We start from the raw sequence: 72,089 nt of genomic DNA on the forward strand, positions 1-72,089 counted from the left end.
TGACTGGTCAGACTGTTACAAGTACTGGAGTCTACTTTAACCTGGCTCCTGGCACTCTGTAAGTGTGTTTGCATCAGTGTGTGTGTGAGCTAAACAGACACAGTGATGTCTTTGACTACATTAATTATAGGGGCTGTAAATTCTCATGTAAAAGCCGATATGTCACAAATAATTGCTGCGGATGTGGTCAGCAGGGACAAATTAAAGGGAAAAGGGGTAAATATGTGGTAAACTAAATTACAGATACCTGTGCTATAATAGTACAATAGTATGGCTCATGTGGTAAATTCAACAGACTGTACATTCACAGCCCTTATCCCATCAGTACAATACAGTATTATATTATATTTTAAGTTTTTTTAATAATGCATTTATTCTAACTTATCACCAACGCCAGGGGGAAATGCAATTTCATGTCATCATATGTAGCATTTGCAGCTGAAAAGTATAAATGTAACTGTGGTGAGATTATAAAAAAAGGTCCTTGTATCCTTGTAGTCATGTCATACACGCTCCACAGTCTGTAAACTCATTCCTCTCTGTTTTAATTTTAGTCTGTCTGCAGGGGAAATAACATGCTCTTTGTAATTTTCTGTTATTTATATACCGTCATAATGTTGGATGTTAAATATGGTCAAAAGGTACAAAATTTGAGGTGAATGTACAGTACTGTATGTAAAAATGCTGCCTGTAAGTCAAAAGTCAGACAGAGGCTGAACTGAGGTGCTGAATAAAAGAGCAGTATAAGATAAATAAGGAGTTTTTTACTGTAAATCATGCAAAGATATTACAGTAGAATATAAATATAGACCTGGAAATGTGCAGAAATGTGCAGAATAAAGGGCCAGTATAAGATAAATAAGGAGTTTTTTACTGTAAATCATACAAAGATATTACAGTGGAATATAAATATAGACCTGGAAATGTGCAGAAATGTGCAGAATAAAGGGCCAGTATAAGATCAATAAGGAGTTTTTTACTGTAAATCATACAAAGATATTACAGTGGAATATAAATATAGACCTGGAAATGTGCAGAAATGTGCAGAATAAAGGGCCAGTATAAGATCAATAAGGAGTTTTTTACTGTAAATCATACAAAGATATTCCAGTAGAATATAAATATAGACCTGGAAATGTGCAGATGTGTCCTTTAACTAATCAAAAGGAACACCATATTTGTAACTGTGGGGCAAATTTATCTGCAGTTTGCAAGTAATAATCATTTGTGAAATGTGGCACTCACAACATATGCAACCTGCGTGTTAGTAGTGCTCAGAAACTGTTTTTATCATTGATCGTACCTTATCGTGCTTTCCTAATGTTAAGCTTTTGGGGAAAGTCATCATTTCCTGCTGATGTTTCATGATAAAAAAAAAACCCTCAGGGAAGACTTTTAATGTGAAACACATGGAGGAAGTGTTTATTTTAATATTTTAGTAGCAACAGGAGTATATAATATTTCAATAATATAATATATGTTTATTAAAACTTGAAATAAGCCTTTCTCAAATACAGGCCTCACTGTTGTTGAGGTAAACGAAGGCTCCGCCCACTGATTATGAATACGATAATTATTAATTTAACTTCAATGTTTGTAAACACAAGACTTTATTTAGTCCTGTGTTTACTAACATTAGTTATATAATCACTTCTATTTAATAGCATCATAAACCATTATTAGGTTTGAACCATTATTAGGTTTGTAAAAGACATCAAATCAAATTACAGGTTAAAATTACATTTATTTATATCTAGACCACTAACTCATAGGTTATTTTAAATCATATGCTGGGAAGGTATTGTAAAACACTAAAACTGTATTAAATTTTGATTTGTTTTTAGGATACCATTGCACTTTTTGCATTACTTTGTAGTTTTGTGTTTTCCTTGATGAGTTTTTCATCCAAAATGAAAGAATAGTGTGCAAAACCGACCATACACATTTGTAACAAAAGGGGTCAAGAGTCATGAAAATCTTAGCACAAATAAAGGGATTTATTTCTGAAAGGGAAATACATGACTGACATGTTGCATGTCAGCGACACACACCTTCAAGTGAAACACATAATGCTGGGGGAACAGACCTTTCTTCACAGTAAGAAAAAAATATTTAAAAAAAAAAAAAAAAAAAGCTCAATTTCAGCCACACATACACTCGTCACAGAATTGCACTTAAAAAACATTCGGTCTTAACATCTTTCCGTTCCTGACGTGCCAAAACCACCGAAATTGCCAAACTTCTTTCTGGTTTGAGACAACCAATCGTGTCGAGAGTCTCTCTCTTGCAACACATCTGTCGATAGCAGCTCAGTTCCTTAACAAACATACCTCAAAATTACACCATCCAAACATTTTTTCATCAAACATTTGCAATGTACAAGGAGGGAAAGAAAGGGCTGCATGACTAAAATTTATAAATTAAGGCCATTTCCGAATCATGTGTGATTATTTTCCTTTTTTGAAGGTGCAAAAGTTTAGTGTGCATTTTTCATTAGAAATGAATCAGCTGTTTCCTTTAGTAGAGAAGCATATTGTTGCCATGCACTCCCTGTACTTTCCCTTCAATATGAAGGACTTAATCAGCTCCATTTCCACTTCTTCAGTTTACAGACATCACATTGAGAGGGACATCTCAATCAGTGCATATTTAACCATTACATCAGGCCCTCAAAATGGGCTTAACGTGTGTTGTGGATTGTACAAATAGTCTGTATTTTAGTGGGCAGGCACTCTGAGAAGGCACATTAATATTTTACCAAAGAGTAATATGTGAAACTCGACCAGATTTCCCCCCCCATAAATCCCTCGTCCTCCAACCACAGTTCATCAAGTCTCTCAGGCCAAAAATGACCACGTTACAGCGAAAAAGCAGGTCAGTGTAGCACATTACAGTTCGGTTTCTGTCTGGTTTGTGCACTTCCTCTGCTAGAAAAGCAGAGGTTGTTTGCTTCAGGTTAGTTTCTGGCTGAGAGCCAGTCCAAACTCGCAACCCACAGCTGGATTCATATTGAATGCCCTGTCAGTGTCTGTTATGTTATTCCAATGCAATCCTGATGTTTTCACCAGTAAGGCACGGTGTTATCAATCTGACCCCAGCTCTGCCAACCGGGGAAGAGTCCGCTGGACATGCGTGGGCTCCCGAACTGATCGAACTCCATCTCCAGCACCTTCACACCCCCGTTTTTGTGCTCTGATGATGTTCTCTTCGGCTCGACAGATGCCGCAGGTGACAGAGCGTTTAGGTCCTCTCCGTTCCAGCCGACGTGCTTGAGAACATAGTTCTTGCCGTCGTTATTGTCCCAGAAGGTCTGATCCTGGACGCTGAAGCAGATGCAGAACTCGACCCGGTTCTGTGGGGCGATGTGGGCGGGCAGGTCCAGAACGAACGCAAAGGTGTCACTGTCCTGGCAGCCGTAGACGTTATTCATGAAGGTGCAGTCGACGTCGGTGAAGCTGACCCACGAGTCGAAGGTGGCACGCACCTGCACCGACTTCTGAAACCCGATGTTCCTGACCTTGATGGTGCCGGTCAGCGAGCGCTCCTGCAGCGAGCAGTTCTCCAAGCAGACCGAGTTCTGAATCAGGCGGTTCCTGAAGTCCAAGTAGTCGGCTGAGGGCTGTTTAAAGTCTAGCACCAGGCTACGTGCAGAACTGATCTTTAGATCCCTTGTGGCTGTTTCCAGGTCCGTCATGTCAAACTGCAGCTCTTCCGTGATCCCCACGCATCGCTTGTTTTGATACGGCTCGTCATCGAATTTGGAGAAGACGTGGATGGCGGTGAGAGACATGCCCTTGGTGTCGGCGAACACCACCCTCTTCTTGCTGGCCTTGCCATTGCTCCAGCTCACATCGTCCACCGCTTTCTGCTGGCTGCTGAGGCAGGGCCGCAGGGGTTTGTATAGCTGCTGGTCGCGGCTGCGGGCGGTGGACTGGTTGACTCGGTTCTTGGCCCTTTGCAGGTCCTCGTAGGAGCTGAGAAACCCGCGGAGAGGAGGGGGAGAGTGGCTGATGTAGAATCTCATAGCCACGTCCATCGGCATCACTGGGCCAGGCATTGCTGATGGACTGAACGACCTGAGCACGCTGAGGGAGGGAGAAGGGAATAAAAAAAAGGAGAGAGGCGGTGTCAGAAGAGGGGGAAGGGAAGAAGGAGGAAATTGAGAGAAAATTCGAAGCAGGAGGAGGAAAAAGAAAGAGACAGGCAGTCAGATATTAGCACGATTGATTCTGTATGCAGTTAATAAAAAACAGCTTCACTTTTCTGACTTAACAAAACTTCCTATATGATGAAATGTATCAGCGTAATAATGACACTTTACAATGTCTACACAATGAAAAGTCCCAGCATGCCTCCGGTTTTATGACGCCGTAACTATACAGAACAAAATTTAACTTTGCCTGATTCTATTGTGCATCAAGGAAACAGCACGAACAATTTGTTCAATTTTGTATCATGACACACATCATTTCTGCAAAAACCTAAACTTCTAAAAACTTCTCAATGATTCTTACCTTGCAGCACTCATGGAAGAAAAAGAAACAAGTAGATTCCAGGAGAAAAGACGTTTGTAAAAGTTTTCAGTCCCTTTGACTTTTCAAATCTGCACAGAAGCTTTTTCTAGAAGAGCATGCTGTTGTCACTCCCCCCTTTTTTTCTTCCTCCTCGCTCTCTCTGCTCTCTGTCTGCCTTTCAGTGCCAGGGTTGCTCAGCACTCAGGGATTTCAACTGCCACATAGAGACAATTTGCATACTCTGTCATATGGCTCCTCAGACAGCCAATGAAAACTCGGTGGAATTCCTCACCGACCAATCAGCGGAAAATTTGCCCTGGCTGCCGGCCAGCTGATAGGGGAGTGTCGTCTCATGGTTTAGATGCCTCAGACTGTTGCCTCAGCTGCTATTTGAAAAGCATGATGGACCCCTGGTGTTGGAGGATGATGTTCAGACTACTCACTTCAGCGCGCTGCATAAAGCCTGCAGCTCAGTCATGACATGACTGAGTCTCCCGTAACACACTAGAGAGAGTTTATTTTTGTCCCACTGACCCTGCATAAAGGAAAGTGTCACCCATTCAACTAATTCTAAGTAGAAAGTCAAATTCAGGGCAATATTTGACATTTATAGCCAAAGAATAAAAATAAAAAACATTACTTTTAAAGTTATTTTGGAAGTGATTCTTCTTCTTTTGTCTTCTTTTATTACATATATTTGTTTTTTTCTTAATCATAAAGAAAAAATTAACCAAACAAAAGTTAAATATCTCACTTTTGATGTAGAAATTCATATATTTAGTCTCATTCTTGCAGAATTTGAGAGAAACAAGAGAAGAACTTCTCTAACTTTAAGGTCCCAAATCATGTATTAAACTACAAATAACAACAGACAAGACTGACAGACTGCAGAGTGTTACACAACAAGTGTCATATTAAGTTGATCCAATGTGATTTATTTGATAGCTTTTTAACACCTTTGGCATAAATGAAATAATTAGGAGTGCCACTGTGAACTTAGACGCCTTTCTGCTCCGGTCTTTGTGTTAAGAAACTGTCAACACAGATCAGAGAAAAAGCAAATACTTGAGATTTTAATACACATATAAGTTTTAAAGCTGTTAAGTGAAACATATTCATGACAAAACTTGTCAAACTGTGATATAAATCCCTTCTTTTGGGTTGTTTGTGGTTTGGCATCTATACATGTTGACAGAGCTGCTATTTTTAAAAGCTTCATTGATTTTTAGCCGTGTGGGTTAAACATTATCCACCAGCTGATTTTATTTAGAGATCAGAGGCCAATGGAGACAACTGACAAACATGTATATTTAACTCCCGCTTTCTACTTTTAATTTGTATGCTAGAAAAACAAAATCACTCACTCAACCTGTGAAAGCTAAATTGAGGGTCATCCTGACACTGTATTTTAGCCATTTGGAAAACAAGGCAAAGAGTCTAGAGTCTCTCTACTTTCGCCCCCCAGAGGCGGTGATGCTCCTTAAACCAAACCACAGCAAAGTGGTTTTAACTGAGGGACTGAGAAACGAATTTATGTGCTTGTATTAGAGTTTTCTTTGATTTGTAGGTCCAGACTGCTCTCTGATCTTTTGCAAACCTCCAGGTCAGAGGGCAGGATTTCTCTTGTGTGTGGCTCCCATCGATGAAGGGGTTTTTCCTCCCCTCTGCGATACGTCTGCCTGACTCATCCGCAGGGAGTATCAAAACCTATCAAACACGCCAGTTTCACATGATCGTACAGACGACAGACAGTATTTATCACGGCCTTGTCTGACCGTTTAAGGGAGGATACCGAGATCGAGCTCAACATGACTCAGGGATTGCATCAGAAAATCAGCAGTGGTAATAAACAAATAAATAAATAAAGCTATAAAAGGCAAAGAACTTATTTTTTTGCAGAATGTTTCAAACAATATTTAGCCGCTCGCTATCATGTAGCGTTCATGTGATCGTGCCAAAGTTAGACATGCAAAGTAAACAGAAAACAGAGGTTGAACAAACTCGAGTCACTGGGAGGCTGCAGATGAACTGGTGAAACGAAGGTTAAATCAAATGGATTATGAAAGAGGAGCCCTGGAGGGACGGGCATTTACATTTAAGTTAATCAGTCAATCAATCAAGTTTCTTTGTCACATGTAACCATATAAAGGTACAATCACAGTGAAATGTAATCCCATCAGTTCCTTCAATTTGTGCATTAAAAACAGTTTAGAATAATAATAGAATAATAGAATAATAATATATGTGTATGATGGCGGATGGAGGTTCATAGTGGATCATTTAGGATCCTGGTGGCCTGAAGCTCTTCCTGAGCCTTGCAGTGCCGGCCTGGTGTATCCGGTACCTTCTTCCCAACAATAAGGCCGTTATCCGAGTGGTTGGTTAAAGACTCTCCCGGCCTTGTTCGTGCAGCGCCTGGTTTAAATGTCCTTTAGGCAGGGTGGAGCACCGCCTGTTTTACGCTCAGCCGAACAAACCCACTCTTTGCACGGCCTTGCGGTCCTGTTTGGTGCTGTTTCCGTACCAGACAGTGATGCTCTCAATGTTGCAGGAGTAAAAATTCCTCAGTATTTGAGGGGGAAACCTGGTATTTCCTCAAGCATCTGAGGTGAAACAGTCTGTGCCTTGCCCTCACTTGATCGGTGGATGTTACCTCACAGTCGGTTGCAGCTGAAGCTCTGTTGTCACAGCTGTTTATCAGAAGCAGTGTTGCTCAAAAAGTGAAACATCTAAAACCAACAAAAAGAAGCTGCTGATCTGAAAACAGTCAATCAACTATTAAAACCGTTGTTACTGATCTGTTAGTGAATATATTTATCGACTGATTGTTTCACTCCTATCAGGAAATAAGGGAGAGAGAAGACAGAGAGAGAAGGCTTCAAAAAGTCCCCGTCTGACGTGAACCGGAGATGTTGCAATAACATGATCAGCACCTCAAACCTCATGCCATCAGGACACAAAAGTCACAGGGGGCTGGAGTCCCAGCATGCACTGGGCAAAAGGCTGGTAAACAGTCTGTACAGTCATCACAGAGAACCAAACATTATCATCAATACTTATAACAACAAATAAATATTATGATTATTATGGTTGTTAGTCCAGTTGTGTGCTCTCTGTTTTAGAGCTTTTCACATTTCATTTCATCTCTTTCTTTCACTTCAGTTTCTCTTCAATTCAGTGACCTTCACTGGCACAACTGCTGCTTGTGTACATATTGCTAAATCAGAAATTCGGCCTTAACAAACATGAAACAGAGATGACGAAACCGTAAAAACGATAAGCAATAAGATCAACATCTGTATAATTATTGACATTGTATTGTATTGCGTAACATCAAAATACAACACATTAAGAAACCCCATATTCATAAAGTCAAAACTATAATCAATCAAAGGGAAGTACCATAAATAAATGTATTAAAATACTGTACTTAAGTAGAGTTTTGTGGTATTTAAATATTTTCATTACATGCTATACTTTATGCTGCAGCTACACATTACTATGCAGATTTAGATTATTATCAGTTCATAAAATATAATGTATTATATAAATTATCCAGTTTTATACTAAATAGTTTAAATTGGCTCAACCTGGACCACCTGCAAAAATTAAAATGCAATTTATATAATACATAGAATAGAATAGAATGAATACTTGTAAAGTATCAACAGTAAATTTGCTGGTAATACAATAATTACATTTTGTTCTTAATAAAAATCTAATCTGGGAATCTACTGCAGAAAAAGAAACATTTCTGTGCAAACATGACAGTAAATTTTCTCCATTTGAACTGAAATCACTGTGTTTGTTTGGAAATGTCAGTGTTACAACAGATGACAGATGTGAAAAGGGCAGGAAGGTTGTGACACTTTAGGTAACACACAGAGAGAGAGAGAGAGAGAGAGAGAGAGAGAGAGAGAGAGAGAGAGAGAGAGAGAAGAGAAAGAGAGATATGACACCATGAGCTCTTGTCTGATTTAAGGGCTGCCAGTTGGCACATTGACCGTTCACGTAGCAACCACTTGATGGCCTGCAGACAAAAAAAAAAGGGGATCAGGAGAGCTGATCGGGCGCCGCCATTGGCTGACAGCTGTCACATGGGTTGGATTTCTCTTAATATGTTGACAGCTTCTCGGGTTATGTATGACTCTATTTCCCACGAGTACTCAGATCCAGCAGAGCAGAGTGTAATATCAGGCATACCTGTACGAGAGCCAGAGTTAAAATAGTCATGATTGTTTTCATGTGTCACTTCAGTTAATCTTTGATTGTTCTGGTTGTTACAGTGAGATTAATTCAAGATCCCGTCAAGAGAGTCAAGACAAACAGTAACACCATAAAAGGCCAAAATTGAAACAAGAAAGAAAATTATGTTTTAAAGTCACTGATGAGGAGTATGAGGATGATATTTCAAAATATAACTCTGTATGCTTTTCAGCATTAGAAGTTTTTCAACTTCAGTGGGTGGAGTAGTTACAGATGTTGCATCTAAATTGTTTAAGACACTTGGAATCAATTGAATGTTTAGATGGACAGATGTTTTTATTGGTACTGCAAGATTTAGAGAAAAGCCTGGATGTGGTTTTTTTTCCCTTTATTTAGAGGATAAGGCTGGTGATTTTCTATATTTTCTTCTTGTCAACAAATCTCATATTTGGATCCAAACCAACTATGAACTGATCTACTAACAAGTATTGTGTGTGTATCAAAGCCTGATATATCTTATTTCTCTGTGCTGAAGACCTCCGTTGTTGCTCCAAAAACTATTAAAAACACGTCAGTGAGCCACAGCGCTGCACTGGGTGACATGTTCCTTCATCATGAAGAGTTTGGTCATGTTAGTTTGTTTAGAAACGGCTCCAAAGACTAATAACAGCATCATGTTTTCAGTCTCCGGAGAGTAGTTCTGTGTAAGGCAGACGCTACTGAGCATGTGCAGGAATGCAGTTCTGTTTACAGCTTCGCTAGCTTGTTGTGCTACATATCACACCCTCTTGACTTAGTGCTGAAGTTCTTTGAGAAATTTATAATGTAGTACAAAGTCAAGAGGTTGTGATATGCAGCACAACAAGCTAGCGAAGCTGTAAACAGAACCGCATTACTGCACATAATTAGCGGTGTCTGCTGTACACAGAACTACTCTCTGGAGAATGAAAACATGATGCTGTTATTAGTCTTTGGAGCCGTTTCTAAACAAACTAATGTGACCAAACTCTTCATGATGAAGGAACATGTCACCCAGTGCAGTGGTGTGGCTCACTGATGTGTTTTTAATAGTTTTTGGACAACAACGGAGGAATAAGATATATCAGGCTTTGATACACACACAATACTTGTAAATAGGATGAGTTCATTGTTGGTTTTGCTCTGCACATGAGATTTGTTGATAAGAGGAAAAATATAGAAAATTGCCAGAAATATCCTTTTGTGTGATGTATAAAGTGCTACAAAGTATTATGTGCATTTTCAATTGATTTCTCATTTGGATATAATATAATGTCATCTGCATACAAATCGAGTTGGCAATTATTATCACGCTGTCCTACTTTATTGATGTAGTTTCAAAGAAAACAGGATCTAATATTGATTCTTGAGGAACCCCTTGTCCCGTTCATAAGTCCTGAATCAGTCATGGTTAGTGTAATCAGTGTCTGTAAGTCACTTCAATAAAACACTGTCATCAGTATCAACCCTGATAAAATCCAGTTTTATTGAAAAAAAAAACTCCAAGTATATACTCTCAATCTCAATGTTTAAGCCTTTTTACACAAAAAGTCCTTAAAGTGCTTCGATAGATATCATGTGAAATGATTGAAAGCTCCAGATCACCAGCTAATTAGACCGTAGAGGTGAGATTGTTTGTCAAATACTGTTTCCAAAGTCAAGAATGAACTTTCAGTCTCAATATTTCTTGCTCATCAGAGCTTGACAGTTCATGTTTGGTGAAGAATTACTACTTTACCTTAACGTGATCATTTCTCTTTATTGTTTATGGTTACAATTGGACATTTTATTAAATATTTTGGGGCATTTTTCCATTTTTTATTGGATAGACAGATAGCAGAGAGCAGATAGGAAATGACGGGAGAGATTGGAGGATGCCATCACTTTTGAGATGAACGAGGAGCATTTGTTTTCAAGGTGAGAGGCCTTTGCAGTAGTCCAGTAATAGTTTATCTCTATTCTGCACCTATGATACATATCTCTAAGTTTTTTTTACAGGGAGTATGATTGAAATTCCTGTGTTTTATGTGTATTTTGAATTTTCAGACAGAAAATCTGAATGGCATTTGATTTTGCAGATCGTTGCAGCATTAGTGTTTTGCCTTATCTGTTCCACCAGAGAAAAGGCAGCAAACTTTAACTTAAAGTTTAAAAGGTTAAATGACTCAACCCTACTGTACACACGACCTAACACTAAATCTGACCTCTGACCTCCAACCTGAGACAAAGCACGTTCCCTGATGATAGGAAATGATCCCCTCACACCTGAAAGCAGATCAGAACTTTCCTTTACTGTAAGTTAATATTTTAAAAAAAACATTCAAAAACATACATACATACATACATACAATACCACACTACATATTTTTTGCTTGTCTTTACACACACACACACACACACACAGTGTTAGGGCATTGAGCCCTGTTGCTGTGCCTGTCCTCTGCTGTCTGCTGCCTGGTATTTGTCAAGGAGGCTTGTCAGCAGCTGCAGAATCCATTAACAAAGTTCATGGAGTGCTATTAAATCAGAGGAGGTTAAAGTCTGTTTCACTGACCACAGAGCAGAACCGCTATTATCTCTCCTGTTTATGACAGAGTTCATAGAATCACAGGCGTGTCTGAGCTTTGTACACCAAAAAAAGTTTTTGGTTTCTAAGTAATATGACAGCTATAAATCCTGACCTGGTTTTGTCTACCTGTATTATTTTTCAGAGATACAGAATATAATTTAACTGATAAGATACTCATTGTTTGTTTTGCCATATATCTGACCATATATTGACTTAAGTAACTTTTTATGGTTAATTATGACTTTTTGACAGTTTTACTGGGTTTCTGATGCAATGTCAAGTTGACTTATTCACAACTTTTCAGGGTTTTTCAGGATCAATGCTGACCTTTCAGTATCATCTTTGACTTTTCTGAGGCACTGTTGACTTTTCTGGATCACCTATCGCTACTGCTATTATTATCAGTCATATTTCTATTATTATTTTTGTTGTTATTATTATAATTGTTGTTGCTGGGCTTCTCTGTGTCTCTCTCTCCTCTCTCCCCCTCCCTCTTTCTGTCTCAACCCAACTGGTCCAGGCAGATGGCCGCCCACCTAGAGTCCGGTTCTGCTTGACGTTTCTTCCCGTTAAAGGGGAGTTTTTTCTCGCCACTTTCGCCAAGTGCTGCTGATGGAGGAATGTTGTGTCTCTGCAAAACAGAGAATACGGTCTAGACTTGCTCTTTGTGATAAGTGCCCTGAGGTAACTTCTGTTGTGATTTGGCGCTTTACAGTACGCTTTTTTGACACTTGACAGTTTTTCCGAATCCTTTGGGTTTATCTCAGATTTTTCATGGGTAGCGTAATTGTTGACTTTTCAGCGTTTTCTCGTACTTTTCAAGCTCACAATGTTTGAGGGTTGCTTATGAATTTACAGGGAAGTTGCTGCATGTTCAAGCTTATTGCAAACAGTTATTTCTGTCCTTTCATAATTTTTTTACTACTTTTCGGGTTTGACGCTAAATTTTCTGGGTTATTTACAGTTTTTTAGGGGTATATGTGCAAGGTTATTCCAAACTTGTCAGGGTTTTCTCTGACTTTTTATGACTTTTCAGAACTTCCCAGGGTTATACATAACATCCAGGATTCATCCCAGACTTTTCTGGATGAATACTGGATAACTGGATAACTGGATAACTGAATTACTCCACATTACTCCACAATGCAAGCAAAAAACCTGAATTTAACACTGACATACATAAATATCTGCTAAAACAATGTGTGAGGACTTTGTTCTGGTACAGAATGAATGAAACTCACAATCTTCACCAATCAGATATCAATAGGAGGATGTTCAGGTGATATTTTATGTGATTCTGGGTACTGAAGATGAATCCAGAAGATATCTCTAGCTTCTATTTGGAGCTGAAAAGGAGTAAATGTTAGTTTCGCAGCAGTGACCCTTCATAGAATTTTTTTTATATCCATGTTCCACCTTTTGAACTGCAATCAGTATGACAAAGATGCACTAAATATATTTATTGCACTCATAGTGTGGTCAGTTGGCCTTTATGCACTTTAACAATGCCGTCTTAGTGCCACATATCACAGCTACAGAAATAGAAACAGATTTCAGTGCACGGATTTCTTGCGCTGTAGGCAGATCGAATGGGGCTTGACATTAATGGATCGCCAAATCTGACGAGGTGTTTACTGTCGGCTTTAGATGATGGAAATATTATAGGAGGAAGTGGCAAGCATGTGAGAAAAAGAGACCACGCTAGATTTTAATCGCAGGTTTTTTTAAATAAAACACTTAAAAGATGTCAGAACGGCAACTCGGTGATGATCAATGACAATCAATGGAGCATCTTTATTAAACAACATGCATGTTGGCAAACTGATCTCCACCAAAAGACGTTAATTACCAAACCACCAGTGTGACACTAATTGCTCAATAGGTTAGAGCTCTTACATTTTCACACGGTGAGTTTCAGCAGGAATAGCTGGATGTTACAACATATAATGGAGTATATATATAATGTCCTCAGAATTTAAGGGCAGAAGAGTAGGTTAAAAAAGTAAAAAAGTGGAGATATTGAGTCTGCAAGATGAGTCCAGTGTCTTAATATCTTTGCATGCATTTCTATTCAGCTGTTTTTAGATGCGTAATGTGCAAAATGTGACAAAGTGCAATGTGAACAGACTTAGTGAATAAATGATGACATACGTGAATCATGTGACTTAAACGTCAGTGAAGAGCTGAAAACATCAGATCTGTGTGGAGTGACGATGAGGAGACTGTAACCTTCCTCAAATGAATACATGAAAACAATCAGAAACGTCATATTTCCATCATGTTTTCCACATGGTTTTCTATAATTTGGGCTTTAACTGCCGCTGTTTTAATGATGTCATCGTGTTGTGTCTCCTTCTTCTGCATTACTAATATGAAACACACATTAATTTGCGTTTCATTTGCTGATTATCTGGAAGTTTGGTTAAAATTCGCATCTCATTTGGATGAAAACTTGATTACTGACCCCACAAAAGTTTTTAATCCCAGTCAGCTGTTCTAACTGCATCACATCCATGAAATGCACAAAATTACATTTATCTTATCAGCCAAATACCAAACAGCTGTTAAAGCAAGTTTAAAACAAGCTGAAATGAAAAGTGGCAGCCTTTATTCAGGAAGTAATTGCTAACTTGTAGTTTATAAAGTGGAAGTTGGAGTTGGAGTAGCAGAACATGATCACATATGTTTATACTAGGGGTGTGCCCCAATACAAATACGTTATTCGGCAAAGCACAAATAGTGGGGTTTTTTTACGAATATTTGTTTCATTCAAATATTTTTAAAATTATTTGTTTTCAGGAAAAAAAAACAAGTCAAATACCAGCGCGCAGGTCGGTTACATCTACTATCTCAGTCTCTGTCCGCTGGTATGTCTATCAGCAGGTCTCAGTGAGGGGAGTCACATCCACCTGCTACATGACGCACATTTCCTAATTTGGACATCACTCCCAGAGTTGGGGGTGTTCCCCAGAGATAAAGCTGAGCCTTCGGACACACGCTTCATGAACACTTATCGTAACACTTAAACTTTCTAAAATTAAAAGCCTAATAAAAACAAAAACAGAATTTTTAAGCCTCTTTCCACCTTTATTCGAATACAAATACAGATGCAAATACAAATACCGGGATTTCTGCACATCCCTACTTTATACACTGTTTAAACGTCGGAACAAACAAGAACATTGGGATCAGATGAGAGAGTAGCAGTGTGTTGTGAGTCAGCTTTGGGTCAAAGCTCCAAAACTGACACACCTGTGTCTTCAGAGAGAGACTGCAGTGTTATTGGTTGCATACCAACCAACCAACCAATGACACTGATGAGGGAACCTGAATGAAATGCTCCCATTAGGTTAAGTCAATATGTCTGTCCACTGTGAAAATGCATTAAAAATACTAAAAAAAAGAAATCAACCCATGCTTTCACAACACAATGAAGCTGAGACTTCTTTTGCAAGGTTAATTAACTCAGACATTTTGTAGAGCATGATTCACCTTTGGACTTTGAGACATATGACTCATTATAAATATTTGTATGTTTTCATTGCTTATCAACAGATTGCAGCCTGAACAGTTGGCAGGTGATTATCAGCAGCTGCACGAAACACCCAGTATTGTTTTGATGTTTGTAAAGGTTGTTGAGAAAAAGGTGTTCAGGTACAGTTCTCTACACGCAGCATACAGTATGTACTCTGATTTATTATATGAGCTCTATGGCACTTCAGATTCAGTTGACTGCAGACTATGCAGAGTATCTGGGTTGCGAGCTGTCCTAATATAACCCTGGACATACACCAATAACACACACACACTCACACATCTATTTCTATGTCCCTGAGGCAGTGATTAACTAACCGATGCATCCACAGCTCTCACCTCACCTCAACTTAAATCTGAGAGTCTAATTTAAGAAGACAGTTCCCGTCTGAATGAGGCGTCAGCTCACTGAACATCAGCGTTGTTTGAAGTATGGGAGGTGACCTACTTGTGGGTCATTGAACATTTCAAAGGCTAATAATAAAAAAAAAAAAATTAACCAGCTGTTGTGGACTGTAGACTCCTGTAATGTCCTTGCAACAACCTCCACACCCTGCTATCAACTTTAAATGTATCTAAAATTATGTAACATGTTATGTAATTCAAAATTAAAAGGACAGGTTCACAATTTTAGGTATAGAGTAGGATGAAATCATAGCAAAAGACAAGACACATATCAATAGAACAAGACTTTTCAATAGTGCATAAATGTAAAAGTGCAGAAGTATACTGTGCAAATGTTTTGAATTAATAAATATAATAAAAATATATGAAACATATGAACAGTGAAAGAGGTTTTCCTCACTGTAATCATTCCTCCTGTTCATACTGGATATTAAAAGATCCTTCAAATGTGTTTTCAATGGAAGTGATGGAGGCCAAAATCCACAAAAATGCATTTATAAGTTGATGTGAAACTTATATGAGGCCTCAGCAGTCTGAGTTAGTCATATTAAGTGGATATCTGACACATTTACAGTCTTTTTTAGCATCAAATGTTCCTCTTTGTGTTTCCTCTGACAGTGTTTCCCTGTTGAGCTGCAGGTGGAAGTATAGTAACAAAAAGAGGAACTTTGGCACTAAAAAGACTGTAACGTTGAAAGATATCTACTTGATTTGACTCATTTGGATGCTGAAGCTTCATATTAGCTTCAGATAAATACATTTTATCCTCCATTACTTCCATTGCAAATGCATTATGAAGGGATCTTCTAGTGGTCAGTATGAACAGGAGGAATGATTACAGCAAGAAAAACATGTTTCACTGATCATATTGGCACCTGATTGTTGTTTTAAGACAGACTTGAAACACTGTGAACTTGGCCTTTAACTGTAGGAAACCATGAAAATGCTACTTTTTAAGAAAAATAAAAGGAATTGGATCATTCTCTCCATGACCTGACATTGAATCATCAAAGTTTGCCTGAAAACTATGTTTGAAAACCTCTTCTGGCTTTTATGTTTGTTTGTTTGCTTACATTTATTTAATATATGTGACATATCGCTGAACACAGATGTTCTTTTTCCAACAATGCCCTGCTTGTCTGGTTCTCTTGATATATTTTTGAGAAGAGAAAGGACCTCAAGTAACCTGAAAATACAGGCTACATGTCAGTGCAGTGCAGGTAAGGTAGCAGCCTTACAGTCCTAAATCTGTGGTGTTTTGGCAGATCGGTTCAGGAGATTTATGGCCTCTCTGGATATGATTTATCTGGATATCCTGGTTATCCACACAAGAAGAAGAACGAGGCCCTGTAGTGAGGTAAGGACAGATGCATTTTCCAAACACAAATATTTATTACTTCTGTGTGTGTGCGTCAACAACAGAAACAGAAACAAAGCAAAGACTTTATTATCAGGCTCTCGGTCCATGCTATGCTGAGAATTTGTTGTTGCCATCAAACTTAATCTAAATCAAAGAATCATAAAGCCGTGACGACGCCATTCAAGTGTCAGAGCTGAAAAGACCTAATCAGCCGGAATAAGTGGAAACACCTGCGCAGGTGTTCAGACTGGTTCATTCATTCAGGAGAATAAAAACTGCTGAATGATGTGATCCTCAGCTGTTTCACTCCTCACACACACAGCTGCGGTCTTGATTATGTCAAGTGACGATAACTGCCATTTCAAAATAAAAGCAGCAACACGGGGGGAGAGAATCAGATCTATCAGGACTCGAATTATCGACTGCAGGACTCCGAAGCTTACAGAGACGACAGCTTTTTAACTGCCGGCTTCAAGAAACATGACGCATGTAAAACTAGAAAACATGCCGGAAACTAAAACTGCAGAGAGATTAAAGGTGTAAACAGCCTGTTTACAATCTGCAAATACAGATACATTTTGCGCATATCAATTCTATTTAAATTATAATAATTGCAGATTGCAACCATCAGTCTTACTGACAGTAAAGTATAAACTGCACAACATATTTAGTGAGTAGAAACCATAACATTATCAATTTTAGATTATCAACCATCAAAAATCACCCTGTTAATCAACCCTGAATTTTACTTAAGTAGTAATACAAGAGCGTAGAAATACTCAAGTACAAGTGAAAGTACAAAGTAAAAGTACTCATTATGCTGAGTGTCCCATTTCAGAATCATATATATTTATATTTATAATCATTAATGCATTTATGTGTACATTATTAATGCTACAGCTGGTCACTTTATATACTGCTGGGTAGCTTGTGAATGTCCTCCGAGTGATCAACAAAGTCTTATCTTAGCCTCTAATAATACATCAAAATTTAATTGTTAATTATATTTTCTATTACTGATCTAAATCTGCATTATTAAATAAATGCAGTGGAGTAAAAACTACAATATTTGTGTCTAAACTGTAGTGGAGTCGATGTATAAAGTGACAGAAAATGGAAATAATCAAGTAAAAGTCTTAACGAGCACTTGAACACTGTGGCAATCACTAGACGTTTGTCACACAAGTAGCCACTCGGCCGCTTTCGAACACCGCAGGTGTGGTGGAAACAGAACTCAGACGAGGTTTAATCAGGTAAAATAAGTGATAACAGCTGTGTGAGTGGACCAGAGGTTTGTTAGGACTTTAACTAACCACACCACTGTTTAGTTTACGTGCCCAAACTACAATATTACTCTAACTTTAACCAAACTGTAGCTGCCGTGCACATTGTACAAGAATCCTACTTAGGTCTAATTAAAAAAAAAAGTTATCCAGAATATACAAAAATGGAAATATTTCAACTTAAAATTTTTGTGCAGCTGGTAAACAATACATATTGTATATAGAGCACTGGGTTAAATGTTAAAATACCATTCAAAATGTTGTTGCGTTCTTCACATTCAATAACATTCATTGACATCTTTGTGGCTGTCATGTCATACTGTGATTGTGAATGCTTTTCTCTCCATAAACAAATAGTGTAAAACCTAAAGAATACACTCTCTCTGGACAAATCACCCATTTATCAATGACTGATGAGATATTTATGAATGAAAAATACATTTGTGTTTCAGAAGTTTGGTGTAGAGACTATGAACAGACCTTCGCCTGAGGCCCTGTGACTCGTGTGAAGATCGGGAACATCAGGGTGTTTCAGGGCACCAGAGAGCCTCGGTGGAAGGAGGTGTTTCAGTTTTTTCTCGGCTGCTCTATGAGCTGCCGAACTCCAGAAAGGTCAGGTGACATCAGTGGAAAGTTAAAGGCAAACTGTTGCATTCTCTGCTCGACTTAAAGAGGGTTGTCCTCTCTGTGTTCTGTTTTGGAGCCGTCAGACATGTTTCTCATTCTCAGTGTCCAACAGTGTCGGTGAGGGAGAGACTTTCTTTATGTCTCTCTATCAATCATGCAGTTGCATTGTGCTGAGGTGTTTATCCTTCTTTAACCCTGCAGACCTGCATTGTGCAGAAACCAGGTCAACCCCCGCCAGCACATACTGTGACACATATGCAGTATTATCTACTGTCTATTTATACACAGGCTGCCAGATACACTTTTATCCTTATGTAAGACACATTAATATACACACACAGGCATTGTGCCAACTCGGACTCAGCTGCTCTTGAAATAGATTACAGTCTGAGATTGATAATGCAGCAAGAGCCACTCAGCTCAGGAGCCAGTCTGGGGTTGCTAGCAGCTAGCAGAGAATGACTCTGATCTGACCTGGACTAGAGGAGCTTCTTCTAAACCTTCTTCCTGTGTTAACACTCTCGCTCCCGTCTCAGATACAACTAACCAATGAGGGGAGGGAACGTTCTCATGTCATTTTAAATTTTTAAAACGCTGTTTGCGCATGAAAATAATTTGCATCCACAATAGCGTCTCTAGGACATTTTAATAGAGACCTCTGCCTTCTTTAAACACCTGAACAACACAAAACAGCCAAATCTCTTCTTCTTCACCTTCTTATCGGTTGGCAAACAACAAATTGCGTCACAGCCAAGATGGAGTGTGAAGGAGTACAGCTGAAAAAAGCTCCAAATCACTGTTTTATGTTTGCAAAGTGACAAAATCAACATAAATACAAGTTAACGGTGGCGGCTGCAACGTGTGACTGACTGATAAAAAACCTGCTCAACCTTCATTCAGTCTCCTGCTGCACTCTGTGATCACCTGTTTTAATACAGATTAATTCACAATATACTTGTTCTCATTTACATATTTTTCTGTTTCCGTTGTCAGACAACGGATTTAATTTGGAAAAAATGATTTAAACTCATTAACCAGGAGTCATTCTCACGATGCTGCACTGCAGATAAAATCATTATCTTATAATCGCAATGCTGTTTGGCAAAACAAGCATAAATTCAGGTTCATGACATCAGCTCTATTGTGTATTCGCCCATATTGACATTTAAAATTAGTGATCACAGAGAAGATTTGAGGCTACAGAAAGTCCTGCATACAGCATTTTAAGATTTCGCCACTCTCAAAAACGCCATTTTAGTCTGGCCAGAGGGCTGAAATGGAGAGAAAAACATGTTTACAAATTACATTTAGTCAATGTTATCTATATTTTTATATATATTTTTCTTATTTCTTGTTGTTTTCCTTCATATAATGAGCATCACAGCCTCATTGAGCTGCTTTTCCTTCATCACATTTATGTGACAGTTTAACTGAAGTTACTGCTTATTTTGCAGCTCCTAAAATATGATCTACTGTTAATGAGACTAGTCACAACATGACGATACTCCCCAAATATTGCGGTTGTGATCACGTTGTGTATATAATTTCTACATGACTCAATGCTTGTCCTGTCTTGAATCAGCAGAATGTGAACTGATGGAGTTTAAGAGTTGTCATGTGTTTCCTGTTTTTTTGGTGTGTGTGCTCGGAAAATAGACTCGAAACATCCAAACTGTGAATGTTTGGCTGGCAGATGCATCTTCTCCACACAGTACAACTAATGAGTTTATATCTCAATATTTGCATTGAAATATTACTTCAGAACAATAACATCTGTATTATTTCATATGTTATCTTCTCATAAGTTGCCTCCAGCTTGCTTTTTGTATGTAAAGTCTGACTCATAGGAAGTTTCATAATGTCAGTCAGATGTTGAATTCTTTATGAAATGTTTGTATATTGAGTAGCTATAACTGTAGATATGAAATATTAATCTTCTTAGAGTCTTGTTGTGATCACGGCATGCTTTTTTTAAAAATTTCTTTCCACTTTCACGACTGATAGTTGCAGTTTAGCACAGACATCATACTCTCCTGCACAGACAATGTGTGTGTTGTGTGTGTTTTTTACAGTAAATAAGTAACCTGACTTGTTAAACTTATCACACAGGCGTCGATGAGAGTGAAGCCAGAATGAGTAATGTGCTTCATGTCCCCACCTTTTGGATGAAGAAAGCAGGTTATGATGTAAGAAGCAGCAGCTGTGTGAAATGCACAATTTTCTTTTTCTTTTTCTTTTTTTTTTTAACCAGCACGCTGCTGCTGTCAGGTGGGAAGTCACAGTTCAACAGGACAAACCCATCAGTCATCATCAGTCATGAGATAAGACAGGTGATGAAATAAGGGGAAAACTCAGTCTTCACCAGGGTTCATAGAGAGTAGACCACCAGTTTAAAAGGTGAAAAGGGTTCAAATTTGATCACATGACTTTTGTTTTAATTTGTCTAGAAAGTAAAACAAACTGTAGCTTTAAAGTTGTTTGACGATGAGGAGTGATGCAGGAGGTTTTAAGTGGATCTCTGTTTCTGTTTTTCACTTGTTGTTCACCTTTTCAAATATTTACACAGCACTGAAGTACAACATCATCTCCATCTTACGGTCCTGGTCTCGACTCTGTGTCGAAATCCAGTTTGAAAACTTTAATAGTTTTAGTTTATATTGAGCTATATTTGTTGTAAAGTTGTGTTTTATTAAACTGCACACAGAAAACTGAGGGTAAAGTAATGATACTCCATCATAGGAGAACTGTAACCAACTATTATTGTTCAATCAATCAATCGTTCAGCGTATGAAATGTCAGACAATAGTGAAAAAAAAGCTGATCATTACTTATTCAATCATCAAAATTGTTGCCAATTGATTTTCTGTGAGTCGACTAATTGATTAATCATTTAATCATTTCATCTCTAGAGTCCCAATATGTCCAGCGAAGGGTTAATAGAGACCAAACAACAAGAATTTAACTCGGAATTTAACTTCAGCGATCCAACAGTGACCTCTGGTGGTGAAAGCTGAGCTGGTCGAGTGTCTGAAAGGCAAATTATATGACATGACTTCAGTATCACTTTATGTTTGTTGATAACATTCAAACACACAATAACATAAATGATGTGCATTCATTGGATCAGGAACAACAGAAAGTGTTGTACAGGTGCATTATTTCCTTTTCTGGACTGGAAGTTTTATTAATTTTGTAAAAATTCAAATTTATACATGTAAATATATGTTCAGTCCTTTAAGACCTTATTATAAGTTACATGTTGTGTCTTAACACATTAACACATTGTCCTCATTAACATCTGGTAAATATAATGACTTTATTATGGGTTTACTACATTAAACTATCACTGTAGTTTATATTATATACACTATACACTGATCTTTAGAGTTTTGCAGTTACTGTACAAAAAAAATCAACATACTGCACTGTTTTATACTTGCAGGAAATGATGCAATCAAAGTGTGACATCACACTGTCACCACCAGTTAAACCTAACAAGATGTCTTGAAAATTCACTACTTATCTTTTGTTTTCGAGGTGTTTCTGTAGCTGTCCAGCTGTGAGAAGCTCATCCATGTTCATTATGCATTGCAATGCATTGTGGGAGAATAGTGTTCATCAACAGCACACTCAAAAATAAGCAGCTTTTTATTTTGCTACTGTTTAAGTGATTTTTTCCAGTGTAAACACACCGTATACTCAATACACTTGCTTACAAGTCATGTGTATTAAACAGAGGGTTGATCTGTTGATCATGCAGAGATGCAGGCAGCAAACAAACAAACAAACAATTTCAGTGTTTTATCTATGTTATTTATTAATTAACTGGCTGTACTTATCTGCTTAATTATTTTTTAATATAACTTTTACTATTATTTATTTACCTATTTTTTATTATTTTTATATATTTACTTACTTTTACTTTTTTTACTATTTTTAATTCAGTTCATTTATATACTCTCTCTTCTTGAGTATCACACTGTTTTTCTGGCCACTAACACACAAACCTGTCGATGACTTAAAGGTCTGTGGGATGAGTATATTTGGGGGGGGGGGGGGGGTATACAAAAAAAACAAACAAACGTGTCACTGGATGTATTGTTTACTGAAACTGTGAATAAATAAAGAAATATTGGAGAAAAAAAACAATTTGTGTATTGTGGTTTTAGGACCTTTTGCAATAACAGACATTATCCAGCAGAGTGCAGCAGATATCTGCTGGGCTCAGATTTAAAACTGTTGCAGCTGAAATGTAAACCAGAGACAGACAAACATGATTTCATTGATGAAAACATTTCAATGGCCGAAGAGCAAAACCTCCTATCTGAAAAATGCACTTTTTTTGAGAAAACTAAAAAAAACTTGTTGTTTTCTTGCAGAATGCTATTTGTTAAGGATACCCAATACATAATATATTATGTGTTAACAATACCGTCTACATATTAATGCCTCACAAAGTGCAGATAGGAGCTTTTGCACTTGGTGCAAGTTGGAAGGGATTCTACAAAACGATGCTCTAAATTAAGTTAATAATTAAAATTAAATCAAAAATAAAATTAAGTTTGTTTTAAGGTAAAAAGATGGGCCAGTGTAGTAAATGTAATAGTTACTACATTGTAGTGTATTAGGGTCAGAATTCAGGTTGGTCTGGTGCTGATGCAAAAAGGAGGTGTTGTGCCTCAACATGTTCCTATCAGCGAACGTGAGAGGGGAGGGAGGGAGGTTTTCGGGCGGGAATATCTTGCAGACAGACTGAATATGAGCAAAACCTTCCTTGTTCTCATCATTCAAAGTGAAATCCGCCAATCGGAAAAATTCTGCAGATAGGAGCAACTTAAAAGCTAATGATGTGAAAGTTTAAGGTAAGTTCTCATGTTTTTTGCCAGATGTTCCTGTGAGTTTCTTCACTTCACCTCAACACTGACTGACTAAACATTCAAACATCATATTGTACAAAACTGTGTTCCCACTGGAGTCAAGCTGAAAACAAGACTGTCTTCACCGGAAAAATGACTGAGACAACAGGCATTAAAGAAGTAAAGGCAGGTGTGGTGTGACGTTGGATTTAGACACTAGAGACTGCTTTTCACGTACTGTTTCTTACCAAAAGTCAACGTTGGTTTCCTTTTACCATGATCTTGATCTGCTCATGCTGAACCAAACTCTAACCCTAGTGGTAAATAATTTTTGCAACAGTTTTGGTTCTAACAAATGATGTTGCTAAAGGTTGATCCTGAGAGATTCTGTCCTCAACTGGACGCCATACAGAACGTTGTGGGTCAAAACCCTGTCTGCAGCTTTACTGTACATATTCAGTCTAAGGTTTCTGGAAAGTTTCCTGTTCTTGCAACTCTGGATTAAGGATTAGCTACCATGAAGTTGAAGTCTTGAAGTTTCTTGAAGGATGAAACACAAAGGTTTGATCTGCAGCTCAGGGGAACCTTGAGTTTGCTTGGCGGCGTGTGTGTGAAGGTGTGTGAACACATTCGCTAAAGCGGAGAGAAAAAAAAATGAATATGGGGAAAAAAAATAAGCTGAAGAATAAAAGCAGAGCTGAACCGAGGCGGAGAGCTGCCAGACCCTCGCTGTGCCCGAGTCTTTACAGGCAGACAGCCAGCGTCCAACATGGGGGGGGGGGTCTTAGCGTCCAAATCTATGGAGGATCTGACCCATGCTGCTCCCTGCAGGGTGTATATATGTGTGTGTGTGTGTGTGTGTGTTGTACAAGGACAATAAGGCCACGTTGGAGATGTGACGTGGGAAAGGTGATTATTATGTGGGTATCGGAGTCCTCGGTCTTATGTGACCTTCTTGGTTTTTCTACGTCTAATAAAAGAGTTTTTACTCTGAAGTGGTCTCAGCTGCAGCATGAATACGATGTGGAGGGAGGAGAGTGTGTCTAACATGAAGCAAAGCCTGTGAACTGGTCTCAAGAGTTACTACAATTGAACACGACACACTCTGCAACCAACAAGTCCCACAAATTACAGGACGAGAGACGTTATTGTGGTCACTCCCCAAATCTGTGCAGGTCAGAGTTCGGTTTGTTCTTTCCAGGAGTGATGGAGTCAGAGCCTGACGGCCAGATATCAACTCTTAACATGTCTGGCATTTGTGTAATAGCCCAATAAGTATTGATTTTGTGATTTTCTGGTCAGGGCATCTTGACATCTGGTTAAAACTGAACTGAATTTGGTTGAAATAAGGCGACGTTCAAACTAGAGCTGCAACAATTAGTCGATTAATTGATGGACATAAAATGATTCAGTGGTTATTTTGATGATTGATTACATCATTTAAGTAATGTTTTAAGGAAAATGTCAAAATTGTGTCAGTTGCAGCCTCTGAAGTGTGATGAACTGAAGCTTTTCTTTGTCATACATGATAATAAACTGAATGTCTTTGGATTTTGGACTGTTGGTCGGATAAAACAAGACATCTGAAGACGTCACCTTAGGCTCTATATATTTAATATAACTATATTTAATTATCAGTTAAGGCCTGCTTCAAATTCAAAAGTCATTTGTTTTATTACCAATGTAGATTTGATGTTAAAATCAGAGCTCTAGTCTGGAGACTTGGACCAAAGTCAGATTTAAATCCTAAAATAAGGACGTACTACTCTACATGGAAAGGATGTCTGTCTGTTTTTATTTATTTTTATTTATCTCTATTCATCTGTTTCTTTTTAATACATTGTTTGTATTCTACTCTTTTTAATTTAGTCGTATCTAGGAGTTGCAAAATTTACTCGTACTGGGAACGTGCAGTGATAATAAAGTCATTCTAGTCGATACCTGACCAGAAACTTGAACATACAAACTCAGTTTTGAGTAAAACCTTGGAGTTTTAACTTCTTGCCTTTTAAAAACGTTTTAATTCAGCTCTGCCTCTGTGAGCACTGAAACTGATGCTGCAGATCTAATGAACGAATGAATGAATAGATTGATGAATATATAGAGAACAGGAGGAAAGTTAAACCTCTCCAGGATCAATCTGTAGTTCTTTAGATTCGTGTGTGTGTGTGTCTCAGCAATTATACACACACACACACACACACAGGGTCATACAACCCCTTTTAACAAATTGCGGGCTCCACTATACGTCCTGCCAACTTGCCATAGATCCCACCACACAAAAAAACACAAACACACATACCACCCTCTTGGGTCGTTGGCATGGTAACCACTGAACGGTGTCCAGGCTCTCCAAATTCCCGGTTCTTCCTTTGTTTTTATGTCCTTGGGATTTGTTTCCACCACAAAGTTAGATGTTCTATTTTTAAAGCAGCGCAGTCTGTTTCGCTGACAGGAATACTGAGTGGATTCACAGCAGGGAAAAGTGTCGCTGTGTCTCAGCAAAAAAATAAATAAATAAATAAATAAAACACAAAGATGCTCCCAAACACTGAATGACCCTCTGATATACTGTTCCACCTTTTCAGGCAGTAAAAGTTCCCAGCCGGACTCAGCTCTTCTCAGATTAACATTTGAGAATGCCTCCATCTTTAGATGCTGTATCATACATACAGTAGTTTGTCAGTGGTTTGATCCGCTCTACTTAAATTAGCTCTACACAGTGTGTTGAGCGGATATGTACAAGAGCACATAGACGTTAGCCCCATGTGTATATACATACAAAAATATCTGTATTCAGATTTATACTGGTGTAGTGTTTGGGCTGTCTGCACTGTGTCATTATCTGTGTTTAATAGTTTTCTGCTGTCATTTATGTGTACACGTTTAACTTACACTGCGCACAACATCTACAAAATAACATGTATAACATGTACCTAAATGATAAACCAATCAGATAACTTATCCGATTCAAGGGTTTGGGGATAGAAGAGAGTCCTATGCTGTACAGGTTGTAAAACCCTGTGATTTGTATTTGAACCCCACCTCAAGTAGATCTACACTGAGTCTTAAAGGACATATATTCTGTATATTTCCAGCTCTATATTTACATTCTGGGGCTCTACTGGAATATCTTTGCATGATTAACAGTTTAAAAACTCCTTATTTATCTTCTACTGGTCCTTTATGCAGCCCCTCAGTTCAGCCTCTGTCTGAAACAGGCTGTTTTAGCTCCTGTCTCTTTAAGGCCCCGCCTCCTGATGAGCCCACTCTGTTCTGATTGGTTAACTTCCTCTGGAGGCTACGTAAACAAACAGTAGTCAGATTTGACTTCTTTTTCTTGTTGAAGCTGAATCCGATTAGATATATGTGCGTGGACAATGTGTACAACACATGGAACAACCTTAGCAACCACCTTAGCAACCAAGACTACAGACCAGACATTCATTTGTGGGAATACAGAAACAATTTCATGTTATCACGAAGAAGAAGTCGAGGTGACTTTGTAAACAGAGCGCCAGATGCTGAGGCTGAAACTTGGACTATTTTTAACATCCGACATTATAACAGTATATAAATAACAAAAAAGCATGATATGTCCTCTTTAAAACATTGGCACTGGATGTAAAGAAAAGGAAAAAAGTAACTGAACACATTCTTGACTGACGACAGGGTTGCAAAATCTCATACAACCACACTTTCAACACAAATATTGTTCAATCTCCACCAATTAGAGAAGAGGAACCTGAGGCCTGTGACATCTTTTTTTCTAGTAGTACCGTCACTAGAGGGTGAAAACGTCTCTTATGTCTCTGCAGTATTTTTACAAAATGAAACATCTTCAGTAAAGAATTTAAAAGAAACACGTGGCCTCCCACTGCAGAGGTGGATGGTTTCTCACAAAGTTAAAGTTGTACATGTGACTGAATCCTTGTGTGTAACAAACCTCTCTAAACCTTGGAAGCTGCTGATCTTTTTCTGAGAATTCAGAGCACAACTTTACAGCAACAAAATGCAGCCACTGATTTGTAGAAAAACTAAGGGAAGAGTAGTGCAGCCCTACAGTATAACTCATCCATTGTCTTTCCATTGCCTTCCTTTTCTCCTCAGTTTACTGTGTCAGTGTGAACAGATCAATGGCAAGAAAGATGAGAAAGGATGAATTAATATGAGACAGACAGAGAGAGAGAGAGAGACAGGAAGTGATAAAAACAGAAGGAGAGGACACATCAGGTCACCGTGAACGACTGTTCCTCATCCATAATTTATAAACTTTATGAGAACAATGAACCATCGGAAATGTCGCTACGCCTGAAAGGTTTCTCTGAAGGGTCACCAGACTGAATCCACAGACAGGTAGATGAGTCTGGATGATGGACGGCTGGATGCAAGAAAGGAAAAATCCTCACAGAATACGATATGTGCTGTTGTCATGCAGAATTATTTGTGTTATATTTGTAAATGTATTTTGGTGCCTTATAAATACATGTGTGCTGGGTACTTGTATGTGCTTGACACAATAACTGACTAAATGGTGAGGTAAGGAGAATTTGAGCATTTATTTCTAGTCATTACAAGACTTGACATAACACCGTTATTTTATTAAAGGAATGTCACCTTGATATAATTGGATTAAAGATATTATTACCATGTTATTACTGAGCTGTTCAGCCCCTTTCCTAGTATCATATTAGAAAAAGAAATATTCTCATTGTTAAAACCAAGATATTAAATGGGTAATTATACTTCATGTTTATTCTAAGATATTAAATTATTATATCAGTGAGCATCTCAGAGGTGAATGTGTATACATGGTAGGAGTGGAGGAAAAAAATGTTGATTTGAAGCACTTTTTTTGTTTTTATTGAAGACTTCCACAAACACTGTTCAAATCTTCTTTACAAAATATATTTTAAAAAATGCTGCACAGGTTTTAACTGCTGCGAATCACATCGAACAGAAACCAGATTGTTTTTATAAAACAGTTACACAGAGATTATAGAAAATATTAGTTTCACATCACAAAAATAAGGATAAAAAAACAACAACACACACTTCTATTTCCAAAAGTTACAGTTTAATCACTACTATCATCACTGACTGATTGTTGTCCATCAAAACATCATTTTTTTATTTGTTAGATAATTCCAAACATACATGATTTATACGGCTCAACTGTTTAGTTTCATCTGATTTTAACATTTCAAAATAAAACAAAACTACAGCAAACTTTCAGTGAAATAACACAAAAGCTAAACAGAGCTCAGTTATAATGGGACTCCTTCATTTCACTGTGCAGTTTCTGATGACTCGGAGGGACGTTTTTTAATGGATTGCAGCTTTCATTCGCTATTTATAGGTTTGATTTTAATGGTTTTTATATAATTCATTCCAATTTGTAACAATCATTCTGCTACAAAGCTGCAAATCAGATGCCAGGAGGCAACATTTATAAAAAAAAAGGAGCCTCATAAAAAGCACCACAGTTTTTTGTTTAATGACCGAAGTAAAAAAGTTTCCATAATTTAAAAGCACAAAAGGAATTTCTCATAATGGTTTAATGATTCATATTTGTTGTTTTAAATAATCACAGCTCGGCATTAAAGACAAAAGATTTTTACAAATGCAATTAACAAAACTTCTTTTTTTTTTTAGATTGTTTCCAGATTGTGAACTCGCGCCATCATCTCCTCAAACTGAGACTCGCGTCTCCTTCGAAATTTCCCATCAGCCCTCAAAAAACTTGACAAAGAAGGAGCAGACGGAGTTCCATCCCTCGCTGCAGTAATTCTGTACCGGATCCATGTCATTCAACACTCCTTCCTCCTCAAACCCAGTCCTCTCCTCCCTCTTCTTCTTCTCCTCTTCGTCCTCCTCCTCCTTCTTCTTCATCCTCTCTGCCTTCCCTCCCTCTGAGCTCTTACCAGTCGGCGGTCCTCTCTTCTTCCCTCCTTCCTTCCCTCCCTTCCTCTCCTCCTCTCCGCTGCGTTGGGCGAGCTTCATGTGGGCCTCGGTGGGCGACTTCTTGCAAGTTTTAGCCTTCAGGACTTTCTCTCCTTCGCAGGCGTTCTGCCTCTTCTTCAGCTTTCCCACCAGCTGCTTCCAGTACTGACTGGACTTCAACCCGTAGGCTTGGCAGAGGTCCGGCTTGCCAGCGTAGCGACACCAGTACCTGGAGGAGGAAGAAGAAGAAGAATAGAGACAGAAAAAGGAGAAATACTCAGTTAAAAATAAATGGAAATGCAACAAGTTTGAAGTCAGGAATTAAATAAATGTTCCAATTGTCTGAAATACACTTCTGAAAAACTTCTTCCCATGGTAGAAAACTTCAGAACGCAACAGTTTTGAGATCATGAACAGCTCAATTAACATAACTGATATTAGCAATCAAAGATGTAGTCATCTTTTATGAAGGAAACCACTGTAATGAGTCTTTTTTTAAGTGACTTGCATAAAACCACTCAGAACTTTGTGACAGATGACTTTAAAAGTGCATCTCTTGACAACCACAAATGTGTTTCCACTATTCTGAGTTCAGTCATTTTAACATCATCACTGGTTGATGGGGGTCAACATGTCAGAATACGTCTCCACCCCAGCATTGATGAACAGCACAACTACATATTCTGCACATTTCCAGCTCTATATTTATGTTCTGGGGCTCTACTGGAATGTCTTTGCATGATTTCCAGTTTAAAACTCCTTATTTATCTTCAGCCTCTGTCTGAAACAGGCTGTTTTAGCTCTTGTCTCTTTAAAGGAAAATTCCAGGTTATTTGAACCTGATGTATTTCTGCAGTTGTGACTCTATGTGTCCTGATAACTTCACTCTCTGCAGCTCCATTATTGAGATTCCAGAGATTCAGATTGAGATCCGGGTGAATGAGGCCTTACGTATAATGGCAACCTCCATCAGCCTCCTACTGCTTTAGAAATAAACATGTTTTTTACATGAATCGCTTCAAAAGTTTGTTTCTGAGTCTGAATGAAAGTGACTGAATCAACTGAAAGAAAAGAGCAAGGCCGCCTGGACCAAACGTTCAGCTGAAAAGAAAAATGTGATTACAACATGTAAATGTGTGAGGAATTACAGTATGTAAGTGCGTCATCCAGCGGTAGTCCATGAAAACTGCACAGTGTGGATCTTGTCATTTTATCCTTGCAACATGGAAACTAGCAAACATGCATCATTTTATTAGTTACTACTTTTCTAGCATGAATAGACGCTGAGTTATCCACAGCCTCACACATAAATAAACCAACCTGCAAGTTTCCCCAGATGTAGTTCCCTACACAGTTAGCCATAATGCTGCTACAGGCAGCTAGTTCCTGTGTTTACCTTTGTTCGGAGGTGGAGGTTGGAGGTTGCCCTGATAACTGTTGGTGTATACGAGGCCTTGTTCGCAGGACACATACAGTCACAACTACCACATTTATGGGAAATACATCAGGTTCAAATGAACCAGAATTTTCCTTTAAGGCCCCCTTCTCAATGAGCCTACTCTGTTCTGATTGGTCAATTTCAGGAATCTGACATCATCACGAGGAGGAAGTAGAGGTGAGTTGAAGCCCTGGATTTTGACTTGCAGGAAGCATTTTTAAATACGTTCACCTCAAGTTTTGGAACTTTGACCATGTTTAACATCCAACATTAACAGGATATAAACAACGGAATAAAAAGCACAATATGTCGCCTTTAAGATCTGATATGTGTGTCACTATTATGAGCAGGCACAGATAGAGTATTGCATTTATACTTCAGTAACTCCTGTAAAAGTCTACTTTATTTACTACTTTATTGAACTGTATGAGGTTAAACAGGGAACAAGCCTAACAACTAAAATAATAATCAATACACATATTTGCATTTCAAATTAATTTTGCACAGGCAATGTGGAGAAAAGGATGAGCAAATGTGGCAAAAACAAACTTTAAACTAAACTAGGAGAGTGAGGTATAATGGATTAAAAAGTAAAACTGGCAGTTGTTTTAATTACTTCAGCTTGAAGGCACAAACCCACTCAGATGTTTTCAGTTAGTGTGGCTGATTAAACAGCTGCTTAAATTGATGTCATGTTGATTACATGAGGTCACCAAACAAAATGTACCAATTAGAATAATTAAAGTGTTGTCCCGCCCTAACATATGCAACAATGTTAACAAGCAAGACAGAGAGATGTTAATCAAGCTCAGTCTATAAGCAAAACACCGACACAGTCCAGGAGGTTTAATCAGGTTGATTGAATGAAAAAACCTGTGTGGGTGGACCGTGACTGTATAAGTGTGTAAAAATCAAACATGTTTAATCACATGCTATATGATTTTATCCTCCTGCACAGAGGTATCAGACTCAGTCCAATGTGGTTGAATCAGTTGTTCAGCTTTCAGCTAAAAAAACTCAACTATCAGCAGGATGATGCTGCCGTTTCAGGAATAAACTGTTTTATGATTTGACAACGTTATGGTTAAAGCAAGAGGCTGGTGATTTTCTATTTTTTCTTCTTGTCAACAAATCTCATGTTTGGATCCAAACTGATCTACTAACGAATATTGTGTGTGTATCCAAAGCCTGATATATCTTATTCCTCTGTACTGTAGACCTCCGTTGTTGTCCAAAAACTATTAAAAACACGTCAGTGAGCCGCACCACTGCACTGGGTGACATGCTCCTTCATCATGAAGAGTTTGGTCACGTTAGTCTGAAAATGTATATTTGTTTCTTTTAACCATGATCGCAATGTTTTCCTAATTTTAAGAAAGTAGTTATTGTAACCCAAACCAGGATCTTTGTCTCTAAACCTAACCAAGCCGTTTTTGTGCCTGAACTTAAACAACCCCTAAAAGATTAGGGCTGGCAATTTTCTATATTTTTCTTTTTGTTAACAAGAGCCAAACAAACATGTTCCTTCATGAAGAGTTTGGTCACGTTAGTTTGAGTAGAAACAGCTTCAAAGACTAATAACAGCAATCATGTTTCCAGACTCTGGTGAGTAGTTCTGTGTAAGGCAGACGCTACTGAGCATGTGCAGGAATGTGGTTCTGTTTACAGCTTCGCTAGCTTGTTGTGCTGCAGATCACAACCTCTTGACTTTGTACTGAACTTCTTTGAGAAATTTATAATGTAGTACAAAGTCAAGAGGTTGTGATCTGTAGCACAACAAGCTAGCAAAGCTTTAAACAGAACCGAATTTTCACACATGCTCAGTGGCATCTGCTGTACACAGAACTACTCTCCGGAGACTGAAAATGTGGTTATTAGTCTTTGAAGCCGTTTCTAAACAAACTAACGTGACCAAACTCTTCATGATGAAGGAACATGTTTGTTTGGCTCTTGTTGACAAAAAGAAAAATATAGAAAATCGCCAGTCTAATCTTTTAAGGATTGTTTAGGTTCAGGCACAAAAACAACTCGGTTAGGTTTAGAGACAAAGACCATGGTTTGGGTTAAAATGACTACTTTGTTAAAGGTAGGGAAACATTGCGGTCATGGTTAAAAGAAACAAATATTGACTGTCGATAGAAAACAGGGAAACAACAAACTGTGCTGAGTTTGTGGTTTTAGAATAAGGTCCTTTGCTCTCAGCTAACAAGTCATAATTCCTACGGCCACTAGAGGGCCTTGTCACTTGAACGTAAACTCATGTCGGTTTTGGGGCGTTTTCTGAAACAACTAATGCTTGCATATGAAAGGAGGTCCATTTGAGCGGTCAGGTTGAGACATTACCTCTGCTGCTCTCCCAGTGTTTCAGTGCTGCAGTTCACCATCAGGCTCACCAGGCCTTCACCAGATGTCTGCCAGATGCAGCGATGTCCCTCCTTCGTGGTCAGCTCTCCGGAGCCCGGCACAGAGCGATTTCTGGGTCTCTTGGCCGGTTGAGGCGATGGCGGAGGCTGGCGGGGTTTGTCGGGTTTCCCCTGACCAGGTTGACGTTTGGCTTCAGCGAGGACAGGGAGGCAGAGGAGGAGGAGGAGGAGGAAACTGCATGGCAGGACACTCATGGTGGCTGTGGAGGGAAATTTGATCACAGAAAAAGAGAAAGTCTGAGGCAGTTTTTTGAGATTTGCTTTGAAAGCTGTCATTTTAGCCACTTTCAGCTCCTAGTTTTGTTTTTTTGGGACATTTACTGTCAGGCTTAGTGCTTTCCAGAAACAGCAAACAAGCTCTGGTTAATCCATTGAACCCCTCCTGCTCAGACCCAAACAACAGACAGACAAAGTTAGTGACATATGTTTCTCAAGGGGTGGAGACCAAACCCGAGCTAAACCGAGAGTAAATGTTGGACTTACATTCATCATGTGGACACAACCACGACTCAGATGGAAAGATTATGTTGCTCTGTGTCCGCTGGATATGTAAATAGGCAGCTATCTGTCATCTGTCTGATTCTTTTGGAGACTTATATTGATCAAACATGGCTAAATGCAGCTTTAAATGAATATACGTATAAATATATTTTGCTTAACTTTGATGTATATTTCTAGGCAAGCTCTCTTTAAAAACAGATTATTTTAGGACAGCTGTAATCTAACCCACTGATTATTGTGATCATAGGCTGTAATCATACTGCAGTTTAATTACCTCATGCAGTAAAAATAACTTAATAAAGACTTTTTTTATGTAAGTGCAATTTTTAAACCCAGTCTCACAGCAATTTGTGAAATAGTCACAAAATTTAATCTATAGATTTGTGTACATGGACACAAATTTTTTTCATGACACTCAGCACAACTTTCAAACTGATGTGCTGACTGGTGGTTCCTACAGTCGCCAAAAGTAGAATGGGAGTCAGAGCCTTCAACTATCAGGCTCCTCTCTTGTGGAACCATCTTCCAGATTCGGTCCGAGGGGGGCAGACACCCTCTCTACGTTTAAAAGTAGGCTTAAAACTTTCCTTTTTGATAAAGCTTATAGTTAGGGCCGACCAGACTCGCCATCAACCAGTCCTTAGTTATGCTGCTATAGGCCTAGACCGCATCATCCGCAGGAAACCCCATAAACCATGCTGACGTGCTGACGTCTTCCTTCTGTCCTTCTCCAGCTGTTGCTGTTTGTTGCTGCTAGTCATGTATCTATTGTTGTTGCTGTTGCTGTTCTGCTTCTCTGTGCCCCCACCCCCCCACCCTCTTCTCTCTCTCTCAACCCAACCGGTCAGGGCAGATGGCCGCCTACCTAGAGCCTGGTTCTGCTTGAAATTTCTTCCCGTTAAAGGGGAGTTTGTCCTTACAGCTGTCACCAAGTGCTTGCTCATGAGGGAAATGTTGGGTCTCTGTAAATTAAGAACAGTCTAGACTTGCTCCATGTGAAAAGTGCCCTGAGATGACTTTTGTTGTGATTTGGCGCTATATAAATAAAATTGAATTGAAATTGAATTTAATGTATTTCAGTTGGAAGTGTGTGTCATGACTACATCAACATACATACAACATACCAGGGTTTGTTTTTTTTTCCAGTTGAGACTCGGGAGCACAGGAGCTGTATTGTTTTTTCTCATTTATTATTCTTTTTTTTTTTTTTGAAACTATAACCGCTACATTACTCAGCATTTAATCACAAGATTTTATCCTTGTTTTTATTTCTTTGGTTTCATTTTATCAGTAGTCTACAGTCATTGCATTAAACCTCCACTGTTACATAATTTAATTATTTATGCACATTTAATTGTTGCTCTTTTACCCTTATATATTTCATTCACTTCATTTCTTTATCCATCAGACAGTCCATATTTCCTTTCAAGTTTCAACAAACAAACAAAAAGCTCCATTTTGCATCTTCAAAGTGCTCTCTGAAACTATTGTTGAAAAATGTTCCTAATATTTTTCCCCCCTCATGTATGTTAATGACGTGGACAAAATATTAGGAACACTTCAATATAATGCACTCCAGTACACCAGCACCACCCACTACCACCTCAATAATAAACATAAAGTAGAATTATCACCACCTTTCTGACAATGTCAATAAAACTGAAAATGTAAAAGCTTCGTAAATGTAGAATTTATGTCAGAGTTGTTTTTGCATTGCAAACTGTCTGTGACGAGTAAACTGAACTTAATAAATAAAATCAGTGGAGCGCCCTTTTAATGGAACAGAAAACACTATTCCCTCTCCTTTATCTAGTTATTCTTACCCAAACTTAACAGGGGGTCGAAGAAAAATGTGAGTCTGACAGCTGTTTAAATCAGTTCTCCAAAAGAGATCTTGAATAAGAGCCATAACGAAACTTCAGTAATCTCTACAAGGCAACTGGGTCGATGCAGCATCAAATGCTACTAGAAATTAGCATCATGATATATCAAAGCTAATTCAGCATTACTAATTTTTCAAATAAATGTACGACTGGAGAAATGTAGCAGCCTTCCTTCCTTCATCCCTGAGGACCAGAGTGTCAACGAGTGACGTGACACTTGGATGTTCAATGGAAAAAAAAAGAAAAAGAACAATGGACACAGAGTGGGGGTGTGAGACTCTGTCAGGAGCTTATTGAAGATCAGCCAAGCGTCAGAAACACTCCCCCAAGAAGAGTCCAGACCGGACATGTAGCTATCAAACAACGAGGGAGGGAGGGAGGAAGGAGAGCATTAAAGCTAAATGAACAGTTAGTCATTTATTTCCACATTTATTTCTCTTTTGGTAATTAGAGTTATGCAGTGGAAAAAGTATGGTGACAAATGGAACAAGCAGTAGTGCATAATACGAATAAAAAGGAAAACAGCCAAAGATGGAGCTTTTTTTTCATTCAAATAAATATTTTGAACAGAAAACATGCATGAAATTATTATTTTTTAAATTTAAAAACATAAAACAAAGCTATTTTAATCTTGAATTAACAACATTTAAAGTCAAATATGCATAAAGATGCTGCCAATAAAACCTCAGTTTCCTGCTCTGCAGTGTCTCACCAACAATAATACTCACAGCGATATATCTGTAATAACCACCCAATAATATCATAATTATTTTTTTAAAAAAAGGAATTATTACATGCATATTCTTTGTTTATTAGAATTTTATTGAGACTTAATGAAAACTAAATTAATAAATAAACTGACACGGGTCAATTTTCTCTTAGTTTGCCTGTGATCTGTTTTTAACATCTGTTGTTGTGTGTTTAATTAACTTCATTTGCAATTTATATAAATAATTCAAGTCTGAATTAACGAGAGAACAGAAACATTAATATCCTGTGTGTGTTACTGTGCCGCCGGGTAACAGGTTGCTTCCTTTTACCGCCGTACAGTTAATGATGTGATACAGTGAAGACAACAAAACAGCTTCCATAATTAATCCAATTAATAATGTTTATGTATTTGTGTTGTAATTAAGTGGAAAATTAAATTAAAAGTATGCCGTGATCCAGCGTCGTGGTGATTTTATCTCAGTCGACGCCAAAGTGCTCTCTGAACAAACAGGCACTTTAGTACAATCATTGTTTTTGTTTTTATATTTTTATATTTTATACCTTTTAGAGCCATTAAAACCAAACAAACACATTAACTGATTTTTCTGCTTATTGTCCTAAACTCACTAAACTGATAATATCACATTTTAAGCTTTTGTCAGTTAAGGTTTATTAGTGGTTGAGTTCCCGCTATAATCAGTGCTTTATGTGAAAAAAATGTTTGTATTACATTATTGTGCAAACTGCCAGTGCCGCCAAGAATACTCAATTCTGATTGGCTGACGGGCATACTTTATATAATAAACAACAGTAAAATAAAAACAAACTACTATATGTACTCAAAGTAAAAAATATCCATCATTCTTTATTAATTATTATTATGATAATTATAAGAAGTTACTAGGCAACAAAAGCTGATAGCAGGAAACATTTATTCAGAATTTCAAAATGTCTTCCAGTTTTTTTTTAGATCAGGTTTCGTCAAACATTTCACCTAATATCTGCTCTCAGATCATGAACACACTCCACCTAAAACAACGATAAATGTCCGGTTACACTGTCTGTTATAAATAATGAATAGACACGTTCATTCTCACCAGTCACAACTGTGTTTAGATATGTATCTGAAAGATATTGACAAAAAGGACAAATTTGATTGATCACACGTTACGGAGATAGTCTGTTTTGGCGTGAGTCAATATGACAAATAACACACTTCACAGAAGGAAACAATAAGCGTGTACGCTGCGCTTTATCCTTCTATAACTACACTGCCTATCATGCATTACATGAGTCGCACTGACATCAACATTATTTTGAGTTACAGTCTATTTTTCTGACTCTCTACATGTATTTCTGCGTCGTGTCTTCATTTTATGTTTTGTTGAGTGTGAATTGTGCATTAATTTTCATTATTTGTAAAATACAAACAATTTTGCGTTAAAATTAGCCTGAAACGAACCAATAAGGTAACAAAGATGCCCTTAAATTGGTTTTTGAGTCGGATATTCACATCACTTCCCTTCCTGCTGGTGCCAGGTGAAGGACAGTGTTAATGTAAAGCAGGCATGATATGAAAAAAAAAAAATCTGTTACCTCAATAAAGTTTCTTTGCATTTCGGGTTAATTATCCTGCTTGGAAGTTGTTTTTCATACAGAACAACAACTGACAAACAACAGAAAGCAGCATCTTCTTAAAGAGGAAGTAGAGAATATTTAAACTTTATCACCATCAACGTCAACTGTATATATAATATTATCCCTCTTTTCCTCTCAAATATTTGAATTTTAAGGTTTTTTAGTTTTGTTCTCTATCTAGTTTCTGTTCATCCAGAAAAATAAAAATATAAAACTGTCAGATTAAGCGGATCTGTTTTGGTAGTTTAAGTCACATTTAACTGCAGTATTTTACCAGTATTTTCTGGGAGATGAAAAACAAAGACGCACCAAAACAAAAATAATCCCCCTTCCAAGCAACTCCCCCCCTCCTCCAACTACTCCTCCAAATCCATCCCTCATCAATAAGTCATGACCAAAACACAATTCTTGCATCTTTGTCTGTAACGCTGCAATATTTGATATTTGACAGTTTTAGTTTAGAAGCAGAAATGCAGAGTAGTTAAGTGTTGGATGTTTGTTGTTTAGTTGTTTAGTGTGAGCAGAGGCCTGCTGTTCTTACCATGTGACGCTCCGCGGCTCTGAGTCGCTGTGAGAATGAGAAAGAGGGGAGAAGACGGGGATAAAGGAGGAGGAGGAGGAGGAGGAAGGAGGAGGAAGGAGGGGGTTCAGGGAATAAGGAGGACTATACGCAGAAATGCCCACCCAAAACCAAGGACCCCTCCCACATTCAACCCCCCTGACACAACCCTGTATGAGTGTGTGTGTGTGTGCGTGAACAGGACAATGGACACACTTGCCAAGGTTTCTCGCTCTGTGCGACACTGACAACACCTCGAGGGTTTGGATGCTTCAGGCTCGATCAACAAAACACCTCTTTGTTTCATCACTTATGTTCTTTTCCTTCAGTTTTTAATGTGGCGTTCGGTGATCAATGTGTTTATTTAACAGACGGGATCCATGAACAAACCGCACACTCCGTCAAAGTTGGCTTTAAGCAAATTTTCAGGCCAAAAAAAGTGAGAAAAATAAAAAAATTGCTAGTTTAGCATCCCTTCCAGATATGTATAAAGACATAAAAACACTCTGCTTTGTATAACAATTTGTGTCAGATATGTTTTTTCCACAAAACTAGTTAAAAACATCTTAAAAATCAACCACAATTGTCTTCAAAAGTAGTTGCGACGTCACAAAATCCTGCTCGTACATACCTTCTAGTGTCAAACTCATTTGACACACTAGTTTAAAACATCCTCACTCTGCCTTATTGTTCCCAGATCTTCTTTAATCCCAAATGGAAATGACAAAGTTTTGACTGTTGAAGATATGGGAACAATACAGCAGTGTGCAGGTACTTTTTTTCATCCTTTTGTGCAGATTATTGCAACCTGAACTGCTAGAAGTCCATATACAGCTTAATTGTTTTCCCTGATTACGGTGCGTTAGCAAATGTAACCACTGCCTGGATTATGTTCACAAGCAACATTTTAACGAATAAATGAAGCGTTACATTCATAAATCACCCTGCAGTCGGAGTGAGGAGGTCGGGGTGGACGGGGGAACATACAAGATGCAGGACTCTGACAGCAGAGACCTGGGTTCACATCCTGGGTCCTGTGTGTGTTTAGGCAATAAAAGCACTTTGGTTCAGCTTAGTGAAAGATTGTGGTGTCCTTTAAAGCTTCAAGTCACTGCAGACGTTTTTCTGTATTAAACAGAGACGATGATGTTTCTCTGACCTGAACCAAGTACTGCCAGAGTCTGAACACAATCATAAAAAGTTTAATAACGCTGTAGTTTCTACTAGCAGATACTTTACTATAAGATCAGAAAACAACAACTAGGCATGTTGTAACTGAACATTTCACTCATATGTTCAGCATCAACATTTTTGCAACTTGCCAAACACGTTAATTAACATTTTCTCATTGTGTTGACAGAAAAATTAAATTCAGCAGCATTGTGTTTCTAGCAAAACATGTTGGCTGTTACAATTTAGTTTGAACGTAATTTCTAGAAGACAGTGTTGATTATTGTTACCCAACAGGACGAGTGTCTACTGATGATTGCGGGACTTTAAATATACTATATTTCATCAGTTAAAATATACAAGGTCATAATCTGCTTCATAAAGTAACAAAAACTAACTCATGAACTTTAATGACTATACAGTGTAGATTATTCTATATCTATAACTGCACAGGTTGGACTGGATTATCCACCTAAATGCAACATGATAAAATACATAATTATTCATATTTTGGGGCAGTAGATGTTTTAACTGTAGACTTGACTGGAATCTATTTTTGACCACCTCAGAATAAATGAGTAAGAGCCAAACTTGTGACAGTATAAAGTTGTCCAGTGTTGAATTTGCCAGAACAAAACAGTAAATAAGCAGCAGGACAGAAAACGGACATAAAAAGATTTACAACCACACAAACTGCATCAGCAGCTCAGTGAGACTCTGAGTCACAGTCAAAGGATACAGTATATCCTTCAGAGACAACAGACAACATATTATCACAACATTTTGTTAAATTTTGCTGATACATTCGTGCTAAGAGGAGGGTGTGAACAACAGACTGTATATAAAGACAGACGTAGCGAGGTGCGACGTCTCCGCTTGGTTTCATCAGAGCCAGTTTGAAGCCTGGAGTTGCAGCTCATGGTCGGCGCCATCTTTTCCATTTGGAGCCAGAACCTTGCAAATACGGAGTGTAGTATGTTGCCTTTCATGCTCTGGAAACACGCCCCGCTAACTCAGACTTGGTGTTACTTGGACTAACTTTAAGGTACTTCAGCCTCATGTCGTAGTTGCTGCCGCTTGGTGTGAAGTTCATACAAATCCTTATCTTAAACGCACACAACAAACTGAATCATAAACATTAATGCAAATATCACCTTTGTGCCCCTGTAATTAAAGAACAAAGTTATATTTTCGGCTGTATTTTTCTCGCTGTTTGCTCAAATGATATTTCTGTCACTTCTTCCTGATTTGTCTAATTTGTCCTGCTGACTGTTAGCAGAGGAGATGATCCTCAGAGAACTTTTCTACTTCTCAAACTTTGAGTTCTTTAACTTTTCTGATTTCCTGCATTTCCAAGTTTGATGATCTTTAACTCAAATCCTACTCTGAAAACTCTCAACACAGGAAGCTATAAATAAAAAGTTAAAAAATACAAACAGTTTCCGTACATAGACCAAAGATAGAAAGAAAAAGCTGCTCTTATTCTTCAGTCTTCAACCTTTTTTGTCCTTTAATGACAAACACCGACACAGTTTTTTTTTTTAGAAACAGATTTTCTTGGTTTTGAACTGAACTGAACAGAACAGCTACATGGCAAACAGTGTTTGCCAGTGAAGAACTATATTGATCCCTGTGGGGATCAATCCTATACACACACACACACTAGGAGCAGTGGGCAGTCGCAGTGCAGCACCGGGGACCAACTCCAGTTCTTTGCCCAGTGCTTTGGTCAGGGCCTCTGACAGGAGTATTAACCCTTACATACATGATGGTGGGAGGAAACCGGAGCATCCGGCAGAAACTCACGCAAACACGGGAAGAACATGCAAACCCCCACACAGATAGGACAAGAAAAACAAGAAAACAAGCTGTCAAAGTAGACAACAAAGAGAACAATGTTCGCATGAAGCCGTTCACCATTGTTGTTATTGTCCTTATGTTTCATCTTCTTCTGCTTCCAATGAAACGCCAATTTCAGATTTACACACTGTTTTTTTGGGGGAGAAAAATTGCAGTTTAAGTCTGGATGGAGGGCCAAAACAGACAAAGCTGGCTTAGTGTGGACATGGTCTAAATGTGACGTGAAATCCCACAGAGCCAAGTAGCCTTTACAGCACACATTTACATTTAAGAATAAGGGGATAAACAAGTAGAGTATAAATATCTGGTGAGCTACTCATTTGCGTTGCTCCCCAAAATAATCCATAGTGCACGCTCTGTCACATGAAAGAGTGGTGGAAGTCAGTTACTTTTTCTTCTTCTTTTCCTCTGGCCTAAACTCTCTCTCTCTCTCTCTCTCTCTCTCTTTCAGTCACTGTATTTATACCAGTAAGTAGCTCGGCCCTCAGCGAGATGAATGAGAAGAATCTTCTCCCTCCTCCAGGACAAAGACTCGTGCAGGAATCTGGGTCACAGCTTAACCCCCCGCCGACACCCTGTCTTGGCCATCCAGCCTCTTCTCATTCAGCTCAGGGATTGGTGTAGCTCTGAGGAAGGTCTTTCCCCCGCGCTACGCTGCCAAAAAATCTGCTTGGCAAAGGGGTGGGGGTGCTCTGAAAAAAACAAGCCAACAACGGTAAACATGTCGTTCGGCTCGGTCTGTGCCAATCACGAACAAATATGTCACCTTGTTTTCAGCTGTAAGTGCACTTTTCTCTCTCTCTCTCTCTGGAGCCGAGCAGCATCAGCAGCAAAGAGAAGCATCGTTTTCTCAAGTTTTGCCAAAAGCGGATCAGCAGTGTCAGAAGTTTGTGTGCGACTCGTAGAGGAGGGAACGTTTGTTTTAACGCCAGAGAAAGTTTTCTGTTTCTTTAACAACTTTTTATTTCACTTTTGTATGTTTTTATGCACCATAGTCGAATCATAGAAACCCATTTATCTTGTAAAATTAGTCTTACAGTGGAACAATATTCAAAAATATTTAAGCTTTCATGCTTTCAAAGCAATCCATCTAATAGTTGCGGAGATGTTTCAATAAAGAACTAACCTCATACTGTAGTAGCGCTTGAGGAAAAATCAGAGGACCAGCAGTCATTAGAATAAATCGTCTAAAGTCCATCAAGTAAGACGTTGACATATATCATAGCATAAGTGACAAATTTATGATTTGCTGGTGGAGAAAAGAGGAAAAGTCAAAGTATCATCAAATCCTCATCCTCTGGGGACTTGAATATATGTTTAAATTTAAATTTCATGGCGATCCGTCTGATAGTTGTCGAGATATTTCAGTAAAGAAGAAGTGGAGGATCACTAAAGTCAATAGGATGCATCCTCTGGGGAACATGAACCTTAGTGCATTTCACAGTAATCCATTGAATAGTTGTGGAAATATATTTCAGTCCAGAACAACTGACCAACATTTATATTCTTAGAGTCTTAGCACTAGCATTACTAAGAAATATATACCAAAAAAACACTGTTCACTTGCATTTCCACCTGATGAGATCAACTTGTTAGTAAAGAAAATACCAAAACAAAACTTTAAATGATATTGAGTTCTGCCTTTGGTACTCATTTCTAATCTAATTTAAATGTACTTCACAGCACACAAGGAGAGAGAAAGAGATGCAGAGGCAAAAACGTTTAAAAAACAGTGAAGTGACAGTAATGTTTAGGTTGTGGAAAGTGAGGACATTTTGGCAGGTTCTCACTTTAAAAGGATGGGTTTACAATTTTACATTTACATTTTTAGTTTTTTCTTGCTGTAATCATCCCTCCTGATACTGACCATTAGAAGATCCCTTCATAATGACCTTACAATGGAAGTGATGGAGGACCAAATCCACAGTCCTCCTTCTGTACAAACATGTATTTCAAAGTTTATCTGAAGCTAATATGAAGCTTCAGCGTCCAAATGAGTCAAATCAAGTAGATATCTTTCAACATTACAGTCTTTTTAGTGCCAAAGTCAACAGGGAAACACTGTCCGAGGAAACACAAAGAGGGAATTTGATGCTAAAAAGACTGTAAATGTGTCAGATATCCACTTGATATGACTAACTCAGACTGATGAAGCTGAATAGAAGCTTCACACAGACTTTTAAATAACTGTGTGGATTTTGGCCTCCATCACTTACACTGAAAGCACATTTGAAGGATCTTTTAATATCCAGTATGAACAGGAAGAATGATTACAGCAAGGAAAACCTCTTTCACTGTTCATATGGACACCTGACTGCTGGTTTAAGACACACAAAAATTGTGAACCCGTCCTTTAAGGTTAGAAGTGGGTTTAGGTTTAGAGTTAGAGTTAGGCATTTAGTAGTGACGGCTGAGGTCAGAGTGTCCTCACAAGGATAGGAGTCCAAACATGTATTTGAGTGTGTGTGTGTGTGTTTGTGTTTTGTTTGTGTTTCTATGCTAATCCGCTGAATGATTTGTGAGAGACCGTGTGTGTGTTCACTCTTGAACTTGAAGTGTGTGTGTGAGTGGGTCTCGTGTGACTGGAGAGCAGATACGCAGCCGAGACTCTGGTGCCTCCTACTGGTGCTTTCTAGAGACAAACACAGTCAAGAGAGCTGGTTGGAAAATAAACACTTTGTTGGTCTAAATGACGTAAAGAACAAATATCCCAAAACTAAACATCTGTTACCACAAGAAATACTTTTTATCTGTTGTACTCTTTTCATATCAGCTGCAGATTTCATGTTTTTGCAAACTTAAAGTCAGTGCAACACCATGTCTCCACACAAGCAAGTCTTTTATTAACCCCTGTATGAAAATCTAATGTCTGCATTTGACAGATACAGTACTGTGCAGAAGTTTTAGGCACTTAACATGTTTAGATTCTTCTCCGTATTGCAACACCATCAGGGAGGCGTTTCATTTAGGTTTTGTCATGTGGAGCAGCAAGAATGGACCCAAATGCAGAAACTGAAATGCAGTGGAAACAAGGAAACAAGATTTTGATCATGATGCTGTATCAGCATGATGATCAATTTGTAAATTATGGTCCCATGTTGGTGTTGTTTGTGTTTTCTTTGACCCTTTCAGCGTGTTTTCAGTTCATGAAAGTCAATTCTAACATTTTGGCCGCCTAAAAAAGTCTTGTTCAGCACTTGGTTGAACTAAAAGACCCTCTAAGGAGTCGGCTGTTCAGTTTTTTTCGCTAGCCAAAATTAGCATCCCAATTAAAACGGGAGTCTACAAACCAATGAGTGGCTGCGTCCACTTCTCATACAGTCTATGATCATAACCATATGCCAGTTTTGCTAAAAGCTAATTCTCTGTTTCAAGTTCAAGCGCCTTTGCGTCTTTGTATAGTCAGTATGGGTCGCTAATATCTGGGCAGTTGAGGTTATGAAACATACCGTCTAACATTTGTGGCATTGAGATGAAAAAGTAGAAGCAGAAAAAGTTAGTTATAGTTGCTTTAAAGACATAAAATATCCCCCATGAGTAGGCAGCCGCAGCACAAGAACAGCAGAAGTTCCTCTAATATGTCAATAATGTGCTAATACTCCTAACATGTGGTGTATGTGCAGATTTAAGACATGATAATACGTGGAGCAGGGGTTTGTTTGCTGGTGGCTCAATTGCAACACCTACTTCTCCCAACTCTTCTCTTAACTAGAGATGAAAATGTCTCCCACCAGACTGGGAACCTGACATAGCGTCTGCAGGGTCACTATGTTGTCTGTCTATGTGTGTGTGTGTGTGTCTCAATTTTTATGTGTGTGTGTGTGTGTGATGAGCTAGTGATGACTCGGAGTCCTTGACAGCGAACAGAGGCGTCCACTTTCTAGTTTTGAGCGGTCGTTGAGAGGAGGCCGCAATCAGCGCTCCATCGTGGCCGTCACCTCTTCTGCCGTGATTACCACCGTGATTATGACACCACGACCTCCAGTGTGTGTGTGTTTTTGTGTGTGTGTGTGTGTGTGTGTGTGTTTTAGAGAGACAGAAGGGCAATAGACAGAAGGTGAAATAGAAAGAGAACGGGATGAGACTGAATAAGAGATGACTGTCATCGAAAAACCATTTAAAGCTGAGAGCCGGTCTCTGTTGGCATGTTTAAACTGCTAATGGTGTAAAGGATGATACATGTGTTAGCTGGAGAGCAGGTTTTCATACATATTTTGTTTTTTATATGCACAGTGGTGGAATAAGTACTCAGATCATTTACTTGAATAAAAGAACCAATACAGCAATGTAAAAATACTCCATTACAAGTAAAAGTCCTGAATGAAAACCCTACTTAAATTAAAGTACGTAAGTATTATGAGCTTGATGTAGTTAAAGTATTGCAGTAAAAGTACATAAGTATTATGAGCTTGATGTAGTTAAAATATTGCAGTAAAAGTAGTGGTTTGGTCCCTCTGACTGATATATTATTATATATGACATCATTAGATTATTAATAGTGAAGCATCAGTGTTAGAGCAGCATGTTACTGTTGTAGCTGCTGGAGGTGGAGCTAGTTTACACTACTTTATATACAGTTAGCTAGTTTAGTCCAGTGGTTCCCAACCTAGGGGTCGGGCCCCTCCAAAGGGTCAGCAGATAAATCTGAGGGGTCGTGAGATGATTAATGGGAGAGGAAAGAAGAAAAAACAAAGTTCTGATACACAAATCTGTTTTCAGTTTTTGGACTTTTTCTCTAATCTTTGATTTTTGCTGAAATATTGGATCATTTGAACATTTATTGAAATGAAAGCATGTGAGAAGTTTAGAGGGAAAAATCACTATTTGGTGGAGCTGTTAACAACTCATAGACATGTGAAATGTGACCCCGACTACACACTGCTTTTTGTAAGACGTCAAAAGCCAAAAAGGTTGGAAACCACTGGTTTCATCTTTAACAATGTGTTGTATTTTAAAAGCTTGTTGTATTATCCATTGTGTCAAATCTTCATCTGAAAAGTAACTAAAGCTGTCAAAGCCCAGAGTTGCAGCTTTTGGTTGGCTCCATCTTTTCCGTTTGTAGCCAGGTCCTTCCAAACAAGGAGTTCAGGGTGTTGCCTTTCATGCTCTGGAAACACGCCCTGCTACCTCAAACCCAAGCTAACGCTAGCTTACTGGGAACACAGTGCGCTTCATAGCCTACTAGCGCTAATGTTAGCTACTTAAACTAAACTGTGCTAAGAGGGCAGGTATCGTAATCAAGTAACACTACACCTAGTGTAATATTGCGACAATAGTCCAACTCAGTGCAAGTACAATCAAAGTTACTTGAGGCTTTTTGAATGAGAGTCAGTTGGAGCATCTAGCGGCCATTGGTGGTACATAAGATTAAAACTACAAAACTGACAAAACACTGGATTATTATTTGTTTTCTTGGGCTGCAGTATATCATTTAGTGAAGGATTAGAAATGCTGATCTCCTGTCTCACGTCTGGGAAGATATGGACCTGACATTTTATCATCTTAAAAAGCTGTGGCTAACATGTTAGCAAACATTTGTCTTTTTATACATCCAGCAGGCACAGAGCAACATTATTACGCCATTAGAGCTGTATTTGTCCAAAAAAAAAAATCTTCACCAGCTAGTTGCTAATTTTGTCTGTCTGCTGTTAGGTGCTGAGCAGAGAGTGTAAAATGGGGGACTTTTATAGTTTTTTCCCCTGAAATTAGCTACCTGTTGCAGCTGGAAATGGGTTTGGTGACACTGAACCATGCAGTAAATGTGTTGTAAAGCGAAAACTATGAGCTAAATGGGCTAAAAAGCTTAAGATCACTCTCACTACAGCAAGAGACCCCATTTGATTCATTGTTATTATTGAAAATATTGGTTAGGTGAGCTTTAAGTGGTTGTGGTTGTTGTTTTCATTTCTGGTGTTTTGTGTGCAAACAGTGGATGGCATTTCACTCAGATAGACACATGCAGAAAAATATGAATGGCTTAGAGATTAATAAGTGAAGTATAACTGTTCTTGCTGAGGATCTGATGAATCGTTTCTATGACAACTGTCTAACTGACCCTCACTGCCTGACAGATCTCTGATGAGTTGGTTCATTGTGTGTGTGTGTGTGTGTGTGTGTGTGTGTGTGTGTGTGTGTGTGTCACGTGACTGAAATACTAAATTAGCACAGATATGTTAAATCAGGGATGAGGGCTTGGTGGTTACAGAATGTCCTGATAAAGATTCATTATCAGCTGCCAGCAAACCTGCAGCCAGATGTATCCTTTCTAAAGTCATTCTGTTCACTTTTCCATTTCCATCTTCTATACGTGCAGATGTTCTGATATTTATCTATAACTTCTGTTGTAGGGGGTAAGATAAATAAAAAATAGCTTTGCTGCAAAATAAATGGATCAAACGAGGCTTCTGTAGCAGCCTGTGTTTGTAGGAGTCTCATAAAGAATATTAACAATAACAAAAAAGAGTCTTCTCCTTTGAACAAAAGAACATTGTGAATAAAGCCACTGATGCTTAAAAATGACGTTTAATTAAAGTTTATTTTTAAAAAATTAGTTTCACAAAAGTTTTAATCCCTTCTCGTCTCATCTGGCCGACAGGTGAGACATTAAAACCATCTGACAACATTGACTGCAGGACGCATAAATCAATAACATTGAAGAGGCAATGACATGTTTTAAACTCTGGAGATAAAGGTGTGTGTGTGTGTGTGTGTGTGTGTGTGTGTGTGTGTGTGTTCAGCCCAGTGTCAGAGGAATTAAGGTCATATTGAGCGATTCTGCAGTCAAAAGATTCAGTATTCAGTATAAAAGACAAGTCATGTAACATTCATAAAGCAGCAGTGAAAAGTAAATCCCCATTTGGATGGGATTAGAGTCCAACTGAAATCACATTTTAATCATCCCCCTTTGCAGTTAAAAATAATATATTTTTTAATGTATTGCTAATAGTGTCTTTTTTTTTAAATGAGTAAGAAAAAAAAGGTCTTTGGAAAAATATCAGAAATGCTTTCAACCAATCAGAGGTGCGTGTCGGTGTCTGTGTTTGATTGACAGCAGCTGACAGGCTACTAGTGTACCGGGCTAGCTATAAGTCATGAACAGACAATGTGTCACTTACAAGGATCTGAAGAGCCATGATGTGAAGTGACATCTGCAGGTATGATTACATGCTGTTTAATGTGCTGCAGCTGAGCAGCTAATTAGCCATCTAGCCTGCTAACTGATGTTTGCGATGCACTTTTCCCCTTATGAATGTTTGCTTTGTGGCTCGTTCAACAAGCTAAGCTGCAGGAGACGTGTGTTCGTGTTTGTAATTTAGATAAGAAGGAGACTTTAGCAGGTAAAGCTAATGTGGGTTGTTGTTCAGAGTCTTGTGTTGCGTAGCAGGATGCAATCAGGCTCAGTGTGACCGTCTGCTCTGCCTGTGATAGAACAACATGTTATCACTTTATGCAAGATTTTATTGCTGTATGGAAATAAGGACTCCAGCTACATAAGCAGATGATGGAACAATATTTAATCTAAATAATAATAAGTAAAACTATGGGGCAACATCATGAAATCTAAAAATTTAAAACATTTTTTTCAAAGGAGAACACAGGACAAGTGATTTACAGAGCAGATATGTTGCTGTAGTTGACAAAAGAAGGTAATTTAATTTCAGATGGACTTAAACATAACGGGGGGAGGTGTGGAATAAAATATGCACTGTGCTCTGTAATTAAGCTCATCATTCTAGGCGGCGTTTCAACCATTTTGAAATTACAAAGCCAAAAGAGAAAGCCAGTATATACCGACCTGTAGCTGACATCACAACAGCTTATTTGATGATCGACATTGTCTTGCTCTCCTGGTGGCTTAATTTTTGTTTGTTTTGTTGTTGTATCGCTTCCCAAATAGGCCTAGATGTTGGCATTTGGCTTGTTTCCCTCTGTCAGATTTATGATTCATCACAACTCATCATCATTTTCACCTGAAAGTCAAATTCAACACCAACCTGATACAATGCAGTAAATGGAGAAGCAGAAAAATTAAGGAGATCCACTTCAGACTTGATGTAAATTAACAAAGGACGAGCAAGTTCATGGAAAACAATAGGTTATTGCAGCTGTAATTATTACTGGGGTTGGAAGGAAAAATTACCCACATAAACACTCCAGGTAACCTCCTCTAGAGACATAAATCCAGTCTGAATGTAGACTGTATGTTATACAAGGTTATTTTAGGAATTATTAATAAAAAAAACATGAAAAAAACAGTATTTTTGCAGAATCTTCCAGTGTCGTCGTTCCGTTTGGAAAGATTGATGTATAAACACGATTCTGATCTTTGCTGTGTCACCAAAATATAAAGTCTGACACACACACACACACACACACACATTTCCTGTTGTGGCAAGACTTTGGTGTCACCTTCGGGCGTAACAATATGAAAGTCACATATTATTAATGCCATTCTTTCAGCTGCAAGAGATGGAGACGAAAAGAAGAATACCTGGAGCAGAAATCAGGAGAAAGAGAAACCATGAAATAAAGAATAATCTCTGTGTTTAACCAGATTTGGGAGATTTGTTATTCTATCTGCTTGTCCATATAAAACCTTGTCAAAACTTTCTCTTTACAGGGCGTCTTGAGAGAAAGTTTTGCTGTTTCGACTAGTTGTTTAAAGGCAACTTTGACAAAGCTGATGACTGAGTGACGAAAGTAAAGAGTAGCCTAATGTAACACACCTGTCAATGTCATTTCTTTTATAATGTGCAATGTGTAATATGTACAATTTTCATGTAACTAACCCAACAGCGGTCTCCTCCTGTAATTCCACTCATAAGCTTTGAATTATTCCTCCTCAAAAACAGAATTAAACCAGCATGTGGACGGAGTGCAGACATGGAGGCTAGGGATGTGCAGAGGGTCCAGTATTTGTATTTGTATTTGTATTTGTTGAGGTAGCAAAATTATTTGTATTTGTATTCCAATTCAAAGTGGAAAGAGGTATAAAAATCCTGTTTTTGTTTTTATTACGCTTTTAATTTTAGAAAATTAAAGTGTTACAATAAGTGTTCCCTTCATTCGTGTCAGTAGTTCAGCTTTATCTCTGGGGAACACCCCCAACTCCGGGAGTGATGTCCAAATTAGGAAATGTGCGTCATGTAGCAGGTGGATGTGACTCCCCTCGTTGAGACCTGCTGATAGATGTAACAGCGGAGCAGAGGAGAGAGACTGAGGTAGTGACGTAACCGACCTGTGCACTGGTATTTTTTTTTCTTTCCCGAAAAAAAATAATTTTTAAAATATTTGTATGAAACAAATATTTGTAAAAAAAACCCCACTATTTGTGCTTTGCCGAATGATATATTTGTATTCGGGCACACCCCTAATGGAGGCTGCAGACAAACCCAGGTTTAAATGCGGGGCAGTGACCTGATCATCAGCATTTTAACACCTGGAGTAAAAGGGCTATGTAAATGTAAATGAATAGAAAAAGGGAGAGAGATGGTGTGAGTGTGTGGGGGGGGGGTTTGAACTAGAGGGAGAAAGAGCTTGTTCTTGTCCCGGTGTCACGATTCAGAAGATAATTATAGAGTCTTGAAAATTTAACATCAGAATTGGATTATTCATTGTTACTGCAGTCAAAAATAGCAGCAGAGTGGGAGTTATATAATAGTTTTAAGGTTTTATGCTCGACCTCCAAATGTACCAGCGTGCTAGCAGGAAGGATAACGGTGTTCATCAACAGTGTGTGTGACATCTTAGGAGAGATTTTACCTGAATAATGTAGACAAACGCTAGAATGCTGTTTGTGTTTTTAACAGTCACCTCTGCACCAGAGAGATCACTGATATATTTATGTCTATGCTGTTTGAACAATAATTGGTCTCAAAAACCAGCCTGTTGTTTAAAGCAGTACGAAGAAATCTTGAAATTATGTTTGATCCCCAAATCAATTATGAGCTCCATTATGGTTCAGGCTTTTTTTTTGAGCTGATTGATGATGTAAAAGTCAGATCCTTGCTGCCTGCAGAGTTTCAGAGAAGACAAGTTAGTGCACATTAAAAAAAGAATATTAAAACCCAATTTTCCCACATTTTCATTGGCATTTTGGCAGGACAGGCTGATGAAAAGGAACTTCGACAAATCAACACCCAAACAAAACAGCCAGTGAGGAGACAGATGCTCAGATCTCTACTGAAAATTCAAACTCTTTGACTGCAGGATTTAATTTCAAGTGAAAACACCTGTTGTGACATCACTGATTGTGGGTGTGGCCACAGATACAAGTTTGAACCAATAGGGAGCAGTGCAGCAGCAGTTTGTGTCAAATCTTTTTAGTTAAAATTACTTTTAAAATATATAGTTTATATAAAATAGAGTTTAGAGTAGAAGATACAAGTTTGAAGAGTAAATATAAGACAAAAACACTGAAACTGAGGTTGAAGAGATGAACTTTTTAGACATATAAATGATTCCTAAATAATGCTGATAAACAGCTGTATGTTACTGATGGAGGGGTCAGCATCATTTATTTTAATTTTTTCTTTTTTATGATGATTCAGACTTAGTTTAAACAATGTTGGTTTAGATCAGCAACCTTCAGCGCACAAAGAGCCATTTGAGCCCATTTCCCACCAAATAAAATCCACCTGGAGCCGCAAAATCTGTTTGATCCCTAAAATGACGATTACACCACTTATAGTTACATTACACTTATGAGTGAATATCTAATTAGGGGTACATATTTGCGCATAAAGTTTAGAAATTCTCTATCAGTGAACGGCTTCCCGTGCCTGGTGATCTCCTGAGCTGCCACAAAACCAGCCGAAGTGCATGAATTTCATCCACCTCTTCAAAGTGTTTTTGCTCCGGTCAGTTTTCCGCAGCAGTTCCAATCATCTCCAGCAGAGTGTTTTTCAGCGAAAGCAGAGTGTTTGTTTTGGAAGTGTCTTTCAATCTTTGATTTTTTTTTTGTTGTTTGCCAATTTCTCCCCACATATTAAGCAAACAGGTGAATCATTCTCGTCAACAGTAAAAGCAAATAAATCTGTCCATGAAGCATTAAAAGTTCTATTTTCATCAGAAATCTTTCTTTTTTTGGATTTTTCCATCGTTAGCTTACCGGGGGTAGACCGCTCAAAAAATGCACTTGCCTGTTGCCCGGCAACGGCCCGGCAGAAGACGTATATTTCGATCGAGAAAATATTAAAATACAGTATTATTTTTATATTACAAGATCATCTAACTCTGCAAAATAACAACTATTACATTAAAATAAACTAACTAAATAAAATAAAATAAATTAAAATTAAATAGCCATTATTTATTGATATTTTGTTTCAAAGCCACAGGGAGCCGGGGCAGAGGATTGAAAGAGCCGCGGGGTGCCGACTCCTGGTTTAGATGAATGTATCATTAAAGCTTTTTAAAGCTTTAAAGCTAAGTTCTTTCCTTGCTGCAACACATTTGACTTTGCACCACTGGGGAATATTTCTTGCTATTTTGTACTGCCAGTGTAAACATATATATATTGTATATAGTAAGTAAAAGATAAATATTGCCTCAGGTCTGCATCAGCTTTTGCATTTAATGTTGCAAATGTGTTAGAATATAAAATATCCCAACAGGCTTCTTCAGTGGAAGAACATGACACACAAACACTGAGACGGCAGCAGGAAGGAGCTCAAGTGTTGGAGTCACACAAGAAATATGCAAGTGTGCACAGACAGAAACATGTTCATCCTGTCCTCTTTGTAATAATTATGGAGTTGAAGTGGGATTCATGCGTGCTTGTTACTCTGCATGTGTGTGCGTGCATGCACTCCTGCTGTTAAGTGTGTGTATAATTGCCTGGTGTGTTAATTGTGAAATATCTCTGAGCCTCTGGAACAACAGCAGATGTCCTGCAGTTACAGCCATGACCTTCAGTTTCCTGTCCTGTTGCGTGTTTTATTTTAACATGCACTAACTCTGCCTTGTTTTTTAGAGTTTCTAAGGTGATAACGTGTTTTTTTAGGGGATTACTTTCTGGATTCTTGCTGTGGGCGTCATGTGACGTCAGGCAGCAGAGAGTTGCATATCAAACTTCATCTGTCTTTGCAGAGCCGGCCCTGTTGTTTCAAGTCCGCTTCCTGCCCGAGATCCTCACACAACGTGTCACCTGCTCCCCAGCAGTCATTAGTATATATACATATATACCTCCAGATCTGCCCTTTGTCATGTCGTCCATTACTCTGTCTTGTTTGTTCTAGTTGCCTCTGCTTTCTTGTGTCATCTCCCTCTTGAGAAATTTTCTGATCATTTACCAAGTGAAGACTGTTCCCTACAACCTTTAACCCTCACATTTCTTACAGTATATGTGTTGAATATGTGGCTCCGCTGTTTCTGAGCCGCAGCCTAAACCAACAACACACAGAAATGCTGTGATGATGCACTCAGCTACTGAACCTGAAGAGGACACCTGTGAGGATCAGGGTGTCGTCCCCTCTGCGGCCCCTGGGTGCCTCCTCACTGTTTCATCACCACTACTGACTGAAGATGAAAGGAGCAAGAAGGTACATATTGAAAAAGAAAAACTGAATCCAGGAGAGCAAATAGAGGTATGAGACACACAATAAGAGGAAAACCCAAAATCCCACCACGCTGTTTCATTATCAAGCATTTCTGACAGTGTTTCAGACATGTTTTCTTGACATTGACTTGCTTGCACAATCAACCGACTTTTTTTCCTTCAAATAGTTTTTTAAACCAAATACATAGAAAAATAGTGGCAACCCTTCCCTTTGCCACAAACTAGACTTGTACATTTGATATACTCTACTTCACTGATCAATGTTTATTTTACATGTTGCAGCTTTTACTTTCATTCAGCATCCACATTGTTTTTTCACACACAAAATTCATAAATTGTGTGCATTTCTCTGCCTTTGCTAGTATTGTTCTTGTTGAATATTGTAGGACATGATGGAAATGCTGCATTCTGTATGTAAACACCTTACTGAAAGTATTTTGGCAACAACTACAAGAGAAATTTTTTATGTTTTTTGATTTCTTTGCAGCATCAAACTAAACAGAATCTGCATCAGAATATAAAGGAAAAGTAAAATAAAGGAAAGTCAGACGGTCTTGGATGTAGTGCTCTCATTACTCTTGAGTCCCTTAATTTTGGGGGGATGGTAAAAGATGTCGTGCTCACAAGAACAGCAGGAAGTCAGTTTGACGTATCTGTGGATGGAGGCAGGCTACTCATGAGAGATTTCCTCAGAGATTACCTGACCAGACTTTCTCAACTTCCTGCACAAGCTCAGCAGAAGTAAAACCCCTTCTCATGCAGTTTGAGAAAAAAGTTTCTTTTTTCTCTGAGGTGCCTGCACTTTATACATCTGCATTTACCTGTACTCAAAGGTCTGACCTTTGACCTCCTTACTGTATCTGCAGCTTTCACTAAGCATTGTCAATGTCAGAACTGTGGTATTTTCTCATTTTTATGTTCTATATTAAATCCTTGGATGAGCGTTTTGAGCTCTGGCTGCATTTATCATCCAAACAACTATAATGAAACACTTTCAGCTTTGTTGCAAATGCAAATCTTCTCCCAGAAGGTTTGTTGTGCTTTCTAAACCTGGCTGATAGCTTGACAGGTTGTTTTTTTTTTTTTTTTGCCTGCTTTTCCGCAGACGCCTGTAGTGAAACACATTTTAACCAGCTTATCAGCACTTATTGTTCTCTGCTTAAATATTAAAACTCTGCTTTCACACTAATTCCTTATTAATGACTTTCATTTTTTTTTCAAGACCAATCCAACAAACATTGAGGGAGGGTGGTGAGGTGATGGAGCAGCTCAAAATGCTCAAATAAAAAGCTTTTCTAAACTGCAACCTCAGTAATCATGTCATGCAGCGAGAAGCTTCAGCTGCAACCAATAAAACAACCTTGTTGCAAACCTAATGAATATTTTAAAGGATGCTGCATTTCAGCCCAATAACTACAAACAGCATATATGTTTATTTCAATGTATAGGTCTAAAATAATTATGTTTATGGTATAACAACGCTGTGGTTAAGGTCTGGTTAGATTTAGGCACAAAAACCAGTTGGTTAGGGAAAGATCATGGTTTGGGTTAAAATGATCACTTGAAACGTGGTTTATACTTCCTTAAAGTTATGCAATCTTCATCATCATGGCAACAGTAAACACCAAAAAGTTATGTTCATTTAAAAAATGTCCCGAATGTCTCAGTTGGAAATGGGGAGCGAACGGTGGTCTCCTGCAGCAAGGTTCACCATCTATCTAGCCATCCACCCAAACCGCCTCCTCGTAAAAAGGTAAAATCATCTTATCAAGTCACTTTATACTGACGTCTGAACTGCGTCACTTCCCCGGGGTCATAATTACTGTGGCGGCTAGATGGCGTAAGCGTAACTATAGGTTGTTTTTTCTTGTGAGGACGGGCTGGAGAATCGATAAACGGCTACCAAAAAGATTGCATTGATGAATTACGTTGAAAGAAAATCAAAACAAGAAGACAAACATGCAGAGAATAATGTAAATCTGATCATCTCTTAATGCTCAGATGCTGGAGCCTCCAGCATGTGATCGCCCCAACCTGCAACTCTTCAGCAATAGTGTAAAATACTCCATCCGTCTATTTTCCGCCGCTTATCCGGGACTGGGTTGCGTCGGCGTCAGACTGAGAAAGGAAACCCAGACATTCTTCTCCAAAGCAACATCTTTCAGCTCCTCCTGGGGGATCCCAAGGCGTTCCCAGGCTAGGAGAGATATGTAATCCCTCTACTGTGTACTGGGTCTGCCAACAAGTTGGAGGTGCCTGGAACACCTCCAAAGGGAGGCATCCAGAGGGAAATAAAATACTAAATCTGGAAATCACTCATTGCAATATTACCTGGCTTTACTAAGTCCAACCTTGGGTTTCTGCAAATTTTGAGTTAATTGATTTGATGACCTCCTGGACAGAAGAAAACCGCTTGAAAATACTATGGTGAAATACAGGCAATTTGTAGTTAAAAGGCCAAAAGAACCAAAAACACTGACATTGTCTCTTACAGCTGCATCTTAACTGTCAGAGCTCCGCTTTATTTATTGCTTTTAATCCTGTTCAAACCAATGACATGGCTGCAAACTCTTCACCTTTCAGCAGTTGGCGCCATTTTGAATGAAATTTTGAATTCTGAATGAATTTTTAAAAAATGTCCGTGCACCTTTTGGGCCAATCACAGACAACTTGAAGCAGGACTGTTTTCACTTGCTGTCACTTGAAATGATGCTATTTAAGTGAGCTACAGAATGTTAGCTTGTCCAAATCAAGCTAAATTTAGCTTTGTTTGTCCCAACTTGAGCGGTTCACTTCTGAGCCCAATCTGCTGATTGGTCAGCTTCAGGAAGCTTCCTTCAACTCCAGAGGCTACGTAAACAAACTATAGTAGCAGGATTTCACTACTTTATCTTGTTCTTTACTCAAAATATCAACTTCTTGAATCCATCTGTACACGCTGGGAGCTCGAATTCGATCCAAAGTATGAGAGTGGACAATGTGAACCAACCTCAGCAACAAAGATTACAGAACGGACAGACGTTTACGAACATGTGCAACAACCCGACATCACCTCATCGGCAAGATAGAAAAAACAATGAAGGCACCAGAAGAGCGTCCCCAACACAGCCCGAAGTTATCAACCTGCCTCTGCTGGCCAAGAGAGAGTGTAAACAAACAGGGGAAGAGAGAAGGGCTAAGCTAAGGCTAACTCCTCATCGGCTATCTCTACCCAGCAGTTTCCTCGCCAATGTACAGTCGCTGGTGAACAACATGGATGAACTGCGACTGCTGATCACCACTCATAAAAGGATTATGGACTGCAGTGTCATGATTTTTACAGAAATATGGCTTAACAACAATATTCCCAATAGCGCCGTTGAGCTACCGGGGTGCTACATCCTCAGGGTGGATACAACAGCTAATGACTCCAGTAGATCCAGAGGTGGGGAGTGGGGGATTGTGCATTTATGTCAATAAAACTTGGTGTAAGGACAATGCCGTGCACCAATACCTTTTTATTTGCCTAGAGAGTTTACATCTAATGTTGTGACTACAGCATACATCCCCCGGATGCTAATGCTAGGCTTGCAATGAAAGAATTGCATGCTGCATTTAGCAAACTACAGATTCCACACCCAGCTGATGCTAAGGTGCTCTAGTTCTTATATAAGTTAGGGGAGGGGTCATTCTAGTATGACTCCATTACATTATGGAGCCACTATTTCAGGCCTGCCCAGAAAATCTTGAACACAAAAACAGTGAAAAACAGTTTAACAGTCTAACTACATAATTCACTATTATATAGTTAAGTCTTTTCACGTTTTCAGAAATTACTGTGTTTAAAAAGTAATATCTGATTTTCTTTTACATGGACTTTAAAACTTCATCACAGTTTGACAAGGCCTGTCACAGTGTCACAGATGCTAGACCTTCACGAGACAGTTCTTCAGAGGAAGTAGAGCCTGAAACAACACCGTTTAATGTCACACTTGTCTCAGAGATTGAATTTACTCAACCTTTAACTTCTCTCATTCGTGACTAAACTGGACTAAATGATGAAATCAGTGAGGGATCTGAGCTTCACCTTGATTCACCTTATCAACCATGAAAAAAGCAGAAACCATTAAAACATTCAAAGATTCAGCTTAACAAATTACATTTAATGTCTGACAAAACATTGTTTTTCTAAAAATGATCATTTATCTACAACCTTAATGTGTCAAACAGGTCTAGAAACTAAATCTGTTTCCATTTAGATAAGTAGCAAACACAATAATGAAACAAACAATCCATCAGTCACATAGAAAAATTCAATAAACTCTGAAGCTAAATGCTTGAGTCTTTCTGATATGTTGTGTGTCTCCAGGCTTTAAAGAGCAGCTGAGTGATATAACCCTCAAAGTCCTGTTTGTTATTCCAAACCAATAAACAGCAAACATGATGAGGGACAAACAAGACAAGAAGAATAGAAGTTCATGCTTTCATTTTGAAGGAAACGCTCCATAACTTCCTGTACAGTTATGGCTGACAATCAGCTCACTGCAGTTTGTGTTCTATCCATCCTGGTGGACTTGTCCAGGTATGAGTGCATCACTCTCCAGCCCTGCCGCCGACGTGAACGGTGTGATCGTCTCCAAGGAGATCTCCGGGTCGTCCTCCAGCTGCACGGTGGCAGGAAGCAGCATCAGTCTGTTGTGGCTCTGTGACCGATTCGAGATGAGTGACTCCTCGTCAAACTGTGCGCTCATGTCCTCCAACTGGTCAGACCCGACGTTAATGGTGCGAGGATGTTGCTGCGGCTGCGCGGGTACCAGCGTCTCCTTGTGGAGCGTCGTGTCGTGGTGGTAAGATACCATCTCGTTGCTGAAGTTTACGGCTTCCACCGCATTGCTCGAGCAGATCCTGTTGCAGCCCAGAATGGTGGCGAAGGCCCGGCGGAAGTCGGCGTTGAAGGCGTAAATGACCGGATTGAGGGAGGAGTTGGCCCAGCCGAACCACACGAAGACGGTGAAGGTGGTGTCGCTGACGCAGGGCGGGTCACAGAACGGGACGGTGCAGTTGAGGACGAAGAACGGCAGCCAGCAGAAGACGAACACCCCCATGATGATGGAGAGCGTCTTCAGGACTTTGGTTTCCTTCTTAAACGACGACTTTAAAGAGGCTTCATCGTTGTTCCTGTGCTGCTGGTGCTGGTTCCTGTTCACGCCGTAGCCTTGGTTCTGCGCCTGTTCCGCCGCCCGCTCCAAAGACGTGATCCGGCGGATCTGGGTCTGAGCGATCCTGTAGATACGGGTGTAGGTGGCGATCATAATCACCACCGGGATGTAGAAGCTGATGAGGGAGGAGGAGATGGCGTAGGTTTTGTTCAAGTTGGCGACGCAGCTCTTGGCGGCGCTGCTGGTGTTGACACTGCTGCTGTTGGTGAAGTTCCTGCTCATCATTTCCACCAGCTCCTCCATCACCTCCTCCTCCTCCTCCTCCTCCCCTGCCCGGTGCCAGTTGAGCTGCACTGGTATGAAGGAGATCAGGATCGAGAGCGTCCACGCCACCCCGATCATGACAAACGCCACCCGGTGAGTCATCTTCCGCTCGTACTTGAACGGGCTGGCGATGGCCCAGTAGCGGTCCACGCTGATGATGCACAGATTGAGGATGGACGCTGTGGAGCACATGATGTCAAAGGCGATCCAGACACCACAAAATCGGCCAAACAACCACGTGCCGGTCACCTCGGTGATGGCCTCCCACGGCATCACCAGCACGGCCACGAACAGGTCGGACACAGCCAGAGAGATGACGAAGAAGTTGGTGACTTTGGAGCGCAGGTGGCGGAACTTCACCACGGCTGCGCACACCAGCGTGTTCCCGAGCAGCGTGGACACGATGAGCAGGAAGAGGACGCAGCCAACGAGGACGCGCAGCCCGCCGCTCCCTCCACCGCTCCCGGCATCCCCCTCCTCTCCCTCCCCTTCCTCCTCCTCTTCCTCTCCACCTGTCCCGTCCAGCTCCGACAGAACTTGAGTGAAATTACTCCACATCGTGTAGTTTTCCATTTTCCCCCCCACAAAGAGAGTAATTAAAAGTAGAAACAGGCGATTAATATCCACACACACCGCTTCTCCTCTTCCCAGCTGCTCCTGACGCACAAACCATCATCTGTTCTCTGAATGAAGAGTAAAAAGAGTGAGGGAAAAGTCGCTCTCTTCAATAAAAATCCTATTTCCTCTTTATTTGCATGCGTCTTCTTATAATGAGATCCTTATCCCGGACAGTCAAAGCGCAAACAATATCCAGAAAAATGTTCCGCGTGTATTTATTCTCAGAAATTCCTCTAATATTAAACATAACACATAAAAATTGTGACAGTAAAATAATAACAGTGGTGATAATAAATCCAGCCGGCAGGTCAGTGTCTCACGGGGGTGAATACAGGTCTCTGTCCCGGTGTTTCACTCACCTCTCGGAGTGTGACGCGCTGAGATGGAAGCCGCTGCGGGGCTCGTTTACCTCCTCAGCACAGGTAGTAGATTACTGTGATCCACTTCACTGTAGCGCGTTACAGTTTTCACTGACATAAGTGAGTTATTAGATCATGTTGATTCATTTCCGCGGAACTGAACCACGAGCGTTACGCGCACAGCTCGCCTCTTTCTCACAAGAGAAATATCACCTGTCATCATAAAATAACGGAATTGTTATGATGTCATTTAAAGCGACAATTTATTTCCATTAGATCTAACGTAATTTCTATTTGTTTGGAGACATAATGACCTCAAGCTGTAGGAGAAGATAATTACAGACGGATGACATCATTATTGCTTTAATGTTTATTACAATTACTCAGTGGTCAGTTTATTACAGTCACCTAAATAAAACGAATGCAACAGCTGTGCAATAAATCCATGAAAGTTATAATGTTTAGTTTTATTTGAATCTGTTTTAAAGAGATGTTTTATTTTATAGTCATGTTCAGTTACATCACAATTCATTCACAGGACGGACAAACAACAGCACCACACTACAAAAAAAATCACTGGGTTAAAATTTATATATAATATTCAAAAGATACAGAAGTTTTAAACAATCAATCACAGGTAAGTTTAGAAAGAATACAGTAGATAATAAAGCTTAAGTTTGCAATAAAATAACAAATAACACTAATACTGGGTCAAAACAGCCGCTTGTCCTGAGTGGCATTCTGGGTAACATAACATAGTATTGTGTTGGTGCTTTATTGACCCAAACTGGCTAAAATTTACCCAGTGATTTTTAGAAACAAACAAACAAACCAACACCTCTCTAGAATAAAAACTGAACATTAGGCAAGTGTATTTGCAGAGCACATTTCATACATAAGAGCAATTCAAAGTGCTTTTCATAATGCAGTAAAACATTTTAAAAAGCAAGAAAAACAACATAAAAACATTTAAAATACCATTTAAAAGAATAGAAAACATTCAAAATGAAGATAAAAGAGAAATAAATACAAGATAAGCTGATGACTAAAAAAACAGTTACATTGAATAATAAGCTCTAATAATAAGTCGAATGTTGAGTTCACACCAAACACAAAGCAAATTTTTTCACACGATGAGATTACATACAAAGTCAATGCAAAAATGCACATAGATGTAAACTCACACAAGGCAACGCAAATGGTGCATTGAAAATATTCAACTTGAGTGAGAAATTTGCATGTCACTGTGCCGTTAAAGCCTGTCAGTGTTGAGGTTCTCCTGATATCTTGACGTCCTACCTGGTAAATTCTGAAAATATGTGTCTGTTACTTGATTTCAGCTATTAGTTGTACTTTACTCTGGACCAAGTTGCGTCAGTTAGCATGACCGGTCAGAGCTGGCTTTCCCGCCATTCTTGTCTGGCTTAGTAGCCATTTAGATTGAACAGTTTATGTTTACGTGTGTTTCTTATTTCTGGTAGTTTTATTTTTTCCAACATTGAATCAAAGTAGATTTCTTCTGAGACAGAAACAGAAAAGGACCCTTTATATTCACAGTGAAAACAGATCTCTACAAACTGATTTAAATTCATTAAAATATACAAAAAAATATAAAAAATATAAAATCCATAATCTTTTTTACTTGTAAAATGTAGATCTGAAAAGTAGTTCATAACTATAGCTGTGAAATGAATGTAATGGAATAAAAAAGTACAATATTGGCCTCCAACTGTAGAGGAGTAGTATAAAATACTCTATAGTACCCCAAAATTGTACTTAAACACAGCACTTAAGTAAATGTACTTTGTTACATTCTACCACTGGTTATTTTCTAGTAAAAAAAAAAAAACCCATTAGGAACACCATAAAACACTTGTACTACTTGATAGAAAACATGTTTTTAATCAATCAGTTTCAAATTAGATTCAGTTCTCCATCTTTTTGAAAGCATCTGCTGCTTATATGGAACCATTAATGAACATTACAATCAATGTTCCTTCAAGCCAAATGACAGATCACTCTGTAGGTTGTAATGAGGACCTCTGCTGGCTGAAACAGTTTTAACACAGCTGAGAGTGAAGAGAGGTGAAGGAACGAAAGTATTATGAGCTTGATGTAGTTAAAGTATTGCAGTAAAAGTACATAAGTATTATGAGCTTGATGTAGTTAAAGTATTGCAGTAAAAGTAGTGGTTTGGTCCCTCTGACTGATATATTATTATATATGACATCATTAGATTATTAATAGTGAAGCATCAGTGTTAGAGCAGCATGTTACTGTTGTAGCTGCTGGAGGTGGAGCTAGTTTACATTACTTTATATACAGTTAGCTAGTTTAGTCCAGTGGTTCCCAACCTAGGGGTCGGGCCTCTCCAAAGGGTCAGCAGATAAATCTGAGGGGTCGTGAGATGATTAATGGGAGAGGAAAGAAGAAAAAACAAAGTTCTGATACACAAATCTGTTTTCAGTTTTTGGACTTTTTCTCTAATCTTTGATTTTTGCTGAAATATTGGATCATTTGAACATTTATTGAAATGAAAGCATGTGAGAAGTTTAGAGGGAAAAATCACTATTTGGTGGAGCTGTTAACAACTCATAGACATGTGAAATGTGACCCCGACTACACACTGCTTTTTGTAAGACGTCAAAAGCCAAAAAGGTTGGAAACCACTGGTTTCATCTTTAACAATGTGTTGTATTTTAAAAGCTTATTATATTATCCATTGTGTCAAATCTTCATCTGAAAAGTAACTAAAGCTGTCAAATAAATGTAGTGGAGTAGAAAGTACAATATTTCCCTCTGAAATATAGTGGAGTGGAAGTATAAGTTAGTCGTACTTGAGTAAATGTACTTAGTTATTTTCAACCACTGATGAGCAGATGTTTTCTGTATCTCATGATGTGTTAAAGTCTTTGTATTTCTGCAGTGGATGTTTCTTTTTGTTTATTTTTTTTTGTGGTCAACCAAAGAAGATGTAACATCAGATGAAATATTATCAAAGAAGAAGAAGAGTGAGTTTGTTTATACAGCAGCCTTCTGAAAATCAATGAGACCTGCAGTCTCAGAGGATCATAGACATTAAAATTTGTACATGGGAGATTTTTCTGCTTGTCCAGTGACGGAGAGTCTTTAAAAATTCAGACATTTATCTACTTTTCCGAACTGTCAGAAAGTCATAAACAGAATTAACATTTATTGAAGTAAAGGGCAGAGTTTGCTTTGAAGAAAGGAAGGCGTTCGTTTTCACGCACCAAAGTTAAAAAGGCTTGCGACTTGATAAAATAATGTCCTCACATTTACACATAAAATACTGACTTTGGCTTCACTTCTGTATGAGGGAACAGTAACTCTGAAAACACAGAAGTTTGACTTTAAGTTAAACCTTCCAGACTGAATGTAAAGAATGTCCAAAAACGTTACACAGATATGGATCTAGAGTGAGGTCTGGATTCATGGCCTCAGAGAAATGAACAAAAATAAGGATTTAATAGATGTTAAAAAAGAAAAGTGATGAAACTTTGATGGTTATTATTCCAAATGAGGACACTCCCATTTACCTTTAACTGCATATTCACACATTTCAAGCATCCCTCTCTGATCAGTGAGATATCCTCACTTTTTATACACTGTAAAAAAAAAAAAAGTTATTTCACAGAAATTTACTGTATTATTTTACAGTTTTTTTTGTTTTTTCTACATCAAGTGTAAATGCCATAAAAACACAGTAAATTATTTTTATTAAAGATATTCACCATAAAATAAAGGCTGTAATCTGTAAATTAATATAATGGAATATTATACTTTTTTAACAGGATTTTTCAATTACTTAATGGTCTTGAATATTACATTACATTGAATTCTATGTAAAAATACAAATAATACACATCCTATTACTGAATGTAAAATCAAGGCAACTTTCTGTTTTTTTTTTACTTTAAATTTCATGTAAAAAAAGAAATAGTTAAAAAAAAGTTTAAAAAAAACACTTACTGTCAAATAACAGTAAAAAACCTTTAGTTATTCTACAAAGAATTCTTTTTTAAATACATATATTTACTGTAGACATTATCTGCATTTTTACAGTCCAACTGTTGTAAAATAAAAAGAAATAATATATAAAATATTGCTAGAATGCTAAATAAATGTATAAATGTGCACAAAAAAATGAAAAACATTGCAGAAATACCTTAAAATTCCCTAATTTAAATAATGGCTTGTTTTATACAGTATTCTTTTGTAAATTCATAGAATTATCCAATTTATCCTTAAGACTGCCCCATCAAAGCACAAATTTCTGGATGTAAAACACAAAAAACTATGTAAAATTATATTCAAATTATCCTCCTTTAACACCCATTAATGGTATCTTGAGAGCTTTAAGCTTTAATTGTATGTGATTATCTCATCTATTTACAGTAAATTCCTGGTAAAAATATTGGTTTGATACTGTACAAAAAATAGGATCATGCGAAAATGGCTTACAAAAACATAATTTTAATAATCATTACCTTATATAAACATTATCTGAAAGTAATTACAAGCAACTATCCAATAGATCTACAGACTTTTCCAATTAATGTATGAGATTTACTGTATACAAACACTATTTGACAGTAATTACAAGCAACTATCTAATATATCCATCTGACACTCTTCTTCAGAAGGATATTTTTTATATATTGTATGTACACTGCCATCATTCTTCAGAACCTGCCACAGCTGTGAGTACTGTAGCTCTCTCAATTTGATTTGGGCATTGCATTGTGGGAGAATATTATCCATCAATAGCACACACAAAAATAAATCAAAAGTCAATTTTGTCACTTTTCCATTATGAACATACTAAACATTTAAACCTGCTGTATACTGAATGAGTGATCCAACTGTGGTGAATGACGAATGAGCAGAATACGCTGAATGAAACTTAATGACTCTTTTGTCCACTCTACTGCTGTGTTTTTTAGATATATATTGTATAGTCTGAATATACATTCATATTTCTATCTCCAGTGGATTGGAAATGTGCTTTACTACTTTAGGGGAGATGTCAATCAAAGACAGTCTATACAGGCCCACACACTGCTAAGTAGAGGGGCCTTTAAACTGGGAGAAGCAACAGTATTTAAAAATATATTGTTATGACCTGGCCACAAAAAAAAAAGCAGAAACAAGGGATTTTGCAGCCTTTAAATGTTTATTTCATAGTTGTGGTTTCAGGGTGAGTTAAGAGCAAAACAACAAATAAAAGGGAACTAAAACTAATCAACCCAAAATTACCTATTTAAACATAAAGAAACAAAAATACAAATCACTGACATAACTCCTAACTTAACAGAAACAGGAAGAAAGATATTAAAAAAATGCCATCCACCCCTACAGAAACTGGGCTGTTAAATATATTTACAAAGTTATTTACAGTACTGTACACAGTGGGTCAGAGAAGCAGAACAACAACAGCAACAACAACGATAGATACCTGACTAGCAACAGCAGGAACAGAGGGAGAAGGACATCCCCGCGTCAGCGTAGTCCATGGGGTTTCCTGCGGATGAGAAAGCACAAAGAACTCCGGGGAAGAAGTCAAGTTAGTAACATGCATTAATGGTAAAAGAATACATACAGATGAAGAGGAGGAGGAGGAGAGAGGAGCTCAGTGCATCAAGGGAAGTCCCCCAGCAGTCTAGGCCTATAGCAGCATAACTAAGGGCTGGTCCAAGGCGAGCTTGGTCGGCCCTGACTATAAGCTTTATCAAAAAGGAAAGTTTTAAGCCTACTCTTAAACGTAAAGAGAGAGAGAGTTGATTTTAATTACTTTCAAAAATGTTTATATAATGTATACCCCATAGATTTATGGGAAAAGCCTGAAAATATATTGGAGAGCTGCTTGTAATTAAAGTTAAATAATGTTTATATAAAGTTAACCTCATACATTAATGGGGAAATGTATGTGTATATATTTCATAGTTGCTTTTAAATACTATCAAATAATGTTTATATAAAGTAAACCCCATACATTTATGGGAAAAGCCTGTAAATATATTGGAGAGTTGCTTGTAATTACTATCAAATAATGTTTATATAAAGTAATGATTATTAAAATTATGGTTTTGTAAACTATTATCACATGATCTCATTTTTTTGTACAGTAGAAAACCAACATTTACCAGGGATCTACTGTAAATAGATTGGATAATCACATAAAATAAAAGCTTAAAGCTCCCAAGGTACCATTAATGGGTGTTAAAGGAGGGTAATTTGAATGTAATTTTACATAATTTTTCTGTGTTTTACATCCAGAAATCTGTACATTGATGGGGAGTTCTTGTGAATGGATTGGATAATCCTATGAATTTACCAAAGATTACTGTATGAAAACAAGCGTCTTCATTTAAATTAGGTCATTTTAAGGTAGTTCTGCAATCTTTTTCATTTTTTGTGCAGATTTATACATTTGTTTAACATTCTAGCAATGTTTTATAATGAGATTTTCTTTTTATTTTATAATGGTTGGACTGTAAAAATGTAGACAATGTCCAAAGTAAATATCCGTATTTTTGATATAAATCTCTGTAGAATAACTAAGGTTTTTTACTGTTACTTGATGGTAAGTGTTTGGCAACTTTTGCTGCCAGACTTTTTACCATTTTTTTACGATTTTTTTTTTTTTTTTTTACAGTGCAGATTGTGAAAGATGGGGATATGGTACCCTTTAACAAGTTGAAAAATCTGTTTGATATGAGAGATTCTGAATTTTTATCTGGACAATAAATTGAGGGGAAATGCCTTGGGGAGGAGTTTGGTTTCAGCACTAAATAAGTTGATGTCCCTTGTCGCTCCTCACAGCTTATCTTCCATTCAATATCAGTGGGAGATGACGGACTTGGGTGTATGCCTGACCACAGCATAGTGGGAGACGGTTTTAAAAAGCACCACAGATGTATCCAAATGAGTAAGACGCAAAACCCTACAAATAAAAATTGCGCATAGGGCTTATATCACACCATGTACATTAAAGTAAATGGATCATTCCCTTTCAAATGTGTGCTGCATGGCTTTAGAGAAGTAGGAACACATATCCACCTGTTGTGGCACTGCCCTCCCATGAGGAGCTTTTGGAATAAGGTCATTTTGAGATTGTCTTCTATTCTGGATGCAAAAATACCCCAATGTCCATTAGTCTCCCTTTTCGGCAGAAAGGTAGAAAATATATAGTTAACACTCATGCACCACATCATTGCATTAGCTTTTATGTCAGTTAAACATATTATTATGACAAATTGGAAATTACACATACCAAAGTGTTTCAGGCTTGATTATTGGTTAAAAGACTTCATGAATGTATTGTCAATGGAATGGGCAGCCTCAGCCCTCCTTGATTATGATCATGGATTTGATGGACCCTGGATATTTATCAGATCATATCTGAATAATATGTTATGTTATTGTTTGTTTGTTTGTTTGTTTGTTTGTTTGTCTTGTTTAGTTTGATTTGGTATTGTACATGGTGTTGAACACTATTCTTTTATGTGAAATATTTGTGTTGGCTAACATTGTCTAATGCCAGTGTTTAATCCCTTGTTATGGGGCTGGGCAATATGGCCTATAAATAATATCCCAATATTGTTGGGCTATATTGCAATACACAATATATATCATGGTATTTCACAATCTCTTCTTAACTACTGTAAACTACTAAATAAACTACAGTTATGATAATTAAATAAAGTACTGCTACAATAAAGTACTGTTATAATAAAGTTAAATAAAGTACCGTTAAAGTCAAAGTCATTTATTTATAGAGTACATTTCATACAGAAAGCAACACAATGTGTTTCACAAGGCCAAGAGCAATACATGTGTAATAATATAAAGTACGAACATACATATCTTCATACATAAAAGCAAGCATACGCTTGCATACATGACGGATAGATAATTAAAGTGCATAATAATAGAGCTAAAACAGGAGCAGACAGTTGCTTGACCTAGTTAAACACAACAGTAAAAAGAAGGAAGAGTCTACTTTCAAAGGTACTAAGCGTCTCTCCTCCTTTGGCCAGCTTATTATACCAGCGGGGTATCTGATGACTGGCAAGGCGTATGTGTTGATGGCTCGTATCTTGTTCTTCCCATTCAGCCGACTTTTCAGGACCTGCCTTATTCTGTGTAGGTATTTGCCTTCTGGTAGCTCAACCTCCTCGGTCCTGATCACCTTCCTTCTCTTCGATACCATCTGACCACACTTATCTAGTACGAATGACATTCCAATGTCGTTGCTGTAGATCCTGGTGAGGTGGATCAATGAGTCGTTGTCTCGCTCATTCCTGGCATACAGGAATGATGTCATCCATGTAGAGGAGGTGACTGATGGTTGTTCCACTTCGGAACCAGTACCCGCAGCCACTCTTTGAGATGATCTGGCTGAGGGTGTTCAGGCCTATGCAGAACAGCAGCAGTAGTAGTATATGCACCTTGGTATATGCCGCACTTGATGGTACTTGTGCAACTGGCTTTGAGTTGGCCTCCAGAGTCCTTTTCCACAGCCCCATTGAGTTCTTGTTAGTTCTGATTGAGTTCTTCTTAGTGTCCTGTTGATGTTGTACATTTCCAAGCATTCCAGTATCCATGTGTGTGGCATTGAATCATAGGCCTTCTTAATTCAGGCAGTGCACAGGTTGGTCTGCCTGGTCTTGCAGTCTTGGGTGACTGCTCTATCAACCAGTAGCTGGTGCTTAGCACCCCTGGTATTACTACCAATTCCTTTCTGGGCCTTGCTCATGTAGTCAGTTTCTTTAGCCAGTAGGTGTGGATTATGTCTGGGCCCGGTGCTGTCTACCTCTTCATACCTGACACTCGTCCTTGGATGGTCGTAATGGTTACTGGATCTTGTTCTGGGAGATTGCTGTGGTCTGCTCTTAGATCCACTAGCCACTGAGCATTGGTGTTATGTGATGCCTCCTTCTCCCATATGCTCTTCCATCACCTTGCCACTGAGAGTACACTTTGGATTGGTTCAGTGGAGAACATCCTATTTATTCTCTCTCTTCAGGCGAGTAGCCAGAACTGTGAGCTTTTGCTTGGCAGTCTCTAGTGCCTCCCCACACCTTTCTGTAGCTCTGAGAGTTGACTAACTTCTCTCCATGTTGCCTTGATCTTGGACTCCGGCCTCATTCTCCATGGAGGGTAATGTTCTTTGTGGTTCATCTTGTAGCCAAGCGTCTCTAGGGTCACTGTTGCTGTGGTGTATATCAGCTGATTGGTCTCAGTTACGGTCCTAGTAGGGATAGTACGTAGCACTGCATCCTCTAGCAGACTTTCAGAGGGTCGTAAGGGCTTGGTACCCAATCTCGGAGTGTGGGGTGGACGATGATATCTCCCCTCTGACCTGTCGTCCTGGCTCCCCCTTGCCATAGCATGTTCGTTGTACCTCATCAATCTCTAGTTGTGATAGCAGTTGCCGTTTGCAGATGTTGGAACACTGAGCTAGTAGTTATTTCTTGATGTTGAGTTTCGAAGCATCCATATATCCCACAACCTCTGCATGTAGCCCCTCTCATCGGGGTTTACTTGTATAGTAGCATTCCAACAGATCCCAATTCTCTGCTCTGCTCCATCTATGTCTTGTTCCAGTAGCCCATTTCTCATCAGGGTGTCCTGGTTCCCCAACACCTGACACAGACCTTGTTGACCCGGGCGACGTCCGAGCTGGTATGACTCTCGAATTTACGGTTTCAGTCATACTGAGGTAGGCCAGCAGCATCAAGGACCTTGCGTTACCCCTTGTGTTACCCCGCCCTGGCCGGGATTCGGACCCCCAACCCCCTGCGCCGAAGTCAGCAGTATATATATATATACTGTGTTTTCCCCCTTCCTGATTTCTTATTTTTTTGCATGTTTGTCACACTTAAATGTTTCAAATCATCAAACAAATTTAAATATTAGTCAAAGATAACACAAGTAAACACAAAATACAGTTTTTAAATGAAGGTTTTTATTATCAAGGGAGAAAAAAATCCAAACCTACATGTCCCTGTGTGAAAAAGTGTTTGCCCCCCTGTTAAAACATAACTTAACTGTGGTTTATCACACCTGAGTTAAATATCTCTAGCCACACCCAGGCCTGATTACTGCCACACCTGTTCTCAATCAAGAAATCACTTAAATAGGACCTGCCTGACAAAGTGAAGTAGACCAAAAGATCCTCAAAAGCTAGACATCATGCCGAGATCCAAAGAAATTCAGGAACAAATGAGAAAGAATGAGATCTATCAGCGTGGAAAAGGTTATAAAGCCATTTCTAAAGCTTTGGGACTCCAGCGAACCACGGTGAGAGCCATTATCCACAAATGGTGAAAATATGGAACAGTGGTGAACCTTCCCAGGAGTGGCCGGCTGACCAAAATTACCCCAAGAGCACAGTGACGACTCATCCAAGAGGTCACAAAAGACCCTACAACAACATCCAAAGAACTGCAGGCCTCACTTGCCTCAGTTAAGGTCAGTGTTCATGACTCCACCATGAGAAAGAGACTGGGCAAAAATGGCCTGCATGGCAGAGTTCCAAGACGAAAACCACTGCTGAGCAAAAAGAACATTAAGGCTCGTCTCATTTTTGCCAGAAAACATCTTGATAATCCCCAAGACTTTGGGAAAATACTCTGTGGACTGACGAGACAAAAGTTGAACTTTTTGGAAGGTGTGTGTCCCATTACATCTGGCGTAACAGTAACACCGCATTTCAGAAAAAGAACATCATACCAATAGTAAAATATGGTGGTGGTAGTGTGATGGTCTGGGGCTGTTTTGCTGCTTCAGGATCTGGAAGACTTGCTGTGATAAATGGAACCATGAATTCTGCTGTCTAGCAAAAATTCCTGAGGGAGAATGTCCGGCCATCTGATTGTGACCTCAAGCTAAAGCAAACTTGGGTTAAGCAGCAGGACAATGATCCAAAACACACCAGCTAGTCCACCTCTGAATGCAGTTGTTGCTACTGTCTGCTAGAGGAAACACGCATCATTACATAATTTCTCCTGTGAAATCCTTAATATCAGCTCCTCCTCCTGTGATTGGCTATTATTTTCTGTTATATATCAGTGTGAATGCAGGCAGACAGCAGTGTGAGGCAGAGAAAGCTGCTATCAGCTGCTGTACTTCTACTATCAGTCCACTAGATGGCATCATAAAGCTGCAGTGAAGTGAAGAGCAGCACACATGATGCATGGAGGAGGAATAACATTCACTAACACACTGAATTTGAGGGGAAGCCTCAGTTTCATTAACCTCTTCCACTCACCGAGGACACCGGCGTCACACAGGCAAATTTTCAAACGGCTTCTTTCACCTCTCACCTCAAGATATCTGAATGAAAATGAGTTGTATCCAAAAAATCAATTCTTACAGAAATCTCCAAATGTCAAACGTTTTTGACACCAAATCACAGCATGAATTTTTCTATGGTGTTCCTAAAGGTCAAAAAAAAGGTCACTCAAGTGGTCAAAAATGGTTAAATTTTGCACCAAATCTGTGTAACAAATGGTATCAACCCAAAAATTACTGCACTAACTTATGAGACATAACTGAGCATGGGAAT

General features: G+C 38.6%; 3 protein-coding genes and 2 long non-coding RNA genes across 6 annotated transcripts; 2 read left to right on the top strand and 3 right to left on the bottom strand.

The window, feature by feature from the left end:
• Positions 1 to 1,976: 1,976 nt before the first annotated feature.
• Positions 1,977 to 4,722, bottom strand: LOC122996560 (protein phosphatase 1 regulatory subunit 3C-B-like). The gene is made up of 2 exons (XM_044372064.1): positions 4,515 to 4,722; positions 1,977 to 4,085 (listed from the first exon to the last, which is right to left on the bottom strand). Exons 1-2 carry the CDS (start codon positions 4,526 to 4,528, stop codon positions 3,062 to 3,064), a joined length of 1,038 nt encoding a protein of 345 aa, XP_044227999.1. The 5' UTR covers positions 4,529 to 4,722; the 3' UTR covers positions 1,977 to 3,061.
• A 13,623-nt stretch (positions 4,723 to 18,345) lies between these two features.
• On the top strand, positions 18,346 to 22,291 carry LOC122996569. Its single transcript, XR_006407029.1, has 3 exons — positions 18,346 to 18,501; positions 20,768 to 20,846; positions 21,426 to 22,291. It is a non-coding gene; the product is annotated as an uncharacterized LOC122996569 (long non-coding RNA).
• A 959-nt stretch (positions 22,292 to 23,250) lies between these two features.
• LOC122996570 lies at positions 23,251 to 29,123 on the top strand. Its single transcript, XR_006407030.1, has 2 exons — positions 23,251 to 23,378; positions 29,028 to 29,123. It is a non-coding gene; the product is annotated as an uncharacterized LOC122996570 (long non-coding RNA).
• On the bottom strand, positions 28,433 to 38,549 carry fgfbp3 (fibroblast growth factor binding protein 3). 2 transcript variants are annotated; one of them, XM_044372071.1, is made up of 3 exons: positions 38,451 to 38,549; positions 33,097 to 33,376; positions 28,433 to 29,544 (listed from the first exon to the last, which is right to left on the bottom strand). In XM_044372071.1, exons 2-3 carry the CDS (start codon positions 33,369 to 33,371, stop codon positions 29,100 to 29,102), a joined length of 720 nt encoding a protein of 239 aa, XP_044228006.1. In that variant the 5' UTR covers positions 33,372 to 33,376; positions 38,451 to 38,549; the 3' UTR covers positions 28,433 to 29,099. The 2 variants fall into 2 exon arrangements, with proteins under 2 accessions (XP_044228006.1, XP_044228005.1); XM_044372070.1 differs by lacking the exon at positions 38,451 to 38,549 and having other exon boundaries at positions 33,097 to 33,944.
• Positions 38,550 to 58,213: 19,664 nt separating this feature from the next.
• Positions 58,214 to 60,601, bottom strand: LOC122996558 (D(1)-like dopamine receptor). The gene has a single exon (XM_044372062.1). The coding sequence runs from the start codon at positions 60,090 to 60,092 to the stop codon at positions 58,593 to 58,595; it is 1,500 nt and encodes a 499-aa protein (XP_044227997.1). The 5' UTR covers positions 60,093 to 60,601; the 3' UTR covers positions 58,214 to 58,592.
• Between the last annotated feature and the right edge of the window lie 11,488 nt (positions 60,602 to 72,089).

The sequence above is a fragment of the Thunnus albacares genome, chromosome 14 (assembly GCF_914725855.1).
Source record: "Thunnus albacares chromosome 14, fThuAlb1.1, whole genome shotgun sequence".
NCBI classification, from domain to species: domain Eukaryota; kingdom Metazoa; phylum Chordata; class Actinopteri; order Scombriformes; family Scombridae; genus Thunnus; species Thunnus albacares.

Excerpts from the sequence above, each read along its gene's own strand:
- fgfbp3 (XM_044372070.1), bottom strand. The coding sequence starts at position 33,452 with ATGACAGCTTTCAAAGCAAATCTCAAAAAACTGCCTCAGACTTTCTCT. Across the intron at positions 29,545-33,096 it reads ACACTGGGAGAGCAGCAGAG|GTACTGGTGTCGCTACGCTG; the intron begins GTAATGTCTCAA and ends TTCCTCCTCCAG.
- LOC122996558 (XM_044372062.1), bottom strand. The coding sequence starts at position 60,092 with ATGGAAAACTACACGATGTGGAGTAATTTCACTCAAGTTCTGTCGGAG.